Below are 72,089 nucleotides of genomic sequence, written 5' to 3'. Positions count from 1 at the left end.
TTTTTGTAGGCTGTAGTTGTATGATCCTCTGAGGGACTACAAATTCCAGAATGCCTGTTTTTATAAGGCAGCACTTGGAGAAGGGATAAGTTGGACCCAGGCCTTATCTTAAACCTATCCTGTAACAGAGGGTTAGGAGAGAAATTATGAGCATGGTTTGCTGGAGGTTGGGATGGGGAGCAGCAGTTAGAAGAAAGAGAAGGTGGGATATATGAATCAAAGCAAACTGACTGAACTGGAAGGAAGGAAGGAAGAAAGAAAGAAAGAATGTGTCAGAGAAGGGGAAGGAGATGAAAATTTATAACTCAGGTCAGTTTGGATCAATTTAAAAGAAATAGATAAGCTTTACAAGGCCTGTCAAAGATTTAGCTCAAGAGTAATGGCTGAGTTTCAAGAGTCAATATGCTGCTATGGAAGAAATTGGTATTAGAAGTTTATGGTAACAGTAGTTACAACAGTCAGTAATACTGACCCATCTGACAAGGGTATTCACCTTTGTGATCCGGATCAAAGTCAGGTGACTGTGGCAAGGAAATAAAGTTGGGTGTTTTGGTTTGGTTCTGCCAGTATTTCTGTCACTGTGTGTCAAGCTTATTACAGAAAGAAAGGTCCCCACTCCTTCTCCTTTGTACGATCCTCAGTGAACAGGTCTGGACTGTCCACTAGGTGGCTGCAGAGACTATACGATCACGACCAAAGACGTACTTTGTAAAATCAAAATATTAGATGCTACCGGGGCTGTGGGAAGAAGAAAGCTCTTCCAGGAGATGGGAATTGGATCAGACAGCCAATCAGAGGGCTCACATGTGCTAGAGGGCCGAAACTTCTCTGCCATCATAAGACTGGCTCCAGCCCCAGCCCCAGCCCCAAACACATCACTTGTGTAAAAACTGTGAGAGTTGGCAACATTGCCTTGAACTGTGTAAGTACATTAAAAAGATCTGATTTTGAAACCATCTCTGAAGCTATTATGAGAATCTGAATGTAGGCATGTCTCATTTGTCTTTTAAAGACATGCTCAGATATGAATTCACTGGAATTCACTTGCCCCCACCTGCTTCATTGTCACCCACTAGGGACATTGCAGCAAATTCTGCAGTGGAGTTTCTAAAAGTGTGTAAATTATATCAATCTGTATTAGTCGTGCAAAAGTAGACAGCTGCAGAACATTCAGTATAAGCCAAATCCAGTTCCCAGGCACAGTGGGTGACTATACAACAGTGCTGTGATTAACATGTCAGGGATACAGCTGGTTTAGATTGAAAAATTCTAAATTTTCATGTCAAAAAAGGTAAATTGAACTTGAAGATTTCCATTTCCATGAGAAAATATCTATGCTGATGACATTTTTCAATTTTCCAATTGGGAGAATATAAACACATTGTTTTTTATTTGCATTCTGAAATTAAATAAATTTGTTGATTTGAAAACAAAATTCACTTAGTTTCAATTTAAAATTTCATTTCATTTTGGACTCCTCTTAATCATCCCCCCTCCCATCCCTGTGCCCAGCAGCAAGAGCTCAGAACATTGGAGTAGACCTTAGCCAGCCCCATAGGACAGAAGCTGCCACTGCAGGATGAGTGCAAAGCAGGCTTGCTCTACAACTCACTGCTGCAACCTGGATCTCCCACTCCTCTGGGGCAGCAGCCAGTACCAGCTCCCTGATGGGTAGGACCTGTCCTGCTTTAGCCACTGGGAACTTTAGAAGGTCTATTGGGAGGAGAAATATATTTTACTACATGTCAAGAAATAAGTGACAAACATTGTCCACAACAAAAACACACTTAAAATTGGAACCTTTTTTATGTTGTGGAGACTGATTAAAGTCAATGTACCACTTTCAATGTGGGAAGAACGCTTTTATGTGTTAAATTATTATTACAGAATTTACTGAGAACATATAAATCCTATTGATAGTTATTTATTTTATAAATTCATAAACAATGTGTGTGTGTATCAAAGTGATGAAAAAGACAACTGATACAGGCACCATTTGATGACATATTTCATTATATCATATTTAGAAAAATACAGAAGTAATATGTTATTACATCATATATAGATATTTGCAAAAATGTACCTCTCTTGTCTAATCAGACTGTACATTATACGGGTTAGAGATTGTCTCTTTACAATTGATCCAAAGCTATTTGAAATCAATGGAAATTCTTCCATTTATTTCAATGGGTTTTGGATCAGGGCATGTGTGTTTGCACAAAGGGCACAAAAGGCCACTAATGTTGGCTGGGCACTACTGTAATACAAATAATGAATAAATAATTATTATCAACATCTTAAAATTTCTATACATTTTTATGGTTGATTAGCTTTCAAAACTTGAAGAAAGTACTGCTAAAAAACAGCAGATTGTCCAAAACTAGTTTGTGAAATCCCTAGCTCAACAGGAACACCATTTTAATCACTCTGCCTGCAGGAAGCATTTTTTAAAAACAAGACACAGCATAATATTAGATCAAAAAATACGGAAGGTATACCTTGAAAGTAACCTAAAGAACGTTGATGTCTTTGGTATAGCTCAACAACGGTCTACCAGCACTTTTCCAGACTCATAAATCCGCTATCAAGGACAGATTAGGTGCTTAAGACTTTCTTTTTATGTGAGCAAGCAACTGATGCCAAGGACAGGTATATTTTAAATGTCATTGCATCCAATGAAGTGAGCTGTAGCTCACGAAAGCTTATGGTCAAATAAATTGGTTAGTCTCTAATGTGCCACAAGTACTCCTTTTCTTTTTGCGAATATAGACTAACACGGCTGTTACTCTGAAACATTGCAGTATCTAGTGTTGATTCCAGCCAAGGGATGTGCTGGGACCATGGTTGCGCTCCACTCCGTGACACCGCACCCAGCTCTTCCCTGGCATGGCTTTCTGTGGAATCTAGTGTAGAGAGCGCTGCCTGCTGGCCTATTCATTTTGATCAGGGCTGAGGGGGGATGGTATCTGCATATGGATTTCGGAAGACACAGTCCAGCCCTTATTTGATTAAACCTCCACCAAGCAGAACACCAATGTTAGCAGCTATGAGAAAATCCAAGACAAATTGGAGCATCTGGTATTTTCAGCTCTTCTTTTAAGGAACTTGGGCTTCACAGAATGAGCTGTTTTCTGGCAACTTTCCATTAAAAGCAGAGCTTTTATATTGTAGGAGAAGTCAGCAGGAGCCCTCATTTTCCCACCACCCACTCCCACTCCCCTACTGAAAAAAAGTGATAAGGTCAGCAATCTCTTAGACTATCCCAGGCATAGTGGGACATCTGATGATCTTCTCAAGAATTTAGGCGCATATATAGTTACAGAATGTGGATTAGAAGCTATTTTCTGGCAGACTTCCATAAATACCAGACAGTATGAGGAGGTTCTTTTGGCAACATCCTTTTCTCTCCTTTCTATAGAAGATATATTGTCTTCCCTGACATACATAATTGTGCTAATGAAAGACAACCAAGATTGTCAATGAATCTACTGATCAGAGAAACATTTAACCCTCATTCTCCTCAAATGTTTTCCACGTGTCTGCATTTATTACAACAGTTTCACACATTTGGAAGTGGGCTGTGAACATCACTGAAAACAGGAAGATTTTATGGTACCAGTTATTAGAGTGATGGCACTGTGCAGTCTGCCTGACAAGACCATGTAGGTTCAACTCCCTGGGCCCACGGTTACAAACATAGCTGTCCCCCAAAATAATTAAACCACGTTTCTATCACATTGTATACAGGGGACCTCATCACATCCCCAAAACTGCTGCAGCTTTGGTCACACCAACACTATAGTAATGGGTCAAAATTAAAATAGGATGGGAGGGAGGAGACTATCCATAACACAAGACGGAGTTCTGATGTAAAGATGAATTGCAATTTGGTTCCCCAGCATAGTGGTTTTATAGGTCCTGATTCAGTTAAGCATTTAAGCAAATGTTTAAATCCCACTGATTTCTGGGGCCATGGTGCAGATGGCCCCTTAGAACAAGGAAGGTTATGTAGGCTTATTTAGAGTTCAGATGTCTAATTAGAAAATTGTGACTGCAAACCTATGTGAGATAATGCAGAAGGGGCCAACGGCTGCTTGGCTATCAGAACATTCAGCTGACTGGGTTCACTTTAGGATACTGCAATTTATCAATATGGGATGGATTTATTTTCTTTAGTAATTTACAAGATGTAGATGCATTATTCTTGTGTCTCCATTATATAATTCAACTATTTACTATGAATATTAATTTCTTCTACTGCCAAATTTCTACATTCTTCTCATTTATTCCTTCTCCAAATCATCCCTCCCACCTCTACCTCTATCCTCCTGAATAAAGGGTAGGAAAGAGAGACACAATGCTTGCTGTCTGTCAGTCAGCTTTTACTGACAGATGGAAAAAAGAGCTAAGAACACCAAGTACGTCTCCTTGCAAGGGCAAGATGTGGTGCTCCCAATAGGAGTCATATTGGACTAATACTTACATTTGATCTTAGCTAAAAGGAATTCCAATGAAATTTTATGAGATCATTTTTCCTCTGGTGTCCCAGAGATTTATAAAAACTCTGTTTAGTCTATATATAATTTCCTAAATATTGTAGCTGCCATAAAGAATCATATTGCTTAAGCAATTAATGCTAATTATTTCCTTATTTTTTTTCTTGGCAACAAATACGTATACATTGTTTAATGTCATTGACATTACTGAAAATAGTCTCGCTAGTTCTGTTTATCTGAATGGTTAGGAATTAGCTGTTGGGGAAGAAAAAAATGCTTACTGTCAGCTGTGATGACGTCCTTTTTTCGAAAATATCCTGGTTTTGCAATAAGAATTATTTAACCCTACATCCAAAAAAGTTACTAGCAATTCCCTCCTATATTTTACAGAAGGGTCTAAAAACCTTAAACCTCAATCTGAACACCCCCAAACTTTGGAAAGCTACAAATCTGGACCTGAATCTTATGATTCAGTCTTCTCTCTATATTTTGTTTAAACAAACATAGTACAGAAGGCAGCAGTATAGTATTAAATCCCATTCTTAAAAACAACAATATAATTTTTTGTACGATAACTTGAAAAGACAGACATGGTAGGAAGAAAAATTACTAGAATTGGAGAGAAAACAATTTCCATCCTTTAAGAAATGCCAACATTTCAAAATCTGTAATTTTATCATGGAATGAAAATTCTGAAAATTTTGAATTTGGAAATATTGAAACGTATTTCAATTATTTCAAAATATTTCATTACAATGAGATAAAAATGTTTAATTTTAATGTCAAAACATTATAACAAAATTTAACATAATATAATATGATGTTAAAATAAATATTGTAATATAAATGCCAAAATGAAACAAAACAATAAGGTAAAAATGGAATGGTTACCTTATAAAAACAAAACATAACATTATCAAACAAATTCAGAAAGTTGAAATGATTTCAACACTTTGTTGACATTTTTCTCAAAATTTGCACATTCCTGTAGAACATTTCCATTCTGAACCTCCCCCCCGCATTTTCTGATGAAAAACGATTCCTTGAAAATGTTCCAACCAGCTCTAATAATCACATTAATTAATACAATAAGGTGTCATCGAATAAATTGGTACAAAGAAATAAAGTTCAGTGACTTATCTTATGAATTCCTTAGATTGTGAGCTTCCAAGGTCAGGGACCAGGTTTCCTCAAATGCACCCCAAAGGTTTAGAGAGCACTCAGCAGGGACTACTGTAAATAATAATTGTGAAAAGATGGAGGCCTATACAATGTACACCGGACAGGTAAATGGATCCTCTTTAAGAATAAAAGTTACCTTACAAGAGAATAGAAAATGGCCCATGTGGTAACAGAGAAATTTCCCTATGCCACTCTAGTTTTTCATCATCTGAGTTATTACCTGGTTTTAAATGGCGTAGAAAAGCAAAATAACATTTCTAAGTGGCTCAGCAGGCTTGATGGCATTAGCAGTATTGTGCTATGTACATCTGTAATCTTATTGTGTACCCATTTGTGACTGTTTCAGGGAATATGCTACCAAAACAATAATCACATTAGTAGCTTGCAAGATTCCATTAATGGAGAGTGATATCAATACATTTCTGCTAGGTCATTTCTTTGGTTTTCATAACATCTGTAGAACAGCTGCCAGGCATTTTTTGTTAAAAGAAATATTTGTAATTTGACAATCTTTTATACTCCCCAGTGAAAAGAAACAAACATTAGAGGACCTTTAATAGCTACTGCATTGAGAGAAAATAGGTCAGCGTGCTTTCCCCTCTTCCTGGGGCCACATCCAATGCCCATTGAAGTCAATGGGAACCTTCCAGAGAAGCTAGATCTGCTTACCTCTTTCTGTTGCTACCATGGCACTTGTCTATTCGCTCACATCTTCGTGCTGACCACAGTCTCCTGATCGATCATCTCATCATCTTCCAGAGATCTAAGGAATATTTGGAACCTGAAAATCTTATAAACAATTCAATAGCCCGAAAGAAATGTGGTCAGCTCTTAAGCCACTGGTAGATTCAGCAACCTGGGACAGAAGAGAGAGAGAACTCACACTGGTCAGAAGGATTAATATGCTACATCTGTTGAAGAGTAGGCTGTGTTTTCCCCACCAAAGGCTAAAAGACTGTTCCTTTGGCTCTCTGCTCAAACCACGGGTTTGCTACATCTCCTCCTGTCGCTTCCCTTTTTAACGATCTGTTATTCCTAATGTTATCACTTGAGTTGTTTCATTTAGTGGCTTAATTGTTGAAGGAGGAGGAGGTTTACCAAAGCATGCTTTCCTTTTTGTGCGCATCACTTCTCTAGTTGTCAAACTCTAAATATACGGCTTTGCACTATTGTTCCCCCCAGAAAGAATGCAGACTGGGGGGTAGCCCAAAATTAAGCACCAGCTTTCATATTGACCATATCATGTTCCCAGATAAAACACTTGCTATAGCCCTACCTTGAAAATGTACCCCATAACTAGGGCTGTATCAAACAAGGTTACAATGGCTATCCTTATTAACTCAGTTAATAGCACTCTTGTAGCCTTGCAAGGTTATTAATTATTTATATTGCAGTAGCAACCAGCGGCCCCAAATGAGACAAAGGCCCCAGTGTACTAGGCACTGAACAAACACCTAGTAAAAAAACTCCCTGCCCTGAAGAGCTTACAATTTAAATAGGCGAGACAGGCATGCTGCTTTTTCTCATCCTTTATCTAGCTCCAGTTCACAGGTGGGAAACGGAAGTGATTTGCCGAAGATCCCAGAGAAAATCTGTGCCACAGCCAGGAACTGAGCTTAGATTTCTTAAATCGCAGCTCAGTGCCTTAGTATAAAGCCATTGTTCAATCTGTGGAAAATATACCAGTCCAAGCACAATGCCTACTAGCCTGCATTCATCAGAATGAAAATATGCTTTACTCACCCAATCAAAAATACAACCACCCTCCCTCTGAGTCAGTGCACAAGTAAAATTTTGCGAGACTGTTCTGTTTGTATGAAAATTGACTTTTCCATCCTGTCCTGTGTTTTTATTTACAATTATTAGGCAAGGATACTATGAAATATTAATAAGAATATTGAACTTTTCTTGTGTGTACGTGTGCAGGGAGACACACATTACCTTGGACAAACAAACATTTGTTCCAACTTGTCCCCAGCTGTGTGGGTAAGGATTCCACTAATTTCATTACGCAGAATTATGTCAGGTTTTTCAGTACTATTAGCCCCAGCATGAGGCTCAGGACCCAACAGTCTCTGAACTGAGGCCAAATGCGTTTGTAGTGATTAGCTGATAAATTAGCAAAGTAGTCAGCCTGTTAAAGCAAACGCTCTTGGAATGTAATTGGATAGTGAATGATTTCATTTACCACCGATTGAAACAGTACTGTGGTATGATTGCTTGTGATCTCATAAGCTATATACCTAACATTTCACACCTTGTGGCAGAAAGGAACGGAAGAGTAATTAAATTATAGTAATGTCATTCACATCAATACAGGGGTGGTCAATGTTTCCACTGTAAACTCCTATTCTCTGGGTAGTATGATAGGGCTGTAAAAATTAGCTTTGGATAAAACTTGGTTAACAAGGTCTCACACTAGGAGCAATTTTTTAAAATTGATTGCGAGAGACCATTAAAATTGGGCTATGGCCATGTCAAAAAATAAATTTATACCACATTTTTTCCACGCTTGTATAATAAGAGTATAACAGTAGGACAGGAGGTCTCAAACTGCGAGTCGTGACCCCTCAGGGTGTGTGTGTGGGGGGTCGTGAGCTGTCAGCCTCCAAACTCCCCTTCGCCTCTAGCATTTATAATAGTGTTAAATGTAAAAAAGTGTTTTTCATTTATAAGGGGGGGGGTCGCACTCAGAGGCTTGCTGTGTAAAAGGGGTCACCAGTACAAAAGTTTGAGAACCACTGCAGAAGGAATATACTACCAATCACAAGGGGTGCTGGAACACTTTTTATAGTGGGGGTGCTGAGAGCCATTGAACCAAACTGTAACCCCTGTTTATGATGGAAACCACTTCAAGTCAGGAGGTCTGCAGCACCCCTGCGCTCCTAGTTCCAGCACCTATGCCAGCCAGCCACCTGACTAAGATGGTGATCATGATGGTGAAATGCTCTGGGAGATTAGAGGGGCTATAAAAAATAGAAAACTCAATAAAAATGGGGGATTTCAACTATTCCCATGTTGACTGGGTACATGTCACCTCAGGACGGGATGCAGAGATAAAGTTTTTAGACACCATTAATGACTGCTTCTTGGGGTGGCTAGTCCTGGAGAACCCACAAGAGGAGAGACAATTCTTGATTTAGTCCTAAGTGAAGCACAGGATCTGGTGCAAGAGGCGAATATAGCGGAACCGATTGGTAATAGGGACTATAATGTAACTAAATTTAACATTCTTCTTGGAGGGAAAATACCAGAGAAGCCCACCACAATAGCATGTAACTTCAGAAAAGGGAACTACACAAAAATGAAGAAGCTACCTAAATGGAAATTAAAAGGTAGCCACAAGAGTGAAATGCCTACAAGCCGCAGGGAAACTTTTAAAAAAGAACATAATAGAGGCTCAAATTAAATGTATACTCCAAATTAAAAAAAAGCACAGTTAGAGGACCAGAAAACATGGCTAAACAACAGAATAGAAGAAGTGGTTAGAGGCAAAAAGGCATTCTTTAAAAATTGGAAGTCAAATCCTAGTGAGGAAAATAGAAAGGAGCATCAACTCTGGCAAGTGAAATGTAAAAGTATAATTAGGTAGCCCAAAAACGAATTTGAAAAGCAAAAGACACAAAACCTAACAGCAATTAAGTACATCAAAAGAAGTAAGCCTACCAAAAAAATCGGTAGGGCCACTGGACGATCGAGATGCAAAAGGGAGCACTCAAGGAGGACAAGGCCATTGCAGAGAAGCTAAATGAGTTCTTTGCAAGGCAGGGGATGTGATTCCCACACTTGAGCCATTCTTTTTAGGTGACAAATCTAAGGCCCTGTCCCATATTCAGGTGTCAATAGAAGAGGTTTTGGAACAAATTGATAAATTAAACAGTAATAAATCATGAGGACCAGATGATATTCACCCAAGAGTTGTGAAGGCACTTAAATATGAAATTGCAGCACTACTAATTGTGGTATATAACCTATCATTCAAATCAGCTTCTGTACCAGATGACTGGAGGATAGCTAATATGATGCCAATGTTTAAAAAAGGCTCCAGAGGAGATCCTGGCAATCATAGACCAGTAAGCCTAACTTCAGTACCAGGCAAATTGGTTGAAATGATAGTAAAGAACAGAACTATCGGACACATAGATGAACATGATTTGTTGGGGGAAGAGTCAACACAGCTTTTGTAAAGGGAAATCATGCCTCACCAATTTATTAGAATTCTTTGAGGGGGTCAACAAACACGTGGATGAGGGTGATCCAGAGGATACAGTGTACTTGGACTTTCAGAAAGTCTTTGACACAGTTCTTCATCAAAGGCTCTTAAGCAAAATAAGCAGTCATGGGTTAAGAGGGAAGGATCAGTTAGCTGATTAAAGGACAGGAAACAAAAGGTAGAAATAAAGGATCAGTTTTCAGAATGGAGAGAGGTAAATAGCCCCTACTTCACACCATGCACTCAACCTGTGTAACTCATGCCACAGGATTTTGAGAAGGCCAAAAGAATAACGGTTCAAAAAAGAATTAGATAAGTTCATGGAGGACAGGTCCACCAATGGCTATTAACCAAGATGGTCCGTGACACAACCCTATGCTCTGGGTGTCCTAAACCTCTAACTTCCAGAACCTGGGAGTGGACGACCAGGGATGGATCACTTGATAATTTCCCTGTTCTGTTCATTCCCTCTGAAGCATCTGGCACTGGTCACTGTCAGAAGTCAGGATACTGTGCTAGATGGACCATTGGTCTGACCCAGTATGGCCGTTCTTATGTACATCTATATGAATTCTAAAGATGTGTCTTTTAAAGGCAGTAGTGGATGTCCCACTTGGCCTAGGGAATATACTTAAGGGAATAATCCTGAATTGGCAAGGAGTGGCCTAAAACATGTAATGGGTCTTTCCTCATTCCTAATTTCTATGAGCTAAAGGATCTGAGGGTCTGAGTGGATTACAAATTGAATATGAGCCAACAGTATGATGCAGTTGCAAAAAAGCCAAATATCATTCTGAGGCAGGTTAACCAGAAGTATCATATATAAGACACGGGAAGTACCGGGTAATTGGTCCATTCTACTTGGCATTGGTGAGACCTCAGCTGGAGTATTTCCACAACTGGAGGTTTTTAAGAACAGGTTCGAGAAACTCCCATCAGGGATGGTGCAGGTTTACTTTGTCCTGCCTCAGTGCAGGGGGTGGACTAGATGACCTCTCGAGGTCCCTCACCACCCTATATTTTATGATTCCATGATCCCTCACATCAGAAAAAAAAAACGAGAGGGGAAAGTGATTTGGTAAACTTGATGTGGTGAACTACACAGAGTCATCATCCCTTCAAAAACAAACAAGTTTGCAGGCCTACAGAAGAGATGGGGGTTGTGGATTTCCAACCATACAATGTCCTGAAATTCCAGGGAAATCCTACAGATCTCCTTGTACCTGCGAGCCAGAACAGCCCCTTCACATACTACTCCTCATACATCTCTAACTCTGGCAGTTTGACTTCTATTAACTGTTGCCTCACCTTTGCCCTGCCCACTTGCTGGCAATGACACAGTTAGCATTAACTGCCACTGGAAAATGGCCAGGAAATGGTGCACAGAAAATGTGTCTCTCCTTTTGCTCCATCTTTCTAGGTTGTCCCAGACAATACAATGATGCCTTTTTGGCTGTCTTCACCCCCTTATTTGCTCAGCTAGATTTGGATAGTATTTGCCTGTTCCATCCTCTCTACACTGCACAGTTTAAATAGTGCAATGGTTCTTTGATACACATACGTTTGCAATAACGAGCAACCTACACACTAGCTGGAAAGGATTTATAGTATCCATATGAATGTCTGCTAATAGTTATTGGGGAATGTAAACCACGTAAAAACAAACTGGCCCCAACCGTAACACCAAAGTAATCTTTAAAATCGCTCAACATTTTTTTGGAACGAAGCAAAAAGCCATTGCTCCAGGCACGCAAATTGGCACCACGAACAGAGGATGAGATTAAACGAACTTGTCCGACAAACTGCGTTATGCTCAGAGATTGGTATGTATGTGGAAAGGTTACTATTGCAAATTGGGGGGGGGGGGAGGGAGCAGCACCATGGCATTTCCAAAAGAATTCCCCTGCCCCCAGATGTGACACTGTCTGGAATTACATACAAAAGGCAGCGCTGTGATCTCAAACCCCGATAGACCACCTTCCAGAGATGACCACTTCTGAGAACGTCCTTTGAAAAGGTCACCTCCACCAATTCTGAATGTGGATTTAATGGGCACCTCCAGTGCATTTCTATGGCTAGATCATTTCTCACCAACAGTCAGATGAGCTAACAGACTCCAGTGTATTATAAAATTAACATCTTCGTTTGGAGAAGCTCATCTCAGGCTAGAAAGTGATCAGCCCCTCTGGGGATGTGCAGAGGTGGGGGAGACAACATAAGCCCCGAGATGAGCCTTTACAGCACAGGGCTAGTGCCACAAACCACTCCAAAAGATGTGGGAGGGAGCTAGTTGGTCAGCCATGGATGGGAGCACACGCTGCACGCATGTGCACCATTAAGTGCAGTAGGTACATTCTTCCTTTGCGCTGGTAGTTCTGGGAGGTAATGTTCCTGCCTGAGGTACAATGCCTTTGAAGGCTGATGCAGTGCAGTTGTGCTGCCCTCAACATAGGGTGGTGTCTGTATGCCAGAGCACTCACACCAGACTCATTCCAACACATCCCCTGCACGGGGGGAGAGGCAGGGAAGACAGGGTGGTGTAGGAACTCAGCACAGTGGCTCTACATCAAGCCCTGTGGATTCCTCCACATCAGGGAGGTATTCTTGTTGTGGGAAGGGAAGCAGCAGTCCCATCCCATCCTCTTTTTGCCACCAGAGAAGCACAAAAAAGACAAAGCAAGGCAAAGAATCTGGACCAGATGTGTCCACTACTGTGTCATCTAGCTCTCTGGTGGATCTGTGCTGGCGGTGAATTACTGCTATGTGCAGAGAGTGTAAATGGAGCCTAAAAGAGTTAGCCTGTAGGTGGGGGTGGGGAGGGGAAAGAGAAGCACTAGAAGTTGCCATTATTTTACACACAAATACGGGAAGATAGCATAAGCATGCATTCCATATTGTACTTTGCTTCTTTAGTGGAGATTCCCGTAATATCAAGTGCATTTCAGATTGAGAATTTTTATTAGAGGCACAGCACTCAGTAATATCTTTGTAGTATATCGCCGGCAGTTAAGGATAGGGGAAGATACCATTGATCATTTTAGTGGTAATGATGGCCTTACAATCATATTACTGCTGCCCAGGGAACTGATTACTCATTAAATCTACTGAGCACTGAATAGTGACTGAACATTTCTGTAAGCAAGCATGAAATAAGACAATGGAAAAGAAAAGGAAGAGAGAACAATTCTAAGCTAAAAAATCTATAAACAGAAATATGGAAAATTTGGGGGAGAAGGAGGTTGTTTTAAAACTAGTCATATAAGCTTCAGCTTAAATACTGAATGCATGGTTGTAATACATCAGGCACCATACTTTCCATAGTCCTATTCCACAAATGTCTTTGAAATGCATAGATTTTATTTAATAAATAAGTAGGAGCATAGGAACTGCAATGCCTGATCAGTCCAATGATCTACTTTTTTCTCCAACCGTGGTTAGTACCAGTTGCTTCAAACGAAGGGGTAAAAGCTCCATAAAGGACATTTATGCAATCACATGGCATCAATTTATTTGTATAATGGAATTATGGTATTTTCAACGTATTAGCCTTTTTTCATGTATCCTAAAATCTTGTTTGCTTTTGTGACCATCACTGCCAATGTAGCAGATGTTTTCACTGATAAGTCCAGAGTTGCCGATTGTTACATTTTATTTAGAACTCATTATTGTGTGCCAGGAGTTCAAGTTGCTCCTGCTCACACGCACTACACTGTACTGGCCTACAACATATTTAATCTAACATCCTGTTTCCCAATCAACACCTTCTAAAGTTCTTTGTAGTTTGTGTAGCCTTGATTAGGCTAAGTAATTGTGTTTCTCTTCAACTTGCCAGCAAGAGAGGACTATCTTTCCATTGCTTGTGTACGCATTATGCTGCAACTAGTGAAAATTTGCTACTGGAATATTCTGTTAAATAGAACAAACTCAAGATGGCGCTAGAGAGCTGGAAAAGAGAGTGGTCCTCAAAATTACTATAAATATCCCTTTTTAGCGTGTTGATAATCCCATCACTGCAGAGATGCATCTAAAATTAACAACAAATACTTTTGTCAGTATAGAATGTTTATTTGTAGTTGCACATCTCTTGGTCTGCAGGATATACAGTATTCAATGTTTAAAACATAAGCATGAAGACTTTATTAAGCAGGCACTAATCTGGGCCAGTTACCAGAAAAGTTAGTACCGGACTGAAAACTTTTATCCCCTTTTTTGTTGTGCATTAAACATGATAAAAATAAGGATCATTGTGGATGCTTTGGGCTACATCAATAGACAAGGTCAAAGATGTGCAAGATTTTATTAATAAAATCATTTTTATTAATTAAACTATACTACTTTTATTTCAGATGACTTTAGAAAACCTAAGTACTGTACATTTTTAAAAAGGGAAGTATATTTTTGCTTATGAACAGCTTCCTTTTAGTTCAAATTAGATACAGAAGTCTTCAACAATGCCTTAACCTGTTGTGTAGCACTGGTACGTGTTGTTTAACAGCAGTTGCTTTCCATCCCAGAGGGGGCAGCATTTAAATGAGTGAACTTATCCACATTCTCTGCAGCTCTTTCTCTGCATGTAATAAACACATCCAGGATGTATTACACACCTACCCACTGTAGATATCTGTGTATCTATAAACATGCACAAATTAAATTTGATTTACTAAATTTTTGAGGTGATTTGAGATCCTCTCAAATGAAAGACCTTATATAAATATAAATTAATACTTAATATGTCCCGTCGGTAGCTTTTTCTCAACAGTTCATTTTTAATTGATATATCTAGACCTTATAGCTCTTAAGACTAGGCAGCATCTTACAGAATTCTCTCTGCTTCAATGTAAGCTGTCTAAACTCTGCTGGCCAAAGAACATGCTAACTTAAAGGTTCATCCAAAGCCTCTTGAACATCAGTGCTGGAACTAAGGGTGCGGGGGGTGCTGCTGAACCCCCAGGCTTGAAGTGATTTCCATTATATCCAGGGTTTACAGTTTGGTTCAATGGCTCTCAGCACCCCAACTATAAAAATTGTTCCAGCATGCCTGCTCTTGAAGTCAGTGAGAGTCTTTCCCATTGGATCAGACTCTCAGTTCCAGCAGTGGAGGAAAAGCTGGGGTTTTTTAAACAAAAAAAAGACCGTTTTTCCATATAAGATACAGTTTTCTGATCAGAGCAGGTGCTGAAGACTTTAAAGCTTTAATGCTGATTAGAAGAAAAAGGTCTCTGTCCTCAAATGGTTTTGCATATCTTCAAATAATCTGCTATCAGAGTGTGTATAGTTTGGGCTGAAGTGACAGGCAGGCTGAGAGATGGTACCTGTTTTAAGATCAGAGAGGGCACTAGAATCTTTAGTATATTCAAAATAATTAAAGCCAAAGTAAAAAAAAAAGCAGCAAAAATGTTAGAGATATTCTCCATTATTTCACTTATACATGGATATAAAGTGTAAGAACTTAGCTGCCAGGACTGGAGCCTAGTGGGGCAGGACACTCTGATGTGTTCTTCTACCATAAGAGATACCTGATCTCCTTCTTAAGTTTTCAGGACCCATTCCTGACACAGTTGTAACCTGACATGCAGGGTATGAAGCAGAGTAATGTAACGAAGTGGTTCTGGACTGTCTGGCTAGACATTTACACTGTTGCCTTAGAACTCCTATCCAACACCCCCTTCCCTCCACCCCCCAGATTTCTCCCTCAGTCCTGCCCATTATGTGCAACTACTTGCTCATCATTTGGCTGTTAGGCTAGTTCTGAGTGTCATTGTGCCAGAGGGGGTGAGGGATGACACCCGAATAATGGGTATTAGCAGAGAGACTGAAATGCACAGTCCATTGAGCTTAAAAATGCAGTCAGAAGGGTCAAGAGATGACCAGAGGGCTTGAGACACTCAGGCAGATAGCTCGAGAGATGCGGTGAAACTCACCTAATAGTAAAAAGTAAAGGAGGACTTGTGGCACCTTAGAGACTAACAAATTTATTTGAGCATAAATCTCCCCACTGTATTTTCCACAGTATGCATCCGATGAACTGAGCTGTAGCTCACGAAAGCTTATGCTCAAATAAATTTGTTAGTCTCTAAGGTGCCACAAGTCCTCCTTTTATTTTTGCGGATACAGACTAACACGGCTGCTACTCTGTCACTTAATAGTGTAACTCCTGCAACTCCAAGTATGCTGTTTTAATACTCCCAGTAGTTATGAAGTAAAAGAATGCATTAAAAACAGTTCTCAGATCTGGTATAGTTTTTTGATACATAATATAACTTTTATATATGTTTATTAATGAGGCCTGCTCACTTGCTTTGGCTGCCATGTGTTAAAAGAACAATCCAAACCAAACTCAGAAGTGATGGATAAATAGGGTTAACTATGTGTCAGTAAGTGGATGGTTTGTACTGTTGTTGGTTCCAGGGTAGGAGACAGACAAGGTAGGTGATGTAATATCTTTTACTGCACCAGTTTCTGGTGGTGGAAGGGACAAGCTTTTGTGAGCTCCACAAAGCACTTTCTCAGGTTGGCAAAAGTAACCACAGTAAGTGGATGTTTAATCTGAATGTAAAGCAGTCTAAGATGGCCTAACTCTCACGCCGAGGGACCCGTATAAGGTGGCACACCCCTATTTAGATTCCTTTAGATTCAGAGAATATGGCACTGAAACACAATCCCACATTTTGCCCCATACAAGACTTCCCTGTCCAACGCTACTATAGAAAATCTATCAGCTATCAACACTAGGATTAGATCAGAAGTGCAGGTCCATGCATTCAAACTATACCTCCTTTCCACTCACGCTGTTGGTTCCATTCCTATGATCCAGCAGCAATGGCAAATAAACACACCTCCTAAAATCCCACATTTCAGCCTAACTAGTCTTCATCCACAGCAAAGTGCCCTTGTAAACTATTTTATATGGACTAGAGCCCTAGGAGGAACCAAAGGTGAAGCAACCCTCATGGGCTCACCTAAATGCAATCAGAAATATAAACCTTTAAATAATGGAGTTTAAAATAGAAATAGCAGCTACAATTCTGGGAAACTACATTTGTAAAGCCAGAGGGAATACACAAAATACTTCACAGTATGGAGTTCACATATCTTACATAGCTAAACCACTACTCCACAGCACAACATTAATTATACTCTGTGCTAAAACAGATATATAATCAGAGCCCTGCACGGATAAAAATTTATATCCACGGATATAAATCAGTATCTGTGGAACCGCAGGGCTCTCCCGGGAACCGCAGCGGTGAAAGGAGCAGAACGTGGGGCACCGCTCCCAGAAGCCAGCGCCACGCACTGGCAGCTCCTCCCGTGCAGCTGTACTGCCCCCCCAGCCCCACCCCCATCCCTTTCACGCAGCTGTCTGCATCTCCTGTCTGGGGTCTGTACAGCCACACCAGAGGACAGGGCTGGGGCGGGGCGCTGGCTCCTGGGAGTGGCGGCCCCATGTTCTGCTCCTTTCACCGCTGCGGTTCCTGGGAGAACCCTGCGGTTCCGCAGATACCGATTTATATCCGTGGATATCCGAATCGGTGGATATAAATTTGTATCCCTGCAGAGCTCTCTAAATAATGTCAATAAATGAGAGTCAGACCTAGTGAAATGTAAAGGTTGATGCTGTTGTTAAGGAAGATTCTCTTAATATTTCTCTCAATTGCAAAAGTTATCATTTGCTTAGCTCTGTACACTAAAAATGGCTCAAGAATCTGTTTGTATATTAAATCTATCCACAAACTACAGGAGTTTAGCTGATGTAGCTGGTAATAAAGATTCTGAATATGAGTTTTCAACATGTATATTTAATAGGTCTCACAGTTTAAGATAAAGTGCATCTTAATCATAGGCGCCGACTCTCTGGGTGCTCAGCGGTGGGCAGGAGGCGCTGGGAGGGGGGCAGGGGAAGGAAGAGGAGGAGCGAGGGTGGGACATACTCGAGGGAGGGAGTGGAACAGGGTGGGAAGAGGTGCGGGAGGGGGCAGAATGGGGGTGCGAAGAGGCAAAGTGGGGGTGGAGCTTTGGGGGAAGGGGTGGAATGAGGGTGGGGTTGGGGCAGAGCAGGGGTCGAGACCCCTGGGGAAATTAGAAAGTCAGTGCCCTTGATCTTAACTAATGTATATATTTCTGTACGCTACAGAAAATATAGTTTTGGCTTATGTCTTGAGCAAAATACCTTGCTAGCCATCTGAGAAAAATTATTTAAATAGCATTAAAATGGGAAAGAATTTTAAGTAACATCTATCATTCTTTAAATTTTAAATGTTGAACATAAGAACAGCTATACAGGACCAAACCAATGGTCCAGTATCATGTACATTCCCTAGGCCAAGTGGGACATCCAGGACCTCCTTTAAAAGACTCATCTGTAGAAGTCATAGAGATATACATAAAAATGGCCAGGATGGACAAGACCAATGGTCCATCTAGCCTAGTATCCTCTCTTCCTACAGAGACCAGTACCAGAAGGAATGAACAGAACAGGGCAATTTAATTGAGTGATCCATTCCACACCAGTCCCAGCTTCTGGCAATCAGAGGATTAGGGACACCCAGAGCATGGGGTTGAATTCCAGACCATCATGGCCAATAGCTATTGAACTTATTGTCCAATATCCTCCATGAACTTATCTAAATTCTTTTTTGAACCCAGTTATCCTTTTGGCCTTCACAGCATCCACTGGCAATGAGTTCCACAGGTTGACTGTTCACTGTGTGAAGAAATATTCTCTTATGTTTGTTTTAAACCTACTGCCCATTAATTCCATTGCACGACCTGTGCTTTTTGTGTTTTAGGAAGGAGTAAATAACACTTCTTTATTCACTTTCTCCACAACATTCATGACGTTATAGATGTCTATCATATCCCCCATTAGTTGTCTCTTCTCCAAGCTGAACTGTCCCAGTCTTTTTAATCTCTCCTCATATGGAAGCTGTTCCATACCCCTAATCATTTTTGTTGCCCTTCTCTGTACATTTTCCAATTCTACAGCAAAAGCTGTTTAATCCAGCATGTTGGGAGAATTGGGGGTGATGGTAAGTGAAAAATGCTGGTTAACTAAAAGGGAGGGAGTTTGGGTGCAGGAGCAGGCTTGGGGCAAGGGGTTGGGGCACAGGAGGAGACTCAGGGTGCTGGATCCGGGGGGGGGGTGCTCACCTTGGGTGGCTCTCCACAAGCAGTGACCTGTCCTGGCTGTTCCTAGGCGGAGGCGCGGCAGACGGCTCTGCATGCTGCCCCCGCCCTGCCCCAAGCACTGCCTCCACCCACAGGGCGCCGCCCCTGCAGCTCCCATTGGCTGCAGTTCCCTGCCAATGGGAGCTGTGGCACTAGCGCTCGGGGAGGGGGCAGCGTGCAGAGCCACCTGCCGCGCCTCCACCTAGGAGCAGCCGGGACAGGTCGCTGCTTGTGGGGATCCAACTGAGGTGAGCGCCTCCCGGATCCGGCACCCCAGAATCCCAACCCCCTGCCCTGAGCCCCCTCCCGCACCTAAGCTCCCTCCCAGAGCCCGCGCCCCACACCCTCTCTCATGCTCCAGCCCTGCATCCCCTCCTGCACCCAAACTCCCTTCCTCTTAATTAACCAGGATTTTTCACTTACCAGCACCCCAAATTCCCCCAACATGCTGGATAAAACAACTTTGACTGTATTATAACTGAGAACTAGTAGTGGAGATACACAAATGGATAATAGCCTGATGTTGTCTTCTAAAAAGCTGAAATTCTGTTCAGTTACACTGGTGTAACTTTGGAGTACAAATGGTGTTATTCCAGATTTTATATAGGTGTAACTGAGAAATGAATTAGGTTCTAACTATTTACATTTATGTATAACAACAGTAGCTAAGCTGCATTATTTACCATCTTTGAAATAAAAAGCATTTAACAAGAAAACTTGGTGGTCAAGCAGTTCACATAGGTAAGAGTCAGGAATGTCTCAGTAAAGCTTCAAGAAGATAGACAGCAAAGATCAAAATCATGTTTAATGCAAATGTGGAGTAAGAAACAACCGCAGCAAATGGAAAAAAAATTAGAGTGTAGTCCGACTGATCTGTTATTCCAAAACACAAAGCTGAGTTGAAGACATGAATAAAGCTTTGATGGAGAGCCTTTGAAAGATTAGACACTGTCATGAAGAGGAAAATTGCCTCTCCTTAAAAACACATTTTTTGCACCAATGTTCTAACAGCAATGGCATAAGGAAGCAAAGTTGAAATTTGGGAGGCACAGGTTGTGAAAATATTCAGTACTCTGAGTGAAATGGAAAGGAAGGAGAACATACAAATTGACTAGAAACCAACAATGGAGAATAATTTCAAGTTGAGCCACTGTAGAAAACTAACATATATTATAGGGGATCACCCTATTTTCTGGGGAAGTTGGTTTACACAGCATGTGCCATTTTGCAGATCTAAGTTTAAATTAGATATCTGATGTTTTCATGTATTGTATATACCACCAGGAAGGAGACTGGAATAGTATCCCAACCTCACTGATCTTATCCCATTCTAATTGCCTTGTTCAGTGTAGACTGCATATAGAGGGTAGACAGCCCAGATAAAGTAGGTAGAGAGGCCAGCTTTGTGTGGACATAAAGTCAAGTATGGAGCCACGACTAATATGAGAAGAGCAACATAAAAAAGAAAAGCACAGAATACCTACTATAATCTATTGCTTTCATAGATCAATACCATTCTAGAAGAATGAATAGATAGAAAAGCTGTTGCTATTAAGTGAAAGAGCTATGTTCCCCTACATTTCTCCCCATAAAATCATCCTCCAAAACCATATGAGAGATTCGCACTTTGGGTTTAGTCCCTTGAGGTGCTCAACTCCCACCGCAGTCGGAAAGGGTGATCGGTATCTCACATGGTTGGGCCCTTCTGTTTTTTAAACATTCCCTTCTGAACGTTTATGTAAAAAAAGTCAGGAAGAAAACAATTTACTAAAATAAAAATAAGAGCAGATGCTTATTAACAGGAGATCAATGTTCTGGTCTTTAATGTTTCCATATTCTACCACAACATACTATTTGCTACACTTTGATTTCACTTTGAGCATTGCATTTTCATCATCAGAACTGCCTGCTGTGTGCAGAGATCCAAAGAGAATTTAGAAAGATGCCCATTATTACGGTTTTACACATAACATGTTGAATCCTATTTTTGTGACTAGAGCGGTGGATTAATTTGAAGGGTAGCTATTAGGATAGTCCAAAAGTATATTCTTACATTTTCAGAGGCATTTAGGATCAGTGCCTCAATGATAAAGGGCCAACTACTATTTCATTTCACAAATCTCAGGCTTGACATCATGTTAATTTCAGGCTACAGTCAGAAATGTACAACCTTAGGGACAACTTCCAGCATTAGAATCATGATGTTCCAAGGCCTCAAAAAACGATGTTTCTTCTAGTCTAATTGCATTACTTATAGTCCACGGTCTCAGGGAATAGTAAATAAAAAGTTGGCCATGGTTAAAATGGCTGAGGAAACTTAAAATGTTTTTCTTGGCTATACATCACTACTAAACAATATAGGCTAAGATTTGTAAAATTTTGCATCCTCATCATTTGTACTGCAGTTACGTACATAACTGCAATAAGTGTACGTGCACCTTTACCAGTTAGGTGTATTTGCATGACATTTCCTATAATTGCATGCATGGTCATGGTAATTATTCACATGCACATTTGTACGCGAAGAGTTCAAACAGTTAATCCATTGTCCTCAGCGAGGTTGCATAGGTGTAACATAGGGCAGGGGACTGGCCACATGTGTTCTGCATTTCTATTTTTGCAAAAATCCAGCCATTTGTAATTGAGCAACTTATCTGTGATGTGTTTTTAGATAAGAAAAAGGAACGTTGTTTTATTATACACAAACACGCAGATATATTCCTCATTCATAATATTGTACTGGGAAAAAAATAGAACCATGTTTACACATAGGCCTGTGGTTAAATTAGCCTACCTAATTTTAAAGAGAGGCTTAACGATGAGCTCAATTAACCAGCAACCCACCCTTAGGAAAAACAGGTATTCATAGAGTGTTGCTGAACGCCAGTGCATACCTTTTAAATGTCAACACATTTTTTTAAAACACGGTTAATGCAAAACTCAGGCCAAGAATTCAATGGCAGTAAAGCAGTTTAGAACAAGTGAGGCTCTGGCCCTCACACTGGAATCTGAATTTTTCCACAGTGCAGAGAGTGGGGAGGAGGGTTATTGGCTGTTAAGTAAGGGCTCATCCCTAACCAACAGGTTTGCTGAGGTTTGTGAACCTTTGGGTGAGCCTGGATTGAGTTTAAAGTCAACCTTGGCCCGATGTATGGCTTCAGGAGGAAATCATGCGATACCTGGGGCTTGGTACTGCAGAGTACAGGTACGGGATGTCATGCATATGTCTATCCATGTCAGTGGCAAGGCTCCCATTGCCTTCTGTTGGCACTGGATCAAAGCCTTGAAGTACAACATAAATAGTGACAGAGACCTTAGGGGAAACTCAGTTCCATACAGATAAACAGGCTATTGTGTACCCACATAATTACTCCTGCCTATTTACAGCTGTTAAGGCCAAAGAGGACAGTGTATCCCATCTACTTGGAGTACCGAGGGTTGCACATAAGGCCACATCTCCCACACATTTACTTACCACATCCTTTTTCCTATGCACCCTTCAGAATAAGGGAATAGGTGTCTATGGGTATGTCTACACTGCAATTAGACACCCACAGCTGGACCATACCAGCTGACTTGGACTAAGGGGCTGTTTAATTGCAGTGTAGACGTTTAGGCTCAGGTGAAGCCCAGGTTCTAGGACACTGCAAGGGGGCGGGGGGGTCGCAGGGCTTGGGCTGCATCCCAAGACCGAACAACTACATTACACTTAATCAGCCCCTTAGCCTGAGCCCCACAAGCCTGAGTCAGCCGGCTCGGGCCAGCTGTGGGTTTTTAATTGGAGCGTAGACATACCCACTGGGGCTTCAGATTCATTGAGCTCAGTTTGGGGACTATGCCTAAGCCCTTACCTTACTTGCACCCCCACACTTGCCCTTTGACTTTCTGCTTCATATGAACCCTGAGCCCAAAGCAAAGCAAAAAAGAAAAGGCTCATTAAGCATTGCACACTGGCCCCACTAAGTTTCATAACTACAGTGAACACCACTGAAAATTCAACATTCCCTACCACACAGACTCCTGCAATAGCCTTGGTATCTTAGGCTTAGAAGATACTACAAGAGGAGGTTATTTACAGTAATGTTATGGCCTGAATTAATGTAACATGAATAAATTACATACTCCTTACTAAATATTAAGCCTATTTTGCAGTCACATACAATACTGGTAAAGTATGCATAAGTTGCATCTCAGACTTAGAGGGGGAAAATCACATTGAAAACATACAAAAATTATAATTTTTCCCTATTTCTTTACTAGTGTAGGTTTCTTTGATGCTAATAAACAGAAAATTAGAATGTTCCAGCAATGTGAACCTCCTGAAAGTTAAATCATTGCTATAATAAACCTCATGTTGCTTACATGCTACTTTGTTTTATGCTTGTAATGAGACACTGTGAAAATGCAAGTGAACTTGACCTCACCCTAATCTTTGGACTTGCAGAATGATCTGTGCTTGAAACTTCCTCACATTTCCTTTCATGTGCCAAATCAAGACTGAGACCAATCAAACAAAGAAGCGTGTCCTGACGGCTTGACTCTCAGCTGTCCAGACAGTTAACACTACCTATGGAAAAATTAGACAATCTGTTTTCTTTGCAGACTTACAACTGCTATAGTACTTTATAGGACACTAATTTCCCAACAGTGTATATTTTGAAGCTGACAAGTGTTAAGCTATGATTAAAAAATTCAAAATGAATCCACGTATCTGTCACTTAGTTAACCCCGTTTGCACGGGTGACCACAATGGGAACCCATCTGTCAACAATTTATATAGAAGGTAGGTGCTGCTGAGACCTCATAATGAGGTGAATGGGTTAATTTTCTCATTGCTAGAAGATCAAATGAAGAATTTGACTCAAATAATGTAAAACGGAGATCAGTCTAAAGTAAAGTAGAAGATTCAATTACACTTATCTCAAGGAAAGATCCACAGAGCAATACAGTAAATATGAAAACAAAATCAATGAGTACCTTCAGTTTATGGTGTCCAAGAAGTCATGAGTATTCTGTAGTCCATTCTACTGTTTGAGAAAAATTATTTTATCAATTGCATAAAATATTTACCAATACTTAAGAACACACTAACATGCAAAATTCAAAACATTTTCAATAATCACTGGTTACATCAAAAATCTGAAACAGTCACTTAGTTCAATCTAGATTAAATCCTTATTTGGGATTCCTTTGACCAAAAAAAAGTCCATTTGATGTTTGTGTGTAAAATCTTTCGGCGTGCTCTCTTTTTGTTTATTTATCTATGTATTTGTTGGGGCGAGGAGGGGAAGGCCACTTATGATTTGCTCAAAAAACACTTACATGTATGTGTGTAACTTTCCCACATTCAGAGTTCCATAGGACTACTCACATGCATAATTATGTACCTCAATGTTTGCAGGATTGGGGCTTTAAAGGTTATCACAATACCTGACTTTTTGTAACATGCTATTTTTAACTTTTTTCCAAGAACAGAGTAAGTCATTCAGATAAAGTAAGGAATAGGTTTTACCGGACAACACAAAACACCATTGTGTAATCAACCAACAGTACTCCACTACTTGGCTAGTTATTTCATACGGCCAATAATGTCAGAAATGTACTGAATTTAAGCAAATGCAGAATTAAGTATGGGAATCAACTTCAGACTGAGGAAGCACTATTTTTTACCCCAAGAAACAAAAAAGCAGAGCAAACCCCAACAACAACACAGTAAACACCCTGTAATTTATTTCCTAATTTAATTATATTTTAGAAGCCACCATTGCATTGCATTTTCTCTCTCCCCCAGCAGTAGCAAGAAAAGGGACAAACTGCAAAACAGAATCCTTTATCTGTGGTTTTGTCTCATAAAAGCCCATGTTAATTTCAATGAAAGCACAAGCTGAGAAGTATAGCAGCTGGCCCTTAAATATATGGAAAAATAGCAGCAGTTTTACTGCCATAAGATTTTTTTTTTCAAGACTTGTAATGCCCATGGTAACATGTGCAAGTTTCTTTAAGGAGGTGCTCTGTATGTATATGTGCAATGCCCAAGTAAATGTTAGGGTTTTTATAAAGCAGCAGAAAAAATGGGTTTGTAAAGTCCTTGTATCTTAAATGTCTACTAAGTTACCCACATTGATTACAATATCTTACACGTTTATCCTCCCTTTTTGAAAAAAATTGGAAATTTAGTTATTTATTTTAGACTAGGGAAGGCAATGGGAGAGATTTTTTTTTTTGAAGTTGGGTAGCCATATGCATTCAAATTTGTATATGAAATTATCATGATGTGCAAAAATCAGGTAACAATTGCACGCAAATCAGTAATTAGGTGAATTTGCACATGCAGCTGATTTGCACATATATGTACAAGAATTTTTATATCCTTTGCACATTCTTCCTCTCCAGAGTGTGCGATACATGTTTAGGGTTTGCCTACACAGCAGAAGATGACTGGTGGCAGCATGTCTCAGAGTTGGTTCCACTGGCTTTGGCTCGCGGGACTCACGCTGCAGGGCTAAAAATAGCAGTATAGACATTTAGCCTCAGGATGGAGAAGGAGGGTCTCAGAAACTGGACTCCACCCTTAGTACTAATATTTACACTGCTATTTTTAACTCTGCAGACCCGGACTCTGAGACTTTCTGCCATTTTTTCCCTGTGCAGATGTATCCTTAGATACACAGAGCTGTACTAATTTTAAAGTTACTTAAAATGAGAAATTAAATGCCTTGTTAGAAGTATGACACCAAAATTATGGTGTTAAAAGTTGCTAAAAAAAGATAAAAGTAAATGTGATTACAGTCATTTATATATATTAATTAGAACAAATTTTCCAGATGAATTTGTTGCAGTGTTTATTTATGAAAGAAAATGACACCTTTAGATTTAGTAACAAAGTTGTGAAATGTATCTGGATGTTGTTACATGTTTTGGTTCTTTTCCATTTACTTGTACTAATTATAATAAAACACAATTGTGTATATTCTATATAGTACCAACCTATCAAGTTGCCTGGCTGCAATCAGAATATGAGCACATTCTTCTAGATCCTGTGAGAGAAGAATCTTGGAATAACATGAAAAATATTTTAAATTGTCACCTTATGAACTGAAGTGGCTGTTGTTCTTTTACTTCTGATTTTTATAAGTGAAAGATGGACACATGCCATTTCTTCAGGTGCTCCTTATCCATATTGATATATGCCAAGTTAGTTTTTTGTTCTTTTGACATTCAGATCCATTCAAACTCCACAGACTTCAAGACAGAGAGGATCGCTGAATACTACATATAATACAGGCATAGAAAGAAGTGTTTACAATAAAGTCCTTAGGGGTCAAAAGTAAATAAAGTAAAATAATATCTTAGTACTTTATATGTTCTAAGCACTTTACAGACATTAATTAATTCTCAATTGTGGAGCAGCTAGATACATGTAAGTATTAACCCTATTTTACAGATGGGGAAACTGAGGCAAAGGGGAGCTAATAGACTCAAATCCATACCTTGAGTAAGTGGAAGATACTGGAAAGATCATAAAGCAACAAAACCAAGAGGGCAAATGGAAGAAGGTAGGATGTATAAAGAGGCAATACAACAAATTTGGGAGCATGCAGGAAGCATGCACAAAGAGAAAGTAAACAGTGAATTTTTCAAAAGATGACACAAAGTCAGCACAATATTGCCCTCTATCTCCTCTCAACTCTGCCAGTAATGAAGGCGATTTACCAGCCCACTCCTCCCACATAGAGTGTCTGAAAGCTTGGGGAGGTGGGTGTTGAACAAGGGAGATCCTTACTTTAACACTCACTTAGTAAATGGCAACAAACCTTTGTTAACACAGAGTTAAGACTGCCCAGTGAAAGCTTGTGCCCTTCAGAACATCGAGTTCTGAAGTGACTTGTCCAATGGCAGAGCTAGGAATAGTCCTAGTCTAGTGGTCTTTCCAGTTGGTCACAGGGTTGCTATGTACTCAGTGATCATCCCCACTCCAGTACATTTTGTTATAATGCAATGGGCATGATGGTCATGCTTTGAAATATTTGCAATATGTAGTTGCTAACAGGGCTGGTTAGAGAAATCTCATCCATGGCCTAGGTCCCAAAATCTTGACAGTTTTACTACATGGTTGTTACAGTAACCTTAAGTGTGAGAGAAGACTGCACTATTTCTCTTTCTCCACTCCTCCCCCACAACATGAAGTTCCCCCTCCCCCACCATTTCCAGCTCCCCTCCCCTTTCCAGTTCATTAAGCCACTAGTTGGCACTGTGGAAGCTATTAACATGTAAGAAGTTGCTCCTTGTTGTCTCCTGCCCTATACTGCTGCAAATAAATATCATAAGCAGCAGCTTACTGGAGGGCCACAAACTACCTTGCTTATGTAGCCCAAGCTGCACGCTGAGCTGGGCCCCTTGCTCCTACTACCCACCCCAAGCTGGGACTTCTGCCCCTGCTTCAGCCAGGTTTCCCCAGCCATGCTCCAGGCCCACTCACTCCTCCCCTCCTCCAAACTAGCCCCCCCACTCTGGCCAGTCCGCCACCTGACACAGGGGTGTTGTATATCTTCATTATTTATTTTCTGGATTTTGGATGTTTAAATTTGCATTACCTTCAGTTCACCCAGATCCAGGCTCATGTGGAGGAACAGGGAGAGGGGCTCAGACACTCCAGAGAAGCAGAGACCCCAACAGAGAGGGCGGCGTGGAAGAGGGCCTCAGACTCCACAGATCCTGCACGCACAGAAGGGGGAAAACATGAGGCTGACAGACAGGCACCCATGTCTTATTGTCCCCCAGTCCATCTGCCAATCACCCCTATGTGTACTCATTACCCCCTCATCTGAGCTCCCCAACCCTCTCACCTTCCCTACCACCAGCCATCCTCGTTTATACCCCTCCTGTCAATGAAGTCTCAATTTGGAGAGCTGGGGTAAGGAAGGAAGATGATGAGCAAACCCTGGAAGCTGGAGAGATAAAGAGAACATGAGCCAAAACACGTGTCATAGTAAAAGGTGCGGGGTGGAAAAGGGGAAATTTCAACTCTTCCAGTCCTTGTTTGGAACCTAACAGCTCTGGTTAATGCTACTTTACCTGTCCCTTGCCTTTCTTCATGCAGCATGAGCCAAATTCTGCCTTCAGTTGCTCACGTGCAACCACACTGACTTGGATGACCCTGGTTAATGGAAGAAACCCTGTTTTAAGGGTTTTGTTAGATAGTAAGAATAAAGCAAGATCCTTTTGCTGTCTGAGATTTAACTTAAATAATACATATCACTAAGGGCCTCTTACAGAGTTGGATTCTGCTCCCACTGAAGTCAAAGGCAAATCTTCCAGTTAGCTTCCAGAGGGAGAAGCATCAGACCATTTGTCTATAAATAGTGCACAGAGAACAAAGCAAACTAGCAAAAGTGTGCTCCATCACCTGATGAGCATTGGCTGACCCAGTTGTGGGTCAGGGACATATACGTTTTTAATTTAAAAAGCTATGTCAGAAGGATTACTTGATTCTTGATATAGCATTTAAATAAATCTACATATCTGTCAAAACCAACTCCAGAGACTAAGTGGGAGGATGGAATTAATACAGTGGCAAAAGTTAATTTTACATTAACATTGATGACAAATTGGGTTTGGGTATTTTTTTTTAAACTCAATGTATACTAAAATTATTCTTTTGTTAATCTAAAAAAGTATCCTTTTTGGAAATAATATATTCCTGCTGGATCTTAAATTTCTTTTGCTACGATTACATTTTGTACTTCATCCAAGGAAGCTCAAAAAACTGTACAAACTGTGTTATTTGGAATATTATCTCACTCTTAAAGGGACTGAAAAGTAAAACCAAACGAGAGCCATAAGGTTATTTCACTATAACCATACTTACTCATTGCACGCCTTCCTCATGCAGCAGATGTTTCTTGGAAAGATAGGCTTGTTGCTTTCCAGAATGCTACTTGATGCTTAATGTCATTCACTGATGCAAAAGCCATCTCTTTTGTAGCAAATGATTAATGTGCTACACGATTTTTGCAGGAGAACAGGAGCCATGTATCTTACAGAAACTTTTTAAAAAACAGTTCTGCTGGCTTTGAAGTTTAGATGCAAGTATGCGCCTGGGTGGTGACTGATAACCCCATCTAAAAGCATGCTTTGACTGTCTGCTCATTGGGTCAGATGTTTTTCCTATTAAATGGTCTCTATAGAATACCCCAGAATTCAAGCACTGAAGACATATAGGAACAGTGTGTATGGCCTAAATAAGTCCTTTTTAAAATTAACTGACTCTTGCTGTTCAATTTGTTCTCACACCACAGTCTAGGGTTACAGAAACTCTCTCTCACAAAGCCACTTTGCTGTCTCTCCAGGATGATTTTTGAAATGGTGACAAATGTTGTTAGGAAAATATCTCTAGCTTCATGTTTCAAGAAAATTACAGCATGCAGAGTAGGGAAGCTGGTCAAAAAATAGGTCTGTTACTATTTTTGTTGGGGGAAAATGTTGCAAAATGTAAACTGTAAAGCATGTGTTAAATAGAGTGGGCATGCTATATCATATACAAGTGAAAGATGTGCACAGGCCAGTGGATTTGGATCTGGGAGAACTGAAGATACTGGAGAAACTGATGGCAGCTCACAGTAATGGGTCATATTTTGCCTCTTGGTCTTCCCCATTGTGTCAATAGTGATTATATAATGATCCTGCAAGCCGATTTTTAAATCTATTATACACCAATAGTACATCAAATCAGCATATAAGTGTAGGTGTGTGCAAATAAGCTGGAAGAACAGAATCCTATCCTGACCCATAAGCACACCATGGAGCAGCCGTGCAACTCTTCTGTAGATGCTGCCTCTTCCCATCACTTATGTATGGGTGCGGGGTTTGTTTTCGTTTCTTTTGTTTGCAGCCACTGGTTCTAGTTAAGAGTATATCCAGGGGGGCCCTCCCCTATGTTCCTCTCTGCACTACTTTATACAGAGTCAATTTGAAGCCAGCTTCCATGGCATGCAAAGTATACAGAATGTCAACTCCATGCCTAACGATTCAGAGTGCTCTTGCTTATAAGTGTTTCATACCTTGAAAAAAAAAAGTAGCAACAGACATGGTGGATTTCCATATAATCCTATCAGGGCCATATCGTGAACCTCTTACTCCCGTTGGTAAGCAGGTAATTACATGAGCAGAGTAACTCAAGTTAATGGGACTCATCATGCTAGTGGTTGTAAGAGGTTTGCAATCTGGCCCTAAATGACTAATTAAATAATGAATCAGAAAGAGACTGAAAAACGTCCATTATATTAGCTCCATTTTCTACAAAAGAGCCACAAATCTGATTTTAAAAAAGGAAGGAAAAAATGAAACCCTTTTAATATAGAAAATATATTAGCATGTATTTAAATTAAAAATTGATTCTAGACATAATGTATCTGTGGTTAGGAAATGAAGCATTTAATTGAAGTAAAATTCAAAAGAGATGAAATGTGGCATATAATAGAGTTGCTGGAGGCAGCATTCTTAAGCTGACCAGACTTAAGTGTGGTTATGTCGGTGTCCTACTGACAGGATTTTATTTATTTATTTTTTTAAAAGATTTTTTCAAGAGACTTAATTTCATAAGTTGTATTTGAAATCTAATTTCAGGATCAATTACTTTCTGTATCACTGGGTGGTTTCATGAAAAAAAATATATTCATAGTAATGCAAATTTCATGTGTTTAGATTTTATTTGAATGCCTAATGAGGAATATGTGCAAACACAACAGACTAAAAGTATTAGTGTTTCTCTGGGTTGAATGAACAGGGATCAGCTAATACAGTAGTATCAAAATAGACTATGTCCTGCTTGATAGACTGACTAGGTGTGTCTAATATTTTTGTGACTTCAGGGGGTGGAAATGGAAACAGGCATCCAAGATGTAAGAGCAGTTTTCTATGCACTTTAGCTGTGGGCAATATTTTTTGAAGGTGGGTGTGTCACTCCCAATTATGCCACTAAAATAAAGCACTTCTCTTTTTTCAGTGATATATTCAAACTGTACAAATATCCTTTGTAAAAACATGTATGACAAAATCTAAGTATTTAATTTTTATGAGACAATTTTTTTCCACACATTTCCAAAAAAAATCTACTATTCTTAGATGTTTTTAGGCTGTAGAAATTCACTAAAATGCTCTCCAGCAGATGAATATATATGCAACACTTAGATCAGTGCTGAAGAGGGGAAAGGTACAACAACAAAGATTCAAACACTACACATTTTGGATATGAAAAGCAAAATATGACTTGATATGCAGACCACTTGGCACATGATTTGAGAGGATAGTCCCACAGCGATTTAAAATAAATAATGAAAGGGTTACCTGAAATAGAAAATCTTAGCTTGTACTGCTGGATTGATGTAATATTAAAATAAACTGAGTGAGTCAAAGTCTTCTACATACCTATATCCTGTTTTTCCCCCTCCAAAAATATTTTCCCTTCTGGATCTATTTATAAATATTTATTATGATTCTATTGTTAGCTACCATGGAATTATAGATTTAATAAAATATCTTAGAAATTTAATTAAATATTATGAGGGCTGTTGATTAATCACAGTTAACTCAGGATTAACTAAAAAAAGTAATCACAATTAAAAAAATTAATTGCACCGTTAAAAAATAGAATACCAATTGAAATTTATTAAATATTTTTGGATGTTTTTCTACATTTTCAAATATATTGATTTCTATTACAACACAGAATACAAAGTGTACAGTGCTCACTTAATATTATTTTTATTTCAAATATTTGCTCTGGAAAAATGTATAAAAGAAATAGTAGTTTTCAATTCACCTCATACAAGTATTGTAGTACAATCTCTTTATCGTGACAGTGTAACTTACAAATGTAGATTTTTTTTTGTTACATAACTGCACTCAAATATGAAACAATGTAAAACTTTAGAGACTTCAAGTCCACTCGGTCCTACTTCTTGTTCAGCCAATCGCAAAGACAAACAAGTTTCTTTACGTTTACGGGAGATACTGCCGCCTGCTTCTTATTTATAATGTCACCAGAAAGTGAGAATAGGCATTCACATGGCACTTTTGTAGCTGGCATTTTAAGATATTTACATGCCAGATATGCTAAACATTCGTATGCCCCTTCATGCTTTGGCCACCACTCCAGAGAACATGATTCCATGCCGATTATGCTAGTTAAAAAAAATAATGAATTAATTAAATTTGTGACTGAACTCCTTGGGGGAGAACTGTATGTCCCCCGCTCTGTTTACCCACATTCTACCATATATTTCATTTTATAGTAGTCTCGGATGATGACCCAGCACATTCGTTTTAAGAACACTTTCACAGCAGATTTGACAAAATGCAAAGAAGGTACCGATGTGAGATTTCTAAAAATACCTACACCACTCGACCCAAGGTTTAAGAATCTGAAGTGTCATTCAAAATCTGAAAGGGATGAGGTGCGGAGCATGCTTTCAGTAGTCTTAAAAGAGCAACACACTGACACGGAAACTACAGAACCCGAACCATTAAAAAAGAAAATCAACCTTCTGCCAGTGGGATCTGACTCAGATGATGAAAATGAACATGCGTCAGTTCGCACTGCTTTGGATCATTATCAAGCAGAATCCATCATCAGCATGGAAGCATGTCCTCTGGAATGGTGGTTGAAGCATGAAGAGACATATGAATCTTTAGCGTATCTGGCCCGTAAATATCTTGTGACGCCAGCTACAACAGTGCCATGCGAAGGCACCTGTTCTCATTTTCAGGTGACACTGTAAACAAGAAGCGGGCAGCATTATCTCCTGCAAATTGTAACCAAACTTGCTTTGTCTGACCGATTGGCTGAAGTAGAACTGAGTGGACTTGTAGACTCTAACATTTTCCATTGTTTTATTTTTGAATGCAGTTATTTTTTTACATAATTCTACATTTATAAGTTCAAATTTCATGATAAAGAGATTGCAGTACGGGACTTGTATGAGGGGAATTGAAAAATACTATTTCTTTTGTTTTTTACAGTGCAAATATTTGAAATAAAAATAATACTAAAAAGTGAGAACTGTACACTTTGTATTCTGTGTTGTAATTGAAATCAATATATTTCAAAATGTAGAAAACATCCAAAATGTTTAAATAAACGGTATTCTATTATTGTTTAACAGTGCGATTAATCTCACAATTAATTTTTTTAATCGCTTGACAGCCCTAAATATTATATAAGAAAAAACGCTCAAGGAAATCCCAAAGAGGCTAAGGAAAACTATAATGCAAAAGAGAGAGAGAAAGAAAAAAACCAAAACCTTTATTTAAAAAAACAAGGAAACTATGGGGAAGTTTGCTATCAAACCATTATATGATACAAATAAATACTGCAACAGTATAAGGAAGCTGATCATACATCTCCCTTCTAAAACCTTTAGAGGCTGTTGTTGGTTTAGTACCTACAGCCTTGAAAGAACTAGCATAGCTGGGAAATATGAGACTTGAAGAGGAAACTACATCGCAGAGTGTAGAGGTGAAACAGAAGAACTTATGACACCCACACACAGACCCAAATTCCACAGTCACTTCCTTCAATATTGTCCCAGTGGGACCATTCACATGTGTAGAGTTACTCATGTGCATTTGTGTTTGCAAGGATGGGGCCTGGGATGTCTGGGGCCTTTATATCTTATTAACTATCTGAATCTGTAGGGGGGAAAAAAAGGTCACTTAATTTTCTAGACTTAAGAGTACAAAGGGGGAACAAAAGCAAAGTAGTAACAGAGGCCCCGATGCAGCAAATACTAATGTACATGCTTGACTTTTTCTGAAGTCAATCAGAAAAAAAAAGAATCACCCAAACTTGCAATTGAAGTCAATTAGACTCCGCACATATTTAAAGTTAAGCCTGTGTATAAGTGTTTGCATGATAAGGACCATATATTTTAAAGACTTCTATGATTTTTTTATGGTACTTATTCATGTTTTTCTTAATGACATGCTAAAAAGGTAAAAACAGTAATAATGTGACTACAATTACTGAGATAATTACATATTGCTGCCACCACCGCCACATCAGCGGCTGCGGGAAATTGATGGGGCAGGTGGTGAAAGGGTGACAGTCCCAGCAGCAAGGGAGGGAGACTCTTGCCAAGGGATATAGGTAGCTTGTCCCATGGGGAGTCTCTGGCACCTATTGGCTAGCTTGGGGAGAGGGGTGATGATTGGACAGCATTCCCCAGCTCCCAGGAGTTAGCCTGAAGCACGGGCCATGCAGAGCCTCTTTTGGCGCCATTCCAGCAGGTTGATAACTGGCAAGATTGTGATCATCATGCGTTTTTTTTTTTTTTTTTTAAGTAAAGGCCAACATGAGCCGGGTCACTTTTAGGCTTGGGTCAAACCACTACTGAGTCTTTGCTCAGGTGTAAAGAAACAAAAGGGAGTGGGGGTAGATTGGCGGTCACCCCCTTCATGCAGGGCACCACCTTTAACCACATGTCTCCACAACCAAGTCACTGGTTGCAAATCAAAAGATAGTCAAGTGTCAGACCTACCTTCCTTCAGAGAGCCTCTGACTGGCAGCAGTCTCTCAAGCAGTTCCTGACCCCAGCCAAGCATCTCACGGAGTGACAGCAACAGATCTGCTTTCCTTCCCAAACAGCCCCAGATGAGCTGTGCTCTTCCCTTGTAACCCCTCCCTCCAAGCCTGACACCTATTGCAGGTGTAGCAGGGCAGGGCTGACTGAGCTCATAGCAGCTCATTATCCCTTTCCTGCCCAGTGTGGAGTTTGTATACTGCATCACAGTCATAGAAAGCTTAATCTCCTGAGCTGTTTTAACAGTCCTGCCTGAAATAAGGACACGGAGGAAGGTTTCTCCCTATAAAAATAATTTTGCACCAAACTCTGGAGAAGCAGAATAATTGTGAGCATTAGTATTTTCAGCTGAGCGGAGAGAACTTATTATTTTCCATGTAAATAAAACATTCTCCAAATTAGCCAGGTCCAGGAACCTCATGAATATGTAATGAAAGTCAATAGGGAAGAAAATGTAAGCATCAACAAAACATTTTTGGATTCCGGAAACTTGAACAAGTCATACTGTATATATTTGATTGTAAACACTTTTCCTCTCCTCCCTTCTCTTCCTGTGACTCAGCCTGAGGATCACTCCATACTCCAGACACTGTTGGAAGAAAAGACCAACCACACAAATGCTGCCTGCAGTATTCTGCTGCTCAATGAATTCCAGACACACTCAAGAAATTATATTTTCTCATTTCCTTTCACTAACTTGAACAAGTGCAGCATCAATCTAGTCAGAAAGATCAGGAAAGGGACCCTGTTCCTAGTGAGCTCATGATGTCTCAGCAGTTCCCATGGCTATGTGAGTTCGATTTCAATGGCTCAACCAGTAACATTGTGTGGGCAAGGTTTATTATGGATTATTATGAATATTTCGCCTCTCTGTAACAAACCAAAGGGCTATGCATAAAGTTGACAACAAAGGGGCAGTCTAACGGGGAACTTCTGGAACCTTGTGAACCTTGGATGCCTTATTCAACCAAGCTTAATGCAGCATTAACCTTTTGCTAAGCTTATACCAGCACAGCAGTGATAGTAGCTGTTCTGTATAATCTTATGATACCAAACACAAAGGCAAAAGTGTCTGGAAACGGAGACCTTTGCAGTCAATTTATGGTGACCGGACACCTGTGGAATAAGGTGATCGCTCTTTTTTTATTATGATGAAGAGTCTTGACGCTGGTCTTGTATATTATTTTGCCCAGCCTAAGAAACACCATTCCACAACATGACTGAAAATTTTTGTTTGTCTGCAACTACAAGAAGGTTCAGCTTTGGTTAAACTCCAGTTACTACTAATAGTAATTATAATGGGGACAAAAAAGAAATAAAACACAAGGTAGTAAAATAGGCTTACGTTCCATAAAACAGGAGATGTATATGTTTTATTGCTATTTCCTCTTTACAAATGACTGTCTTCTGTCTTTTTAATAAAACTCAGAATTGCTATAAAGTACATTAAAAATAATCATTGCCAGATGAAAAGGTTTGAGTGTAAGTAGCACTCCCAATTTTCACAGGTTATAAAAGCATGGAGTTGTTTGAAGTTGGAGACCCAGACAGAGGATGAATTTGCTTTCATCATTGGCCTCCTTCCTCACCCCCAAGTTGCCCTTCTTGGGACTATCTTTATAAATGCGACAAGATGTTACACTGCCAAGATTTGAATGTTTCTATGATATTTTGACCCTTAAGTCACGGGTATCATCATCATCCCAGGATTCCTATTTATAGCTGTTCGGTTTCTCCATACGGTCTCAAATTAAAGATAAAATGTCTTCGGTTTATATATGCAGAAGAAAATCTGATGAAAAAGTCAATTTAGATGAATTTTAGAGCAACTGTGGAATCAGCATTCAGGATGCAACATTTCAGTCAAACACTGAAAGAAGTTTTTATTCTTTTATAAATAACTTGCTTTGTAAAAGGTGTGAATATACTTGGCTAAGAAGTTACAAAATTAACAACATTTGGATGAATCTCTCATTTAGAGTATATTTACCCAGTTGATTTGTAATAAATTTCAGATCCCTCCTATCAATTTTGGATTCTGTCATGCATTTTTGACCATATTATAAATTATATCCTTAGTTCCTACACTGGCATGCAGAGGAGAGGCAATTGTGATTTAGTCCTACGTGAAGCACAGGATCTGGTGCAAGAGGTGAATATAGCTGAACCGCTTGGTAATAGGGACTATAATGTAACTAAATTTAACATTCTTGTTGGAGGGAAAATACCAAAGGAGCCCACCACAATAGCATTTAACTTCAGAAAGGGGAACTACACAAAAATGAAGAAGCTACTTAAATGGAAATTAAAAGGTAGCCGCAAGAGTGAAATGCCTACAAGCTGCAGGGAAACTTTTAAAAAAGAACATAATAGAGGCTCAAATTAAATGTATACTCCACATTAAAAAAAAGCACAGTGTGAGGACCAGAAAACATGGCTAAACAGCAGAATAAAAGAAGTGGCTAGAGGCAAAAAGGCATTCTTTAAAAATTGGAAGTCAAATCCTAGTGAGGAAAATAGAAAGGAGCATAAACTTTGGCAAGTGAAATGTAAAAGTATAATTAGGCAGGCCAAAAAAGAATTTGAAAATGATATTGCTGGACCAGTACATGCTCGTGCACGTTCCCAATATCTGTGCCAAGTGTCCACATATGTTATGCTGGACATTGGTATAATGCTGTGTACATGTGTATACCCACACCCACACTGCTGCTCTTGTTATGCAATATTAGCTCTACCATTTCAGGAGTGGTATCCTTGGATTCTCTGCATCACAGGGAGGCCTTCTAGGAATCCAGGGGATGAGGGTGTTACTGTCTCCAGCCTTCAAACATCTGCGGATGGCAGTTCCTGATTCTATTTCCCCCTCCAAACTGGGTGGAGCAATGGCATGATGATGTGGTTCTGCTCCTGATCATGGGGCAGATGGTTACGTAGTGTTGCTAAGTGGAATACGGGGAGAACTTTCTGATACGTCAAAGACAGCTACTCTAGCCTCTCTGAAACATTCCAGCACAGGTGAATGTTCCTGCTGTTCCAGGCAAAGTCATGAAGGACAGAATACATGCCCAATGGCCTGTGATGGGACACTAGATAGTGGGATCTGAGTTACGACAGAGAATTCTTTCCTGGGTGTCTGGCTGGTGAGTCTTGCTCACATGATCAGGGTTTAGCTGATCGCCATAGTTGGGGTCGGGAAGGAATTTTCCTCCGGGGTAGATTGGCAGAGGCTCTGGGGGGTTTTCGCCTTCTCTGCAGCGTGGGGCATGGGTCACTTGCTGGAGGATTGTCTGCACCTTGAAGTCTTTAAACTACAAGTTGAGGACTTCAATAGTTCAGACATAGGTCAGGGGTTTATTACAGGAGTGGGTGGGTGAGATTCTGTGGCCTGCATTGTGCAGGTCAGACTAGATGATCATAATGGTCCCTTCTGACCTTAAAGTCTATGAGTCTATGAATACTCTGACCACACACTGATCAGCAGCTGCAGGTGGTGGGGGGGGACCTGGTGACTGCTCTTGGAACAGGAGCCATGTTCGCTTGTATTGATCAAAAGAGTGCAACAGAAAGCTGTTCTGATGTGGTCAGCACAGCTCACTACTGCAGAGTTGCCAACTTTCTAATCATACAAAACAGAACACCCCGCCCCACTCTTCTCCGAGGCCCCGCCCCTGCTTGCTCCCTCCATCTCCTGCTCCCCATCGCTCACTCTTCCTCACCCTCACTCACTTTCATCAGGCTGGGGCAGGGGTTTGGGGTGTGGGAGGGAGTATGGGCTCTGGTATGGGGCTGGGGATGAGGGGGTTTGGGTGGAGGAGGGGGCTCCAGGCTGGGCCAGGTGGTTGGGGTGCAGAGGGGCTGAGGGCTCCTGCTGGGGCCAGGGATGAGGGGCTTGGGGTGTAGGAAGGGACTCCAGGCTGGGCCAGGGGGTTGGGGTATGGGGTGTGTGTGCGGGGGCCCGGCGGTGCTTACCGCAGTTCTGAGGAAGCAGCTGCCAGGTCACTGCAGCCTCTAGGTGGAGGTGCGGCCAGGCGGCTCTGCGCAGTGTGCATTACCTTTGCACGCACAGGCACGGCCCCCCGCAGCTCCCAATGGTCATGGTTCCCAGCCAATAGGAGCTATGGAGCCGGTACCTGGGGTGGGGGCAGTGCACGGAACCTCCCATTCTCTAACCACCCCAGCACATAGGGGCTGCAGAGACCTGGCAGCTGCTTCCAGGAGCAGTGCGGAGCCAGGGCAGGTAGGGAGCCTGCCTTAGCCCCAGGTCCCCTTTCCCCCACTGACCGGACTTTTAACAGTCCAGTTGGCAGTGCTGACTGGAGCTGCCAGGGTCCCTTTTCGACCAGGCATTCTGGTTGAAAACTGAATGCCTGGCAACTCTACACTACTACCAATGAAAACAGGTGGACAGAGACCTTTATAGATTGGGTAAGGCTCAGGAAGAAGAGGGTCAGTACACTGTGGGAATGAGAGTGGAGGACTATTGAAATGCAAGACCTAATACATTCTTCTTATCCCTGGACACACCACACACTGGTACTTATTCACACCACGCAGGCACGCTAGTTTCCTTGTCCTCTACTCACCTGCAGGCACATGCTCGTGAGGTGTAGATGTGGACAACAGGAGGGTTATGGCACAGCCACGGACATGGACACATGTATAATCGCTAGTCTAGATGTAGCTTTAGTAGCAGTTGATCTGGTTTGTCATATTTGTTACATTTTACTGTTACCTGTAGTACATCCTGCCAGTCTATGTCCTCTATAGTACAGTATTTTGGGTCTTTTGGGTTTTTGTTGTGTTTTCTTTTAATCACAGATCCATTGCTAAGATCTATAAACCAATTTTCTATTTATCCAGATTTAAGGATGCAGTAGTGAGAGGTCACAAGAAGTCTGCATTTTTTAATGCTCCGAAGAATGGCGTTATCCAAAGCTCACTGAAGCAAAATGAAGTTTTTCCACGGATTTCAAAGGGGTTTGGATCGGGCCTCAAGTTGATGAGGTGCTATAAACTTGTAGTGTGTTGTTATTTTGCTATTATTATTTAGAAAAAAAAGAACCAAAATCAGAATATGAGAAGAGATTACAACCCGCTTATTATACCAAAAAAATCCCTCTGCTAAGAGCCCAACAAACCCGGCAGCATTTTATACCTGCTCATGAAAACCTTGAATTAAAATAGGATCCAAAAAGCCGATTGCTGATTCTGAAGGGGTAACTCCAGATTTATTAACCTGAAGTACCCCTATTAGGTAATATTTTTATAAAAACACTTTCTCCTTCCATAAATACATGTCTACTTGTAAAAAATGTGCTTAAACAGCACCCACTAGATTTCACAATAGTGCAGCTGAAGGGTAGATATTAAAGTTTGTGTAATATCAGCATTCTGCACCACCTTTTACATCCGTATAGGGGGAAACAAACAAATGAGCAATAGCAGATGAAATTTAGGGGAAAATAATTAAGACTAGAATGTAGAGGGGGGAAAAACACTGTCATGCCTTATGGTCCCATTTAAAAAAATAAGATTGTAGTACTAAAAGATTGTAGGAGTTCACATTGTACATTTACAACCACTGCTTTTGTGCTATACTACAATATATATTTTTGAATCACAATTCTAACCAAAGATGTGAGTCTTGCTTATGCACCAATTTTACGTATCACTTCTGCCAGCCCATAGTTCCAGCTTAATATTTTTAGGTACATGTTTGCAGGTGGCACTATTACTACAGAACAATATTGTCTGTACATAATTCTTTTAGAATAGTAGACATAATTGTTTTAAAACCAAGGGCAATTTTTTCAATAGCGTCTAAGTGACTTTGATGTCTAGTCCTATTAGTTTTCAATGGGACTCAGAGGTCCCTTGCACACGTTTGAAAATTTTGCCTCAAAGCCTCCTGGCTCTGACTTTCCACAACATTTAAATCCCATTGGAAAAATGAAACTCCTGAGCAATAACTGAAAAATGAATCTGTTGACCCATGAGCACATGAGACAGAACTTTCTCAGGAGCTGGATGGAGGCTGTGGAATTAAATATCACAAGAGAGAAAAATGACCCAGACCATATCACTTTCAGAACTAAAAAGCAAGATTAATTTCTTCATTTATATCTCCCTCAAAATGTGCTTAATTTAAAGCAAAACAAAAAGCCAATCCTTTCTCTAAATAATCCAAAGAATCTATTTACTCCTACTATGGGGAAAGAAAGAGAGAAAGTTTATGTTTATTTTGATATTTAAAAGCTAATGAGGCCCTCAGATACTGTGATGGTGGAAGCAGTTTAAGAACCTAGATCAAGGGATAGGGAGAGGTCCTTTATAAAGTTATTTCCAAAAATTTGTTCTACTAAAATTATTGTCCTTCTTGTCTGTTTTTCTCAACCTATTGTCTCTGTCACACGTATAGATGGCAAGCTCTTTGGGGCAAATGCTGTCTTTTTTACTATATGTGTCCATAGTATCTAGTAAAACAGTGGCCTCATTGAGGCCTTTGGATGCTACTGCAAGACAATACAAAAATATATGATATTTTTGATGCTCAAGGTCAAGTTATCAGCCCTGACCTTGGATTTTGTACACCTACTTTATTCAGGCAATCAACTGCATCCACAAAGAGGGCAATGCAGCCATTGTATATGCAGAGACATCGATTTAGTTGCTCAACTCAAGCAGCTGAATGCCCACTACTCTTGGGGGAATTCTGCGCCACTGTGTGCATGCATAATTAATGAGCCTCACATATTTTTTGTTTTTTTCGCCGAAGAAAGCTTCTGCTGAAAAGTTGCTGCAGGCCCACCAGAGGGCACTGTGGTGATAGAACACAGCAGCAGCTCCCAGCCAGCTAGGGAAGAGAAAGAGCCTGCAGAGCCTTCTTTGCAGTGGGCCAGGTCAGGAGACACGGGCTATGGGGAGACAGACAGTGTAGAGTGCTGGGAAGGACAGACTAGGGCAGGGGCTGAATGGGAGTGGAGGTACAGGGCCACTTAGTGATGGGGGAGGGGGTGCAGAGCTACATAGGGACAAAGGGTGTCTGGGGGGGCACAGAGACACATGGGGATGGGGAGGGGGTGGAGGGCCACATGGGGATGGGGCAAGTGGATGTCTGAGTTGGGGGTGGAGGGACACATGTCCCTGACTGAATGGGAGAGGCTAGGGGTCAGCCAGGGTCTGCATGGGGGAAGCTCCCTAACAGTCCCTCCCCGCTTCCCAAAAAAACCTCTTCCATACTTCTCCCACGCATACCCAACAACCCTCCAAGTTCAAACACAGGCTCCTTCCCAGCAATTATTTTCCTCTCCCTCAGCTTCAAGTGACTCCCCACAGCCTTTGAACTGCTTCTGGTAGGTGTGAGAAATATGGTTCTGTATTGTAGCTTAAATGAATTATTACTCAGAGTTCTGTATTAATATGCCAAGTAAGGAATCTATTTGTCAACAAACATTTTCTGCATCTTTTTTGTTGTCTGTATTGTTATAGACCTATTTGCTGACAGGTATTTTGAAATAAATGACCAAAAATAATTGAAACTGGAGTGACTGTATTGTGCTATTTTGACAAATAAAATATGCAGAATTTTGCAGAATCTGAAAATATTGTGAGCAGAATTTTGAATGTTTTTGGCGCAGAATTCCCCCAGGAGTAGTGCCAACAAGCCTGGCATGCATATGCAAAGCCAGGCTATGCACACAAAAAACGTGTTGGTACCATCAACTATGCACACAACATAGGAAGAAAACTTGAGTCTTGCTTAAAAAATTAACATCAAATAATATCCAACAGAAAATACTGGCCAGAGCAAGACAGGAAGTATTAACAGCAGAACACTTCTCATTCAATGGTAGTTGCAAAAGGGAAAGGAACAGATCCCTAAACAAACTACTGACATTTTTCCAACTCCAGTTAGAAAACTGTCAGATTTTAGGTGGTTGTCTCCCTCAACATTTTGCTTTCTTCAATAAGAGAAGTTCTGGTTGATTCAGTGTCAAACCGTACTGCTTTTCTGTAGGCATACATATGGTTATCAATGATCATCATAAAGCCTAAGGGCCTTAGTCATAGACCAGACCCCATTGTATTAGGCACTGTACAAACAAAAAGATGGTCCCTGCCCCAAGTTGCTTACAAACCAAGTATAAGATGAGACAACGGATGGATACAGACAGATAGATGAGTACAACTAACAATGAGACAATATTGGTCAGCATGGTAGACAGCGGTCTCTTCACATGAACAGCCTGCCAGCTGTCAAGTCATGTCAGGCAACAGCACCTGCCAGTCCATATGTCATTTGGTCTCTTAGGAGAAGTATGGAAAAGTATTGTATGGGGTTAATTTTCACTTTCACCTTCTTGTCTCATTGAAAAGTAATAGGCTAAGGCATCTCTTTGTTAAACAGAACTTTGAGGCAGTAGTTGAAATGTCACAACAAAAAATCCTGAAAATGAAAGAGATGCAACAAAGCCTAGTAGTTTTAGAAGATGACCGTTTAGATCATTCTTTTAAGATGTTCTTTTACATTGTATTTCCGATTACTTTACAAACCGTGTAAAACACTGGGGGTGCAATTTTGCCCCCAATCACAACCAGGTAACCCCACTGACTTCAATGGTTTTCAAATTAAAAAAATTGGAAAGCTTTTCATTATCACTTGGTTTGTAAGGCTACCACTGAGGGGACCGAGGGTGTCTGAGTGGCGGCACAGACACACATGGGGATGGGGAGGTTGTTCAATTGTGGTGTAGACATTCAGGGTCGGGATGGAGCCCAGACTCTAGGACCCTGTGACACGGGAGGGTCCCAGAGCTCAGGCTGCAGCACGATCCTGAACATCCATAATCAGCCCCTTAGTCCAAGTCCAACTCAGTTGGTACAGACCAGCCACAGGTGTCTAACTGCATGCAGTGCAGACATACCCTAACAGGCCAGCCAGAGCCCTACGCTGCAGTATTACTACCGGCTGTGAGCCAGGCACTTGTGAGAGACGGGTGGCCATTGCTCAAAAGCAAGAGTGCCAGCAGCGGAGTCATTCTGCCTCCATCTTTGTGTGCATGCGCTTTTATGTTACAGAGGCACAGGGCCCCTTCCAAAGTTATTCAGCTACTAAACCGAAAGGAAGAAGCTGAGCAATGGAAGAGGGAGTGGAATGCTGTAAAACCAAACACTCAATGGAGTTTTAAACCCGGGGTTTTTTAACTTTATTTCAGAATCTTGTAACTGAATACCTAGATACCAACCATGTGGCTCATATAAAACATCTGAATCCATCTGAACAGGGACTAGCTGTTAGTCTGTGAGACAAAATAATTAATGGAATAACCTGATCCTCTTCTACCACTCACTTCATTTCTTTCAGAATGTCAGTTATAGTGACTCAAGAGCGCAGTGTCAAACTACCGTGGCAGTGTATTATTATGGAAACATCCACCTAATTGTTTTAAGATCAAACCTTCCTGAAAATGGCTATTGTTTAAACAGTGATTTATAAATGGACCTGGAGTAATCAGCACCTCCAGGCAACACCAAGTCATTGATCACCCCGAATCCATTCACATACCTTTGACACACACTGATGTGCTGCTGGATGGGTTTTGTGTACAAATTCCTTCCCTCCTGAATGGAAATTCAGACCTGTTCAAGTGTACGATAGTCTTTCATCGTAGTGGCTGACCTACAAAGATATTGTGATGATGAAAAACATTCACATAGAACCTAAAGCAACCTGGAATCAGGATTTTTAATGAATGTGAGGATCCACTCAGACATGCAATGGTGAATTCTGTTTGACTTGCACTCACCAGTCCTTCTTCTTGGCAAATACTCCACCGAACCTTAGGCTCTAACTCTGACACTTATCAGTAGATATCTTTGGGAGGCTGGGATCCCTGTTTCCACTCCCTGCTAAGAACAGACGACACCCACCCACTTGGGTTCTTCAGGGGATGCTGGGTGGCTCAGTCAACTCTTGGGAGGGCCAGGAGGAAGGACCACCCAATCATCACAAAGGGCTTTCAGGGAGCCAAGAGCACCTTAATTTGCTCCCAATGGGCAGTGGGAGTGAAAAACTAGTCAAGCTCAAATGGTGTCAATAATCACAGGAAGGTAGGATCTCATCCTTTGCATTGCATAGGTAGCAAAGTAGGGTTTCCTTGCTAACACATATTAGCGAGAATAATCCTAGACTCTTACTTCCTTGAAGACTCTTAAGGACTGAAAGAGACAGTTGCAGTAGCCTATCTGGAAGCCTCATTAAAAGTCTGCTGAGACACGGAGCAAGTAGCAGGGGCCACGTCAGTACCTAAAGAGAGCCATAGAGAAGGCAATCCAGCCAGAACAGGGAGCTGAATCCTGCTACAAAGCTTGAAAGTTAAGGAGCAGGAGGAGAGGTTTAGGTAAAATGAGATGTGCTGGAGAAGGCTGATTTCCAGGTGAACCTGGAGAGCCTGGCCTGGTACTAACGCCTGCAAACAGACCTTGCTAGGGTCAGAATGTGTACCTCCCAGAAACCAAGCCATGCGGGCCTTGCTCAGTCCTGTAAGTGATTTAACCTAATGCCTATAACAGTTATTGGAGATTCTTCTAGAGCGCTAACACGGTGGGCTTTTCTATTTATTGTTATTTTAACAGTGAGCTTGCAATTGACAGCACTGCCTTTGAAATTCTAAATAGTACATTATTGTGCACAAACCTATGAATGGGTTTCTTCATACGGGTTCACGCAAACAACCTCACCATTGATCAGTAAGATTAAGCTGGGCATCTTGCTGATGTAATATGCAATAAGATGGAAAACACATATACTCGTTTAGGTTGCAGTTTAGAGCTATCCTCCATTAGCTGATGGGAGGAAGGAATGAGAGAGGTTTAGCTGCAAGTGACTAGAAGGCATCAGTCAAAAAGAAGGCAAATTTAGTAGAGCTACACAAAGATGAATGCACAACCACTGAGCACTCATGAACAGTGCTGGATTGACAGCTCTGCAGGCTGTGATTTGCATTTATACACAGAACAGACCAAGCAGGCAGCAGTGCCATGCCCTACACTGGCCCTGATTGGGATAGATCACGTGGAGGAGTAAGAGGTTCAGGCCTTGTCTGCAGACAAAACTTTAACTAAAATCAGGTTTCAAAAGCAATTAAGCTAAGCCGGAGCAAACCCTTGCATGTGTTTACATCTGGCTTATATTCATTTAGCTTTTGTCATTGTTACCAAAATAACAGTAAACCAAGGGATGATTTAAGCTCAAACTGTGTGTCGACCTTCCTTTAGTGTACAACTGGTTAATATCAATTTAGCTTAATTTGGGTAATTGACTGATTTAAACTAAATCAAGATCAACCAGATTTAAGATATAACTCTAAAAGTAAAGAGATTTAAGTATATCTATGGTGCACTGGTTTAACTAAATAGATTTAAAACCTGATTTTAGTTGAAGTGGTGCAACTTTTGCATATAAACAAGACCTAAGTGTCTGCGGTTCTTCTAGCCCAAAAGTAGCTTGGTTCAAGGGGTTGGCCAAATGGTCAGATGGTCACTGCACCAGTTTGCCTTCTAGTTTCCCACTGTTACCAGGACTTAGAGAATTCAAACAGCAGACTAAAAAAAAAAAACAACAAAAAACCCACCCAAAACAACCCACACGACAACTCCTCCATAACTTATTTCATATACTGGTTTTGTAAGCCTACACATAGGATTAAGCTATATCAAGCAAAGCTGGCGAGTCACACACTACATTCATTTAATCAATGATATGTGGCCCACTTGTCCGATGGAAGATTAAATGGGTATAAATATACATCAGGCAATTTTTCAGTCTGACACCTCTGCCATGACTTTACCCAAAACATAGAATATCAGCTATCAGGAAATATATGCCCTTTAATAATATAATTCCTTTGAAAAGTCTTCAGTGTACTTCAGATACAGCGGGAATTTCAGCAATAATTTCATGTTTGGCTTGGTCCTCATTCTCATAGTCCCTGGACTTATATTATCAGAGAATGGTGTCAAAGTTGAACATGCTGTAAAAGATAGTGCCTGACTGCATACATATACTGTGATTTGTACTCTGCTTATATGTGCTCTGCACAGTTAATCATCTGTATGTTAGATAGCGAGAAAAATATAGGTAAGCTTAATGCCTGCAGATTCTTCAGTCTGCAGTAGAAAGAAAATATCTTGCCAAGACATCTGAAACAGGGGATGTTAGTTCATTAGAATTCTATTATTATATCCTTAAGTGATTCCTGGAGCAGCAGAGAACCATGAAAAATTATAATAGGCAAAGCAGATGTTGCCCTGACATCCACTCACTGATATTTTGAGAGCCAGTTTGGTTACAGCCCACCTATTTGCAGTGCTTTCTCAGGAGATGGGTTCTGATCAGCCATTTTTATGCCAGAAGTGGGTGTTTATCAGGTATCTGAACTGTCCACTTGAACTGGATATTAAATCAAAGTAGGTACTGCTAAAGAGCTTGAGTCAGTGAAATGTTTCATTAATATGTATAGGAGTTGTTGACAAGCTTGAGTGTATGTTTTAAGGGTGGAACTGATCAAGCTCTCCTTTGCCTCATAATATTTTGATGTGCCTTTACATAGGAGAAAGACCTGAGAAAGGAGAAAACTCTGAATCCTAAGGGACATCTACCTCTAGCAATTTCTTTCTTTCCTTCCCTCTGGGGAAAAGCAGAAGAGTGCCAGTAATTACTTAGGTAACTGGCCCCTGATGGCTATTTTTATACACCACCCTCTCCACCATTCCCCCCGAAAAGTAGCACTTGTCAGCACTCAAATTATCACGAATAGCACTGACCTTTAATATATGTGTGTGGCGGCAGTGTGGTGAGAATGCCATAGCTCTTAGAAGGGGACTAGCAGCTGAACCTGGAGTTTACCATACCATTTTTTAAAAGCTAACCCACTAGGATTTTAAAACAAAAACCTATTGCCCCATCTTGCTGGCCATTATTAAATTACTGTTCTCAGCAGAAAGCTGCACTGATGGATGGATGGCATAAGCATGATCACACCTACTACTTCTGCAGTACCAACCTCAGTCCTACCAGTGTCAGAGCATAGTGCATCATGCAAGCAGACATTTCTGCAGCATGGTATTTGGTGGTGAAATCAATGAACAGTGAAACTGACGTACTAGGCATACTTGACAAGCCTCCCTGCAAAGCCATGGGACACCACCTATGTTTTAATGACAGGCCATTGCCCAAAATCCCACAACTAGAAAGAACATGATAAGGGCTTGTCAGCGATAGTGTTTAGATGTTTAAAAAGATTAGGGTTCCTAATGGTGGTTGTGTAGCAGCCAAAGACCAATCATTTTTATTTCAAGGACTGACCAAAAGAATGGAGAATGAAGAGTGGGAAGCCCAGAATGCAATATGCAGAGGTGAAGCGGTGACACAGAATTACCTGCTCAGAGAGACAGCAAAAAATATCTAGATTTATAGATTATATAGATGTAAGTGGGGTCACGGGGATGAGGATGGACCCCCAATCTAAAGCCCCGGGCAGAACTGCAGACCAGACTCCACACAACTGCTTTGTGCTATTGCCCACGCTATAGTAATAGATTATGAGGAATTCTTCCCCTAACCATTTCCACTGTCACTCTCTGGCCAGCCAATGTGAGGCTGGCACAGAGAAACCCTCCACAGTGCACAGCTGATGCAGAGAAATCCCTCCATAGCCCACTGTAGAACTTAAGTGATGCAACGGGCTTCACCCCAAGAATAAAATACTGTACAAAACCCCTGTGTTAAGAGAACATTAAATTTGCCTGGATAAAGCACTTGAAAGTCAAGAAATGCATGTGCAACCTTAACTTTGCCCCAAAGAACCTTTGGCTCACTCTACACACCTACAGTACAGTTTTCAGTCTGTTACTGAGCTAGGAAGGCATAGTGCAGCTTTCCTAGTTGTGCACTTTACAACCTTAGCAGAAAACCCTGCAAAATATATTGCACATGGGCAACATGCAATTTTCAAAGTGCAAATCAAACCCAATTTTCACTGATCATTCAAAGACACTACTTCACAATGAGGGCTATTTCCAGGCCAAACGTCTTGCTGTTTTAGTTGTCAAGCTGATCATAATGAGGTCAAATAGTTTGTTGTTATTTTTTTTCTTTTTAAACAACATTGGTGTGTTTCGCCTTTCCACCCTCGCTCCTATACTCAAAAATAGCTGGGCTGTTTTTGCTCAAACTTTCAAAATAAAATTTATTTTCAGACAGAAAATAAAGCTGGTTAATTTTAACTCAAAAGGCCCAAATTACAGAAAGTTGAAATCTGGGACGAGCATGAAAACTGTCGTGACACCTTAATTATACTGGGTGCTGCCATTTATGTTCTAGTCCGTACTCAGTGTTCTCATTTACAAACCACTTAGGGACGAGTCCAGCAAGAAGATGAGTGCTTCCAACTTGGTGCTGAATGCCCTCAAAGCTCATTTGTATCTGAAAGGTATTTTTAAGTTGGAGGATTGTGGCTTGTACAAGACGCAAACAAAATATTTGTATTTAACAGTAATATTCTGGTTTTGTTGGAGTTCAAATAAATTTGACCACCAATTTAAAAGTGTATCATTTGCTGTTTGATATTATATGAAATATTTCATTGGTTCCAAAAAATTAATCCTACTCTGAACAAAGCTTTTACACTGGTTTTACAGGAGCATGTGACATGCTCCCATCAAACACACGAACAAACAGGAAAGCACAGATTTATTTTGAACTGTGTTTTTCTTCTATAAATTAAAAGGCCATTCCCCTCTTACATGTCATGTGTATTTAATTTCATGCTATAGGGTAATCCAGTGAGAATATGGAGAGTGCCAAAAAATACTTTTCCCATTCCTTTTATTTCCTTAGGCAAATATAAAGAATTAGAGGCAGAGAAAAGATGAAAAAGGGGAAGGCCAAGGGAAATACTGAGGTCCAAGAAAGTAAGACAGACCAGTCTAAACAAGGATTTTTCCTGGCATATGCAAGAAGCAATGATTATTTATAACAGGGAAAGGCATCTGTCTTTGATTATGATTTCATGTATACTGTTGACTGTGGTGAACTTAATGTGTGCCAGAGAAGACTGTCATCCGACAGTATGAAATTCCAGTGAAACAAATTAATCTCTCTCTCTCAGGGAGAGCATTCTGCCTTCCACTAACTGAAGGACATTACAGAAGGAATTTTGTGCCAGGAAAAATAAAAGTATAGGCTATTATGAAATACAGGAAAATCAGATTTAACTTATGAACAAAGGATAGCAATCAAAGCATATTTTAAATGTGTATTGGGATTCTTGGAAGTATACAGTTTCATCGTCTTATCTTTTAACTCAAGACTAAGCTTTGCAAGAAATAATTTAAAAATAGTGAATTCTTACCTCCATTTTTGTGTCGCCTTAATGGAAGTAGCCTTTCAGTTTGTATTACATGAGAAACACATAGCTGTTAAGCCATTGGCAACAGAAGAATATTTATGAACTCATGAAGACACCAGATAAGAAAAGCACATGGAAGTGTGCGAGATACCATATACAAGTCTGTGGAGCAAACAGACAGAATTTCTTTTAACTGCGTTTTATCTTGTAACAAGATATTTCAGCCTAACAACCTATTAAACTGGCATGCAAAATATTAAACCAATTGAATCCGGTGACTCCATGTATTATCTTCCCTTTCAGTGCAAACCAGAAACACCTGACTCTACCCAGCCAAGCCAGCTCACGAGAACCAAAGATAATGGCAACTAAAGGTACCTTGTGAGCAAAGGATTTTTTCATAATACAGAATCTGTGGCATTGCAATGCTGTGCCTCTTGAAAAACTAGAACATTATATGCTATAATGAGAGCAGAAAGAACCAACAAGATCAGTGATGTACAGCACAACTGCTCCAAAGCATCTGAAGAAGAACTCAGTGTAAGCTCAAAAGATTGTCTCCCTCACCAACAGAAGTTGGTCCAGTAAAAGATATTACCTCACCCACCTTGTCTCTCTAAAGCATTTGTCTCTGTTCCCAGGGCTGGGGAAGAGAAACAGTTTTCAATTAGCCATTCTGGACACTTCATCCCTATCTGAATTCAAATTAATAAAGTGTGACTGTCTGCAGGGTTTCCTTCTACTGCAAGAATGCTACTGCTTTCATTCCCTGCATGAAGTTTCACTTGCTCACCTCTGCACCCTGCACTGACAGCAGACCTTAAACATTAGCTACAATTACTGTCTAGTTCTGGCCTTTTAAAAAATAACTATCAATTGCTCAACAAAAGACATTTTCTGATTTGATGGACAAGCTACAGCTCAGAATGTTCTGAAGTCTGCACAGCCTGTCAGGAGGCAAGGAGCTGACAGCATCTGTTGACACATTTCTTCAAAGTAGTGTGCAGGCTTGCAGATTTGATTTGAAAATATTCTGCATTTGAATGTTGCTGAGTGATAGCATGTCAGAGGCATTGAAACTCCAGCCTATCAGTTTCCCATCAACTTGAACAAATTAGAAATCAAGGAATCTAGATGAGTTGGTTTTTTTTTTTTAGTGTGGTGGCAGAGTAATTATTTAAGTTTATCCACTGGATCAGAATACTGTCCAAGAAAAGCTATTATGCTGATGGAGTGGCTCCATCTGGTAATGAATAACATCAATACTCCAAAATCACATCAAACTCATTTTCTCAGCGTAAAAGCAGCTACTATTTTACCCTCTCATACACTTCATTAACAAATCAGAGCCTAAATCCCAACCCCCACAATATAAATATGGCCACAGACAGCCACTTGTCCTTCTTTAAACAGCAATTGGGAGCATCCGACCTGAGCTTGTATCGTTGAAGGCAGTGGGATTTTTGCCATTCCACTTCAATGGGAGCAGGCTCAGGCTCATAGTTAGTTAAAATAATAATAATGAATGAATGATAAAAATGTCTCGCAGGCAGTCCAAGTTAGCAGAGAGGGCTATCACACTTTTTTATGTACCTGACACTCTGCTGAGAAATTACTATTACAGCATGAACTCACTGAGGGCAAGAGTCGTAAAAGAAAATGTCAAACTGAATTCCAACTACTCTCTACCTCCCATCTTGCCCCCCTCTTTATCTGGATGCTTAACTCCTTTGAATTGATTTACCAATCGCATTCCTTCACCGTTGCCAACATTTCTGTCTTTCAGAAACTGACATGGAGAAAGGATTTTCTTACAATATTCCTAAGTGAGAGTCCCCACGGTTTGTAAATACCGATGCCAAGATTTTCAAAAGTGACTAGTGCTTTCGGGTGAACTACAGGAGACATTTTAAAGAGGCCTGATTTTTAGAGAGCAGGAACTCAGCACTTTCTGAAACATCAGGTCCACTTAATTCTCAGTGTGAACACACAAAAGCTGAGTCACTTTTGAAAATCTTGGCCATATTCTTTAAAATATTAACTGCATCTGTTTAGCTTTTCATATTTTCCAGATCTCTTCGTTCCCATTCTCACTTCCTCCTTGGTTTTTTGGTGAAAGAAGGCACTAAGCTAATCATTCTTCTGTTTCCTTCCTCAGCATGAAATCCTTAGAATGGGACCCTATACTAATTTTTTGGAAGACCCCACTCTGAACAATTTTGCCCATTTCAGAATCTGAGCGGATGCATACTCTCAGAGGACACTGGTTTGAGTGCAAAGGCAGCAAGCCCTGGCATCTTGTACAGCAACGAACTACAACACAGCCCCAGTTGTCCCATGAGTTCGTAGATTGTTACATACTTGTACAGGTGGGAAAGCCAAAAACGTAGCTTCCAGATCTAAAGCCTGGAGCTATCATTGACTGAGCAAATTAGAGACAAGATGCTCAGGGTCTAAGGAAAGAGAAGGGTTTAGCAGTGCAAGAATATCTTTCTAGATGCCAAATTACAATGGCTGTTGAAAAAGGGGAAAATAGTAACGTTATCAAGGGCAACCCAGTGTAACAGATCTGCTATGGAAGATTTCTTTTGCATTTTCTTTGGCTCATTTATTCCTTTATTCCATTTGTAATGTATTAAATACAAAAGCATTTAAATCTCACTAAGGTAATGACAAAACCTAGGAAGTTAAAAGTTAAGAGTTGGGGAGGATGGGTTACGCCTTAGCCTTTTCACCTTTAGAGTCCTGGGTTCAATCTTGTCTTAGGTCACGGAGGGAAACAAGCTAGGTGGTCTCACTCCTAAAACTCTAGTGAACATCTGTCCTTATTCCAGAACCACACCACTTAGGAAGAATAGTAGTCTCTGCTGGAGAAAGATCCAAGCCTGGAATAATGAGGGCATTGCAGGTCAGGACTATGAGGACGACGGAACAAAACTAAATGCCTTTCACAAGCACTTTCCTGCAACACACCCAGCAATGGCTGGTGCGATTAGGCACTCACTTACATGAGCACTGAAACTGCTTACACAGCTTGAACATGGTAAAAGTTACAAGAGATGTGCCACACTTCATACCTGTTCAGTTTTGATCACAGAGCATTTTCTAGCTGTCGCCAAGATATTTTAGTAAATAACCTGATTGGGAAAGGTTGATACCTCTGGAAACCAAGGTCCTCTCTTTATGCTTCCTCACGCTACCCTGCTAATGAACCCTAACCTTGACATGAAGGGAACATGCCAAGGGCTAAGAAGTATTTCGGTCTCAACTCCCTGCTTGGCCTCTGGACTAAGACCATCAACAGGGTGCTGATTAATGGCAACTGTAATGGCAGGTTTATTTTGTGACTATGACACCTACTCAACAGTAGATTCTAAGGCCAGAAGGGACCACTGTGATCATCTAGTCCGACTTTCTATATAACACAGGCCGTAGAACTTCCCCAAAATAATTCCTAGAGCAGATCTTTTAGAGAAACAGCCAATCTTAACTTAAAAAGTTGTCAGTGATGGAGAATCCACCAAGACCAACTGAAAACAAATCACAAACTCATTTCTCATACATCACATCTGTAAGATGGCTATGCTTGCAGTCACTACTAACCTATCCTGTGTTAGAGCTTGCGACCTAGAGGTAACTTGTCTCCAAAGAAATTCAATGCCTTCAACTGCTTGTCCTCCATGCAACTTTTCATAAACAGAGACCATCATCGCAGTCCATCTCTCACAACCAGAGATCATGCTGCTGGTTCACACCAATATTATCGACTTCACGCCAAAAAAGAAGGGGGCAATGTTCTCTCCTTATTAACTGTTAAATGTAATTAATTGTAGCAGTCCCTTTCAGTTTTCTTCAGCATAATGTGTATCATTCAGCGTGAGGCATGAATGAATTTCCAAGTAGAATTTCCCAGATTCAAAGGTTCTAATCACTTGGAGTCATTCCAATACTGAAGGCAAATATGGTTTGAATGTGATCTTTAGTTAAAAACTGATGTACGTTCTTCATCACGTGAACTCAATCATCCAATGTATTATACATCTATTTTAATACAGGTATTTATCAAATGGACTAGATTGTAACACCTCTGATCAATTGTTAAACTACAATCTGTTTACTCAATCATTTGCATTTCAGCCCATCCATTGTGCTTAAAAAAAAAACTACTTTCAAAATGTTGTTTGCAAAACTATTTCTAAATCCTGATCCCATTCAAAACAAAAGATAAAACTTCAGTTATCTTTTATTGTAGCAGGAACTGGTCCATTGGTCCAGAGGAACTCGCCACAAGTACTCCTTTTCTTTTTTTTTTTTTTTTTTTTTTTTTTTTTAAATATCTCAGTCATTTTTCATTTGGTTTAAGGCAGACTTTGCACAAGGTACATAAGATCTCAGCACCAAAACCAAAGCTGGTTTCAGGTGTAGTAACACAAAATAAGCATCTGAAGCCACACATACCCCATTTTTCTTTAAACACGCACAAATTTAAAATGACCAAATGGGTTTTTAGAAAAAATATTCCAGACAGGCTTTATATGGTAAATTTTGAGCTTGTGCGAATTTTTATGACTGATTTATAAACCCCTACAAATTAGGGCTTGTAATGGAAAGAGTGACATAACTTCAGCAACATTTCAGTTTCATCAATACCATAATGAGCTTTAATTATGTAATTATTTCACACTTCGACTGATTTGCAGATTCTAGATTTGCACATGTTTTTCATGACTCTAGTTGCGTTCATAAAGACAAATACATGTTAGGAATTACTAAATTTTCAGAATTCTTGTCTGAGTCAAAAAGTTATTTTCCTGCAAGATTATGACTGCTCTTGCCAGCAAATTATGACAGATGTGAACAGGTTCAGTCCTGGAGTTTCTGGAACTCTTCTTTTAACAGGAAGGGCCCCCTGAGACCTGATGTAGTTTTCCACTAAGACCAAGAATTGCTGAGACTGCTAGGATTGCAATTGATATTACTGCAAATTGGAAATAAATAGCTGATTTCTGAACCTAAACTTTGGGTTTCCAGTAAATGAAGAATAAGGAGGCAATGCTATTAGGTAGGTCTAGGACATGCAAGGCCTAAAGACTGCAGATTTAATATCTAGTTATAAACTTTCTTTGGAAATCGTTAGTTATTTTGCTTCGATTAAAATTTGCTGTAGTTTTTGCAAAGCAAATAATTAGATTTGAACACAATCATGTTGTGTAGCCACAGGAAAATAAATTATATTTTCTGCTTGCATTTCAGTTGCAGATTTAATTGATGTAACAGTGCAGAAAACGGAGACAAAATTTTATTTCTTCTGCCTTTTAATTGCCATCTGCTAACATAAGATTACGTTTCTTAAAGTGACTGGGTCTACCTGCCAGCTGAATTTTTCGCCCGACTTCCTCGAGCTCTGGCAGCTGCCTTCGTTATTGGTGAAAATGGCATGGCAAAGCTAGCATGAAAAAATGAGGGTAAGCACCTGTCACTTCATTTTTCTGCAAAGAAACAAAGAAAACACATTAAACTCAATGCTCTGAGCAGTCTATACTCAGTGACAATTTGCTGCGAAATAGACTAAAGCATCAGTTTGTTCCTGAATACAATAACAAGCCTGACATATAAAAGCACTTCTAGCAACCTGCATATTTATTTATGATAAACAGAAAAGATAAATCTTGAGTAAACAATGTGAGAGAAGGACAAAATTACACATGAGCGATCTCACCCAAGATCGCTAACTTTCTTTTGCACCCAGGATCGGCTCCTAACATGGACCTTTTTGGAAAAAGAGAGTCATCAGCAAATTTCACTTAGAAGCCAGTATCAGAGACAAGCCTCAACTAATTATTGTTCGTGAATGAAGAGCTTCCTTTTGGACCTCCACTCAGAAAGGTTCTAAACACATGCCTAATTTTAATCACGTAAGTAGTCTCACTGAACTAATGGGATTATTCATGTGCTTAAGCACCTTGTTGAATTGAGGCCTTGATCTCTATAATGGGGAGCCAAGAGTTGGTGCATTTTAAGCAGAAAGGTGGTGTAAAGGTGACCACTTCATTGGAATCAGATGGTTCTCCTGGAGCTTAGTGTGCATCTTTGAAATCTGCCAGGCATAGTGTGAAGACAGGGAGAACATGTCCCTAAGGGGTCAGAGAGTGGACAACCAGGGGAGAGAGAGAGCAAGAAGAAGGACCAAGCAAATAATAATCATTTCTCTCCCCACACATATTCTGATATGGTTCAAAAGTAAAAATGGTGAAGTACCTTAGTGTATCCTCAAGGTGTTTAAAACTATCAGTTGCCTAAAACTATGTTATTGCAGTGCTAATGTTGCACACAGAGTAAAACAAAGACAGAAGAAATGCAAAAAGAAAAGGAGTACTTGTGGCACCTTAGAGACTAACCAATTTATTTGAACATAAGCGTTCGTGAGCTACAGCTCACTTCATCGGATGCAACTTCAGAGGAAATGCAAACATTAAGCCTCCGACAGTGACCTCACCTGGACCACATGTGTGGTATTTTCCATTAAAGTCTTTCCGGCTAAGTGTTAAATCTAGAGGTGTGTGTTCAGAAAAGTCCTGCTGATCCGTAATGTGCACAGGAGAATAGCTTTGTCTACACTGGGGAATTTATTAAAAAAATCCCACTGGTTTTAAAACCACTAGGAACTATAGGGTATGTCTTCACTGCAGAGTTAACTCAATTTATTTACATTTTTGAGTTACCCATCATGAGAGAAAGAGCCCAAGTTGCTAGGCCAGGCAGGGAGACTGTGTCAAAGTCCTGCCCCATTTCTGTCATTAGTCAGGATGTGGAAAAATCTAAGTAGTTCTCTACTAAGAATATGCTAAGTTATTTTTCAGTCAGTAAGTAAATGTGTGTGTTCATACTGTAATCATCATTTCAATAATCCTTTTGCCATGTGCTGTTCGTACAGTACAGGGTCAAGTATTCTCAAAATTCTTGGTTTAATTCTATGCAGTTAATACACCCATCGTATCAGCCAGGTGATCAATGAAAAAATAAAACCATATATTTTGAACATATATTCAGAGATTCTAATGGAGGTTCAACCAGTATGTTCATGGTATGAGATTTATTTAACTTTATTGCAAAATTAAAGGTCCAATTTTGGTTTTGAGGTGGGCAAGCACATGGCAAAGGCTGGAGGGTTTTTTTCATACTATGTCAGATAAAGTTGTCAGAAGAGGATCCATAAAGAAAGACATGATTTTTAGTCATGCTGGAATGAATAGAAGAGTTTATAGGACAAATGTATCTGAGGTTTTTTTAATTTCATCCATATTTATGGGCAGATATTTAAATATTTTGCAGGAGAGATTCTGACAAAATACACTAGAGTATTTACCCAGAAGCATGAAAAGTTTTATTGCTTTAATTTTTTAAAAGACATTTCTAATTTTTGTGATAATAGAAGTGAAATATTACATCAATTATTAGTATGTCTATGAAGAAACCATTAGTAGCAATGTATTTGAACATGCATAGGAACGAAAGGTTCAAATTCAGGGCAGATAACACTACTGCTCCATGGGGAGTTATTCATTTTACTTTTATTGCAGTCTATTATAATTAGCATTTTTTAATTACAAGTTCCAACACCCACACTAATAAAGGATTCCTACCTCTTTAAATGGACATCTGTGTGCCATGGTACAGTAACCTCAGCTTATTTTGCATCAATACATGCAGCCATACACCCAGGACTTTGATCTCTTCAAATCTCATACATGAAGCAGTTCTGGTATATATCAGTACTACTCTGTATTTGGATGAGACAGTGCTATGGAAAACCTCGGTGCTACAGGAAGTGGTGCTGGTGATTCAGTAGGTGTCACTCTTCCCTTTGAGATGGTACTGAACCAATGCAAGAGCACATTGTAAGGAACTATTGCTGCTGGAGATGCTGTCTGAAATTAGATGTACAACTAAGGTCCTTTGCCACTTGAAGTGAGAGATCTCATAGCACTTCCCCCCCCCCCCCCCCCAAGAGTAGAGGTGCTAACCTCAGTGTCCTGGTCAAATATTACTTTGAGTAATCACAGTTGGTCATATTTCCCTCTACAGTTTCAATACAATAAAGTATTCTTCACTTCATATGATAAAGCGGTTTTATCCGATTACGGTGAATAATAAGAGTTGCTACTTTCCACCCCAGAGATGAACATAAGAATGGCCACAGTGGGTCATTCCTATGGTCCATCTAGTTGGATGGCTGCAGTTCAGTGGTACCTGAAACGATTGTGACAACAGAATATGCTACATTGTTTATTGTAATCTATTGCTAAAGAATAGAGAGACTTTGGATGAAACCTTCAAAAAGACTGAGCCAATCTCATTTTTTAAATTCGTGGAATAAATGTGTAACAAATGAGAGAGTGATCTTTTAAAACTGTTGTGAAAACTTTCAGCACCCTTTTTATATAGAGCCAGAGTCTCCAGCCAGGAGGGATCACTGGATTATCTAGTCTGACCTCCTGTATATCACAGGCCACCAATATCACCCAACACTCACACACAAAACCCAACCAATTAGACCAAAGCAAGCACAACAACCCACCAGAAACTAAGGCTATTTTGTGCCACAGGAAGAGAATAGGAGGGACCAATGTGCACCAGTGCTTGAGGCCCCTGCAATGGTAGAGAAAAGATTAAGTGACATATACTCACATAATCCTGGCAACTGATGTGCACCCACATGCTGGAAAGGAAGGTGAACCTCCCCTCCCAATGGTCATTTGTTTTAGGATTAAAACAATCAAGTATGTAACCATATTACAGACACATTAGTTTGTGATGATGTACACGATGGTTTTACCATTTCAGTAAATTACACAATATAGACTTCTTAATTACCACATATGGACTCTGCCAATGCTTAAATCTCTTAAACTACGCCAAAATGGCATTTCATAAAATATGTCATCAGCATCTCACTCAACCAGTTTAATCCCATGAAGCAATGAGTTTGAGTAGTTATTTAGACCATGAAATGAGTCTTTTAGGAAGGAGGCTACATTGCAAAAAACAGCATCACTGTTCCATAATTTAGGAGTGAAATAATCACACTGTGGTGCTATTTGTATGGTATCAGGCATAGGTGTATTATCAGATTCTATTTCAATGGATCAGTGCACCCAAGCCGAACCTTCATTGCAAGAAACAGAAACATTCCAGCATCACCTTCAACATTACCAGTTCTATTTCCCCTTCTTGGGTATGTGATAAGGCTCACTACAATTGGTCAACACTGGCACCAGAAAGACAGGGGGATAGGTTTGGTTTTTTTAAATTAGAAGAGCAGTATGGGGGGATTTTGGTTACACTAGAATAAATTGCTGGATGGGAAACACTTAGGATTTTTTCAGCCTCAGCTCCAAGCTTTTCAAAAAGGGCGATGACAGAATTTTGGGCCACTTAAACATTTTGATTTGGCATTTTAAAGCCTCTTCTACATATATTCATTCTTAAACACAAATCAGACACAGAAAATCACCAGACCACTTCAAGTTTATTAAACATGTTTATTTCTAAATTCATAGATTTTAAGGTTTGAAGGGACAATGATGATCAGCTAGTCTGACTTCCTCCAGAACATAGGCCAAAGATCCTCATCCAATAATTTCTGCATCATGCCCATAACTTCTGTAAGAGTTATAACATCTTCTAGAAAGATGCCCAGTTTTTTCCCCCTTCAAATCAAAAGACTTCAACTGATGGAGAATCCATCACATCCCCAGATAAGCTGTTTCAATGGTTAATTTACCCTCTCTGTTTAAAATACATGCTTTGTTCTAGTCTGAATATGTCTAACTTCAGCTTCCAACCATGGGATCTCATTTTCTGCTAGATTAAAGTGCAGTGTACTGTCAGAAATCTGTTCTACGTGTATGTACTTGTAGACCATGATCAAGACACCTCTTTACTTTCTCTTGGTTAAACTAAATAGACTTGGCTTCTGTAGTCTCACAACATTATGCAGGTTTTCCAGATCTCTAATCATTCATGTAACTCTTTTCTGAACCCTTTCCAATACGTCAGCACATTTTTGAAGTGTGGATACCAGAATTGGACACAGTATTCCAGTAATGATTTCACTAATGCTGTATACAGAGGTAATATTATGACCCAGGAACCTCTTAGTGCCAACTGGTGGAGAGCACAAGGAGTGCATTGACAGGGATCCCCTCAGTCAGAGAGATGCATAATAATTCACTGAAGGGTGGAATGTGAGGTCTCTATCGAGAGTCAGTAGCCCACTGGTCATAATGACTGCAACATATATGCACACATAATATTTAAGGAGTTGTGAGTCTATACTGAAAATTATGTTCTTAAGGCAGGGAATCAGGAGGTAATATGGTAACCAGACAGCTTCCTTTTAGACAGGAGGTAACAGACTCAGCTCTCTGTGTCTGGTGATGTGTGTATTGGGCCTTTCATGCCTCACAATGGATGCCTGTTTGCATACTGACCCAAATGCTCGTCAAGAGATTGTGAAATCATCAAGAGAGAAAATTTATAGGAAGAAATAAACATCATGAGAGGATCTGGTTTATGAGTAATGACAATGCTTTGTTGGGGTATGTCTTGAAGAGCACAGGTACACCCAGGATCCTTCATCAAGGTGGTAAGCTAAATGCACATTTGTCTTATGAACGGAGGGTCACAGCCAGCCCTGGCATTGCTCTATAAAACATGAAAGTATCTAGTTAAATAAGTCTAGGTTCTAGAATGAGTTATGATTTTTATTTTATATGTAATCATTTATTTCCAATACTTCTACTTGCTACCACTAAAACCATACCTAAGTGCTGTGTGATCAGCAGAGCAGTGATCTGAGGTGTAACTGATAAGGTGAGGTGTCCTGCTTCTTTGGAAGCAATGAGACTGTGCAAACTGAGTGTCCAGTGGAACAGCCGCTGGACATTCCAGGGAGATGCTCAGAGGGCTCAGGAGTTGGAGTGTGCTTATCACTAACCTAAAGAGAGGAGATTCTGTTGGTCTACAGAGCAGTGCATGTGTTGCCTGTGGCTAGGGGAGTCAGGGAGCTGATCCCTGGCAGGGCACAGAGAAGGTTTCCTCACATTAAGGGCAAGTGGTAGCCAAGTGTCACAGCCCTTGGTGCCCCCAGGAAGCGTCACAAGTACCGCCTCCTTACTCCTATTTGATTTGCTCTGCATATATATCCCAGGATTGCGCTGAACCTCAACTACAGCATCGGACTAGGAACTCGTATTCAGTGGGTTACCTACCATGACTCCCCTTAAGTTCTTTCCAGAGAGTTGCTGCTTTCCATGATACAGCCCCCATCTCATAAGTGTGACCTACATTCTTTGTTCCTAAATGTATGAACTTGCATTTGGCTGTGTTAAAAACACATTGTTCAAATGAGCTCACTTTACCAAATGATCTAGATTAGTCTATTTAGCTTCCCTGATCCCCCCCATTACTTACCACTCCACAGTTTTTGGGTCAGTTGCAAACTTTACCAACAATTATTTTATATTTTCTTCCAGATCATTTATAAAGATACTGAATAGCCCTGGGCCAAGAACAGATCCCTGAAAGAGCCCACAAGAACCACCACCATTGGATGGCAATTCCCCATTTACGTTTTGGGATTTATCAGTTAACCAGCTTTTAATCCATTTAATGTGGGCTGGATTGATTTTGCATAATGCTATGAATAAATTACTTGGATAGTCTGAAATAAACATCATTTTACGCCACAAAATACAAGAATGTTTTACATACTTGTTAGCAATTACATTGGTTTTGGTTTGAGTTAATTGCAGCAGTTAGGGCACAAGGGATTTTCCCACCCCCTCAAGTGAGGAAGTGTGAACTGGTAGTGCCTTCCTGTCCTCATAAGCTAGAGGAAGTCTTTTGTGTGTTGGAGGGGGTGGGAGTTATCTAGAAGATGGTTAGAGAGCATGGAGATCTGGTGACAGCACTCATTAGAATTAAGGACTTAGTAAGAATGGGGAAGGAGAAGAAGTTGGCACTTGAAATGATGGTGATTCATATGGAGAGGCTGGGCTGACACTTGACCTCTGTGAAATTACCAGTCAATTCATGTTTATTCACATGTAAAAACTCAGATTTCCACAGCTTGTTGTGAATTTGACTCGTGAAAGGCCACCATTTTTGCAGAAAGACAAATTCTGGGCAGTACAATGTCAATTTATACCTGGGGAAATGTGCATTTTATTTTCTTCACAAAAGCAAGCCCAAAATATGAAGCAAAGCTGCAAAAATATTTTGCATTCCCAAGAAACCATACAAACATGATTTTTTGCTTACAGTGGGAATGTTTATTACATGGCCCTAGCTGCCACTTATGACTCATGCTCATGGAAAGTTAACAGTGAAACAAAATTCTTTTTCCACAGGATTCTGAACGAGTGGTAGCAGGGTGCAGAAAGGCTAGGACTTCTTGTACCATGGTGAATGGCTAAGGCACATTCTAACCCCCTTTTCAGAAGAGCTCATTTGCAGTGCTTCTTAGATCATTAAAGCATGACTTTATTATTTCAAGGTACATAAGGAATCTTTTTGATTTTGACTATCAGAGGCTACATCACTGCTTTTTTGAACTAAGCCTCTCACCCCTAAGTCACACAAGTTGACCTCTATTATCTCAGTGAGACATCAAGAGAAAGTCAACCTACTTTTCAAAATTGAAGAGAGTCAGACATAATACAGACGTAGCACAATTGATCAGATAGGGAACCTACAGATATATCTGGAGAACTTATTGAAAGTACAGTGTGAAGATCAAAGAGCTAAGGGGGTCTTTTAAGTCATCCATTGTCCATATGCACCATCATTATCTAATAGCAACAGAGTCCTTTCCAGGGAAATCAATATTAGCGTGTGTGCTAAGTTCATATTTTATTAATTACCCATAGAGCAAGAGTCCAACTTAGCTCAAACATTTAGTGTAGTTTTAGGGAGATAAAATCTTTCTGATCATGGTGCACTGTTACTGTAGCTGTGGCAAAGCCATTTGATGAAAGGATAAAGGAAAGATCGAGGATTCACAGATAAATTACAGGTTTAGCATTTCAAAAGTATTCTCTACTTTCAGAAAGTGGATAACATTATGAAGAGAAGCAGAAAGTAGAGCTTATTTATACACCGTTATGTCCACAATCTGCATTATAGCACAGTTGTGTTCATAAAAGAACAATTTGTCTCAAGCAGCTTGACTATAAGCAGAGTGGCACATTGCACTTAACAGACTGGTGGGAGGTCTGTGTAAACAATAATAATTTATGTCGAGTCTTACATGTTGAGGGTCGTGTTTTTTAGCGTAACAATATTAATAGTTTGATTTTTTATGACTAGGTAATATATTAGCATTTCCAGTTATCTTTCTAATTATACTATAGTGCTACATCAAACTCAGATGCATCCATGAAAAAAATACAAGTGTGGCATATAAAGATTTCCAGCTAGTTAATTTATATGAAGGCATGTTAGGAATATAATGCCTTTTGCTGTAATTAGATACTGTAAAATTTTATTCTCAACGTTAAAGTGTGTATTCAAAATACTTGTGCATGTTTTAGGATGTGTAGTAAAGGCAATGTGTGGTGAACATGTTACACATCTCACCAGAACTACATAAAGGCACTCTTGAAACCCAAGTCTGAACAGATAACAGGACAAAGCAACATATACCCATTTTTTGGAAAGGGATTTCCATATTCTTCCTTTGCTTGCACAGACATCCAGGCCTGAGAGGTCCATGTATTATAACTTGACTGATTTTCCTCTCCTGCTTGTGCACTTACTGAGAATTGCTGCATCTTTCCTGGATAGCTTTTGAACAGAAATTACATGAAATTGCTTTACCTGACATCTGCTTTTTATCCAAAATCAACAGCTGAATAAATCTCCTGGCACACCATCTCTGAAGCACCTCAAACTATCATCTGCATGGAATCACTACCACTGTCTATGAAAACTGCTGATGCAATCATGGCGGACAATGGAGTGTTGGTCACTTAGGGGGGTAACTTATGTGCATTACCCGCATGTCTTGTTTTGTCTAACAATTTGATTGGACAAGTGCAGAGGTCCCAAAACTACATTTTACAGAGCTTTGGTGGTAGTCCATAGAGATCTTTTTGGTCATGTGGTGCTGGGTCTGTTTCCAGTTGAGAGAAACAGAACAGACAGGAGAGGGGAATGAAGAGCAAAACTAGAGAATCTTCCTCCCTCCCCCTGAGAAAGGATAAAATATGTATCAAATTAAAGACACTTAAAATACATTAAAGCCCAAATATTCAGAAGACACAAATGATTCTGGTTGCTTCAAATTTTGGGTATCCAACTGGACACTCTTAAAGGTCCTAATTTTCAGTAAGGGTGGAATATCCACCCCCCTGAACATCAGGTCCCCTTAAGGTGTCTTGAGTTTGGTACCCAAAAAAGGGGGCACCCAACCTCACCTTTGAATATGTAGCCACAGTTATTTTCCTGATATTATTCTCCATAAGAGCAATTGCTGTCATTGCTAAAAATATATTATGCATGCTTACATCTATGGCTTGGTCTGCACTTAAAAGTTTTATTGGCACAGCTATATCAGTCAGGGATGTGATTTTTCATTGGCAGAAAGATGCTGGTAAAAGCTTTAGTGTAGATGGAGTTTTATCAGCATAACTGGGCTTATACCAGTATAGCACATGCCAGTCAGGGGAACCAATATCAAAACCTATTAATTTTCACAGCCACTTTTCATTGCAGTGTGATAAATGTGACACACACAGGAGAGAAGAGTGGCTGAGCAAAGGTTGTTATATGGAACTTTTTATGAAGACATCCTTAGCCAGACCCTCTCTGCTGGGTGAAATCCACCTCACTGCCCAGCAATGAGGTATAACTGACGCTTAGTGGCTGAATGATTTCACAGATACCCATGGGCAGCTTCAAAAAGCCCCAAATGAAGAAAGGCAGACTTATCTTTTGCTTATGTGAAATACTGAAGGATGTCCTCCCTGGAGAGACTTGATGAGCAAATCAAAGTGCTTAACTGAAAGAAAATAAAGATTATGGGGCAGGAAGCAAAAATGAGTGTGTGCCAGGACAACATTCTGCAGTATCTTTGGGAGACCATATTGTGTTAAGTATATGAATGGTTTATGTATCATTCTGAGCCAGGGACTGTATGCACTTCACAACTGATATGGATTTATCGAGTCAGAGTTTAAGGGCAGAAGGGACCACCAGATCATCTAGTCTGACCTCTGGATACCACAGTGCATCCACACCACCCAGCACCTGCACACTAAACCCAACAACCAAAATTAGACCAATGGTATTACAGCCCACAAGAGGCTAGACTACTACATGCCACAGACAGAGAATATGAAGGACCGAGGTGCACCAATACTCAAAGCCCCCGCCCCCGCCAATGACAAGGAAATGATTTAGTGAAATATGCCCAGATAATACTGGCAAGTATTCCACACCTACACACTGCAGAGGAAAGTAATCCCTAGCCCAAGGTCACTGCCAATATGACTTGGGGGAAAATTCCTTCCCAACCCCACATATGACGATCAATTAGATCCTGAGCATGTGAGCAAGAACCAGACAACCAAGCACCCAAGAGAGAAAATGGTCCATATCACCTCACAGCCTCAGCCCACCCCTCCAAATATTCCATGGCCATCACTGATGCTTCAGTGGAAGGAGATTAAAAAACCATTCCCAGAATACACGGTGAGGGGAGAGTCCCTTCCTGACCCCTGCCAGTGGTTGGATGAAACCCTGAAGCATGAGCTTTAGGAACATAAGACATAAACCAGGGCTGTTGAGCCTTGCCCACCGCCATCACAAGCATCCCTGTTATACAATCACACTCATACATTTGTCCAGCTGTCTCTTGAAACGAATTAAGTTGTTTGCCCGCACAGCTCCAATTGTGAGGCTGCTCCAGAACCTCTCCCCTCTGATGGCTAGAAACCTTCTTCTAATTTCCGGTCTGAATTTGTTCATGGCCAGTTCATATCCATTTGTTCTTGTGCCAACATTGTCCTTTAGCTTAAATAGCTCTTTGTCCTACCTGGTATTTACTCCCCTAATGAATTTATAGAAAGCAATAATATCTGCCTCAGTCTCTCTTTTGCTAGACTAAACAAGCAAAGCTCTTCCAGTCTCCTCTCATAAGACAGGCCCTCTATTCCCCTGATCATCCTAGTAGCTCTTCTCTGCACCTGTTCCCATTTGAATTCACCTTTTTTGAACATGGGTGACCAGAACGGTACACAGTATTGCAAACGAGGTCTTACCAGTGCCTTGTACAATGGCATTAATACTGCTCTATCTGTACCAGAAATGCCTTGCCTAATACATCCTAGTATCACATTTGCCTTTTTCACAGCTGCATCACATTGGCAGCTCAAAGTCATCTCGTGATTGATGCACATACCCAGGTGTCTCTTCTCCTCTGTTGCTTCCAACTGAGGAGCCCTAAGTTTGTAGCATAAGTTCTTATTATTAGACCCTAAGTGCACTTTGCACTATTGAATTTTATCTCATTTATGCCACTCTTGTCTTCAAGGTCACTTACATCTTCCTGTGTAATGTACTGATCCTCCTCCCTATTGACAATGCCTCCCAACTTTAGGTCTGCAAATTTCGCTAGCCCACTCCGGCTTTTTGTGCCAAGGTCGTTCATAAAAAGTTAAACAATAAATAATTACCATAACTCCTCCAGGAAGTAAAAACGGTAGGGGATGATTAAGGCAAATCACTCAGGTTATGACACCTCCAGAGAGGTACCATCTCCTCAGGAGGCTCACCATATTCTCATTCATTTTCCAGAGATCAACAGACAGAAAAAGAACTTTTGGATAGATAGCTTGAGCTTAAACTGACTCAGAGCCTTCATTCTGGTTCCTGATCTGAAGCCTAATATTAACTTGTAACCACAGAAAAAACCCAGTTGTGGGGTTTGAAGGACAGACACCCACCAAACCCGTATGTGGAAGTTGGGGGTGAACTTCGGAAAGCTTTTTAGCACGTGTAGGTTATTTTATTGTTTTTACATGTTTCTCTGCAGTACTTTTAGCTGAAGAACAAACGTGCTTGCTTAGAAGGAGCTGTGTGGTAACTTAACTGCTGGCATTATACTGGTCGTAGACCTGAGACAGAAAACAAAGCACAGACTCAGCCTTTTATGCCTCATCTACACAGGGGTGGCATGTAGGTTATGTGGAGCTACTTCCCACAGTGAAAAACAGGCTGCATCTACACTGCAGTGCATAGTTACACATGGCACCTACTGCCAGAGCCTTTCCCTGCTGCATCCCCGCTACCAGGGTCTTTCATTGCAGCACGGAAAGGCTCCGGGAGAGAGAGTTGTGTAGAGTATATACTCTAAGATTCTGGGATATCTTTACTCTACTCACCTAAGCAATGTGTCACCATCTAGACTGGTATTTATACCCATGCTAGGGGGGCATGCAGTGTACGTATTCTGCACACTACCGTAAATGTAGATATAGCCTTCAGCAGTCTGGCTTGCTGGGGCTATCACAGTGTAGATCAGAGAGCTGTGCAGCCTTAAGAACCCTAGTTAAGAGGAAGCGAGACATGAGTCTCCACCCAGGACAGGTGACAGCTAGGAGCTGGAAGCCTTTAAGTGCTTGTCCTCGTGGGACCACAGAGGGGGAAAATACAGGTGCAGTTACTCTGAAACTATGGCAGAGCATTTTAATGTAAGTGTGTCAAATCACAAAACCTTAACAGTGAATTGTTCTTTTCTGCCAGACACTAAGATTTTTTTGCAAGAATTTGTGAAAATCTAAGCAGGTCCAAATGACACGCTCGCGGTGAAGCCTATTCTACCATTTGGCTCTCACTGTTCATTGTTGCCACCGACAGAGTTGTTCTAGTGTCAGCAGTGGTGGCAAAATTCTGCCAAAAAACAAACACACAATACACACTAGTGTAGACAGAACCTGAGAGTCAACTGACAAAGTGAAAGGGGAACCATCATTATCCTTCATGGATAGAGAGACGGTATGAATCTTAATGGCTAGAAGTAGAAAAAGACTTCCTAGTTTATCAATTGCACCCATTAGGATATAGTCTTCCAGTAGAAGATACATCAGATATTCAACTGTGCTACCTTAGAAGAGAAACAATTTTACTTTCCTGCTTTAGGCCAAATAAGATGCGACATCACCAGTATAAAACGTACAGACCTTGGATCATTCATTAAAGAAATTAATGGAGTTACAGCAGGGATGAATTTAGCACATTAAGGATTTTGGAGGGCAGTGTTTGATTTTTTTTTTTCATTTTCACACCTTAAGGTATTAAGAATTGTCACTATCGTTTTGAACTGATTCCTTCCCCCACTTACTGCTACCACAGGTCTGACCTTCTCATTAAACTCTCCTCCTCAATCTCATGGGTCATTTCCTGCTTCCCTAACTTTGTTTCTTACATTACTGCCCTAGTCAGCTCCATGTGATGAGGAAAAAAATCACAACCACCTGAAAACACCCCTCTTTGGTTGCTACTCACCATCTCCTCTCTCAGTGATTATTCCTTGGTATGGTCTATGGAAGGTGGACTCTCAAGCTTTCTGACTCTCTCCTCTAGCTCAGCCTCTCTGACTGCTCTCACATGAGCTTTTGACTCTTTCACATTTCTGCTCTTCTTCAAGTGATCAAGGACCTGCTTTTTTACACTGGTCTTGGATCGTTCTCTCTTCGGCTATTTTAGCTGTATGACAATTTTGATTATTTATTCTGTCCTTCTTGAACACTGCATGCAAGGAGACAGCTTGTTTGATGATCTTCTCTCCCAGCTAAAGCCTTTTTCATACCTTTCAGGCTTTATATCTTCTCCGCTCCCCACAGCTTAAGACTCTGTGCCCTTGACTTTATTTGGCTTTATTTTCTTCTCCAGCTATCTTCTTCCTCTAGGACATCTTCTCACTATTACTGTAGTTGCAACCTTGCTTGTTACTTTTATGCAGTTAACATACAGCTTTGCAGTTCTCTGACTCGCTATCTTATCTCTCGATCCCCTGTATATTTCACTGTCTTTACTCTATTGGCACCTGGGTACAGAATATTGGTTTTACTACAGACTGGTTCAAAGACTGAAGGTTTTTTGTTTTTTTCTGGGTGAAAAGTTCTCTGCCCCAACTCTTCAATTCTGTTGTCACTCTCCTCAATTAAGACCTCAATTTTACACCTCCAGATACTAGAAGCCTAAGACACCTTTAACCCTGTATTTCCCTTTCACTCCCTTGTCTGAAAGTTGGCTTACCACTCTCTCCAGAGCATTACAGAAATTCTTATTCATGCTTCTATCTGTTTCCAAGTTGGCTACTGAAATTCCCTTTACCCGCTCCCATCCCCTTTTGTACCTTCTTTTATTTCCCCATTCCTTCAAGCTACTTACTCAACCTCTCTCTCTTTGAAGCCCACGTTTAACAATATTCTTTGATTTAGCCCATGACTGATAATAAACCAATATACCATTCTCACATTTTCTCTTCTCTTTCTTGCATAATTATGTAAATAGTTTGCAAGAATGCTTACTTGTGTTACTGCTGCTTTTAAGTTACAGTTCTGTCTTATTTTGCTCAAGTCCATCTCCGCCTTTCTCATCCTGCCTTGCTATCTGTATGCAAGTCACTTTCCACAATTCTGTAAAGCATCATCTCATTATTCTATCTCTCACTGTTGAGCATTTCAGAAACTGTGTGTGAAAAATGAGATATAAAAATAAATTGAATTGGAATACATGATGCTAAGATCTTCAGAAAGATGCAGTCCTACACTTAAACTGACTACATTCATAGTGCATATATAATCTGACAGCTACTGGCAATATTTTCCAGTGTTGCTCATGTCATACATCAAAAAGATTAATATAAGGGAATTAAAGTTTTAGCCATTCCTGATAATCAGACTCATGGTCACAGAGTTGCTGGGCTATTAGTAACAAAACTGACAAAGAAACCCTTGAATGATTGGGAATTATACTTTGGGGCCTGTTCAACCTTCAGAGTAAGTTCAACGGGTCTGGAGTTACAGTCTCATTACCAGCCAGCATTTATGAAACACAGAAAGAAGTTTGCAAAAGCTGTAGGAGATTACCTGCATGACAGTAACATCAAAATAGATTTTCAGTGTATTATGGAGCATTTTTAAACAGGTGTGTTCTGGACTATATTAGGTCTTTTAAGTAAAAAGACTTCACTGATCAGCCCATCAGTCCTATGGGAAATAAGATGGCAGAGATCTACGTTCTCCAGTGACTACAGTGGAAAGGATGAAAAGTTTGACTACCTGATAACTCACAACTGTAAGTATATAATGATCTCTAATTGTGATATCATGAAAAGAAAGGACATTCAAAAGATCATAGTATATCCTTGAGAAGAACTGTTGCATATGGCCCTTCTGACATGCTGAATGTTACCTGTCTTGAAACTTCTCCATCACATCATGGAGATAAATGAGCATGGTTTTGAAAGATAGATTTTAAAATACAGAAACATTTACGCAGAAAAAACAGATTACTACTTTCAACTTCCCCTACCCAATATTGAGTTGGAAGGAAAAGGGTTTTTGTTAAGGCTATCGATTAATCGCAATTAACTCATGACATTAACTCAAAAAAATTAATCGCAATTAAAAAATAAATCACAATTAATCACACTGTTAAACAAGAGAATACCAATCAAAATTTATTAAATATTTTTGGATATTTTTCTACATTTTCAAATATATCTATTTCAATTACAACACAGAATACAAAGTGTACAGTGCTCACTTTATATTATTTTTGATTACAAATATTTGCACTGTAAAAATGATAAAAGAAATAGTATTTTTCAATTCACCTCATACAAGTACAGTAGTGCAATCTCTTTATTGTGAAAGTGCAATTTACAAATGTAGGGGTTTTTTTTGTTACATCACTGCACTCAAAAAGAAAGCAATGTAAGACTTTAGAGCCTAAAACCCACTCAGTCCTATTTCTTGTTCAGCCAATCACTAAGAGAAACAAGTTTGTTTACATTTACAGGAGATAATGCTGTCCACTTCTTAATTACAACGTCACCTGAAAGTGAGAACAGGCGTTTGCATGGCACTGCTGCAGCTGATGTCGCAAGATATTTATGTGCCAGATGCGCTAAAGATTCATTTGCCTCTTCATGCTTTGGCCATCATTCCAGAGGACATGCTTCCATGCTGAAGATGCTCATTAAAAAAATAAAAGGAGTACTGGTGGCACCTTAGAGACTAACAAATTTATTTGAGCATAAGCTTTCGTGAGCTACAGCTTATGCTTATGCTCAAATAAATTTGTTAGTCTCTAAGGTGCCACAAGTACTCCTTCTCTTTATGCAAATGCAGACTAACACGGCTGCTACTCTGAAACCTGCCATTAAAAAAATAATGCGTTAATTAAATTTGTGACTGAACTCCTTGGAGGAAAATTGTGTCCTGCTCTGTTTTACCCGCATTCTGCCATATATTTCCTGTTATAGCAGTCTCAGATGATGTTGTTCACTTTAAGAACACTTTCATTGCAAATTTGACAGAATGCAAAGATGATATCCATGTGAAATTTCTAAAGATAGCTACAGCACTCAACCCAAGATTTAAGAGTCTGAAGTGCCTTCCAAAATCTGAGAGGAATGAGGTGTGGAGCATGCTTTCAGAAATCTTAAAAGAGCAACACTCTGATGTGGAAACTACATAATCCAAACCACTAAAAAAGAAAATCAACCTTCTGCTGGTGGGATCTGACTCAGATGATGAAAATGAACATGTGTCAATCTGCACCTCTTTGGATAGTTATTGAGCAAACCCCTCATCAGCATGGACGCATGTCCTTTGGAATGGTGGTTGCAGCATGAAGGGACATGAATCTTTAGCGCACCTGGCATGTAAATATCTTGCAACGCCAGCTACAACAGTGCCATGCAAATGCCTGTTCTCACTTTCAGGTGACATTGCAAACCAGA

The 72,089-nt window shown here is 40.2% G+C and overlaps 2 long non-coding RNA genes across 2 annotated transcripts; both read right to left on the bottom strand.

Moving 5' to 3' along the window:
* Positions 1–24,070: 24,070 nt before the first annotated feature.
* Positions 24,071–27,957, bottom strand: LOC141994554 (uncharacterized). The gene is made up of 4 exons (XR_012641164.1): positions 27,906–27,957; positions 27,654–27,774; positions 26,147–26,328; positions 24,071–24,086 (listed from the first exon to the last, which is right to left on the bottom strand). It is a non-coding gene; the product is annotated as an uncharacterized LOC141994554 (long non-coding RNA).
* Positions 27,958–28,152: 195 nt separating this feature from the next.
* On the bottom strand, positions 28,153–50,208 carry LOC141994555 (uncharacterized). The gene is made up of 3 exons (XR_012641165.1): positions 50,054–50,208; positions 44,206–44,319; positions 28,153–28,216 (listed from the first exon to the last, which is right to left on the bottom strand). It is a non-coding gene; the product is annotated as an uncharacterized LOC141994555 (long non-coding RNA).
* Positions 50,209–72,089: the final 21,881 nt, after the last annotated feature.

This window comes from Natator depressus, chromosome 10, assembly GCF_965152275.1.
Source record: "Natator depressus isolate rNatDep1 chromosome 10, rNatDep2.hap1, whole genome shotgun sequence".
Taxonomy (NCBI): Eukaryota; Metazoa; Chordata; order Testudines; family Cheloniidae; genus Natator; species Natator depressus.
This window is presented reverse-complemented; position numbering and strand designations above follow the sequence as displayed.